This window comes from Lagenorhynchus albirostris, chromosome 16 (genome assembly GCF_949774975.1).
Source record: "Lagenorhynchus albirostris chromosome 16, mLagAlb1.1, whole genome shotgun sequence".
NCBI lineage: Eukaryota > Metazoa > Chordata > Mammalia > Artiodactyla > Delphinidae > Lagenorhynchus > Lagenorhynchus albirostris.
In genome coordinates this window covers 40,399,146-40,471,234 of record NC_083110.1, presented here as the reverse complement: position 1 = coordinate 40,471,234, position 72,089 = coordinate 40,399,146, and the positions used below count along the sequence as shown (strand labels likewise).

At 40.3% G+C, this 72,089-nt stretch overlaps 2 protein-coding genes and 2 pseudogenes across 4 annotated transcripts in view; 3 read left to right on the top strand and 1 right to left on the bottom strand.

Moving 5' to 3' along the window:
- Positions 1 to 15,683, top strand: part of TFAM (transcription factor A, mitochondrial) — a 15,996-nt gene extending 313 nt beyond the window's left edge. Inside the window, exons 2-7 of one of the 2 annotated variants that reach the window (XM_060126659.1) lie at positions 500 to 618; positions 1,897 to 1,967; positions 2,389 to 2,538; positions 5,984 to 6,079; positions 11,545 to 11,601; positions 12,727 to 15,683. In XM_060126659.1, the coding sequence (XP_059982642.1) occupies positions 500 to 618; positions 1,897 to 1,967; positions 2,389 to 2,538; positions 5,984 to 6,079; positions 11,545 to 11,601; positions 12,727 to 12,855 (622 nt within the window). In that variant the 3' untranslated portion in view covers positions 12,856 to 15,683. The remainder of the gene's footprint in view (positions 1 to 499; positions 619 to 1,896; positions 1,968 to 2,388; positions 2,539 to 5,983; positions 6,080 to 11,544; positions 11,602 to 12,726) is intronic. The other variant, XM_060126661.1, reaches the window with a different exon arrangement.
- Positions 15,684 to 19,862: 4,179 nt separating this feature from the next.
- Positions 19,863 to 41,794, top strand: LOC132507373 (putative zinc finger protein 487; annotated as a pseudogene).
- LOC132507370 (zinc finger protein 239-like) lies at positions 37,697 to 41,794 on the top strand (annotated as a pseudogene).
- A 3,742-nt stretch (positions 41,795 to 45,536) lies between these two features.
- Positions 45,537 to 61,745, bottom strand: ZNF239 (zinc finger protein 239). Of its 2 annotated transcripts, XM_060126650.1 has the most exons (3): positions 60,980 to 61,745; positions 55,196 to 55,314; positions 45,537 to 48,456 (listed from the first exon to the last, which is right to left on the bottom strand). In XM_060126650.1, the coding sequence occupies exon 3, from the start codon at positions 48,197 to 48,199 to the stop codon at positions 46,982 to 46,984; it is 1,218 nt and encodes a 405-aa protein (XP_059982633.1). In that variant the 5' UTR covers positions 48,200 to 48,456; positions 55,196 to 55,314; positions 60,980 to 61,745; the 3' UTR covers positions 45,537 to 46,981. The 2 variants fall into 2 exon arrangements, with proteins under 2 accessions (XP_059982633.1, XP_059982634.1); XM_060126651.1 differs by lacking the exon at positions 55,196 to 55,314.
- Positions 61,746 to 72,089: the final 10,344 nt, after the last annotated feature.

Genomic DNA, 72,089 nt, shown 5'->3' with positions numbered 1-72,089 from the left:
CTCCGTTTTCTGCCCCTCCTAAAAAGTCAGGGCCGAGTTGGCCCCGTGATTCAGACCTCGACCTTGCCACGGGGATGGTGGCTTTGAGACCAGGCCTTACTGCATCAGTACCCCGTGCCTTGCTTCTGGCTACCTTTCCCCTCCTCCCCGCCCCTTTTTATTGTCTAACCTTGGAGCACCCGGTTCGGCGTCCCCTATGAAGTCGCTCCAAGAGTCTCCTGCCTTCATCTAGGCGTTAAGGAGGCGGGGCCCAGGAGCTGGAGTGTACACGCTTTCCTCCACTGTTTTACCTTCCTAGGAGGTAAGGGCTTTGAGATTTAAGTTTTGCAAGCTTTTGCCTCTGGATAGGACAGGATTTTAAATGTCATTATATTTCTTGTCGAAGGTGTCAGATATATAGCATCTTGATGACATCTTGTTTGGCATCTGTGTTCAGATCCTTACGAATATGGGCACTTAAATGCTTAACAATGGTTATTTTCTTTTTATTTGTATGTAGTTTTGCGAATGTACGAAGATGGTTTTCATCTAACTTCATTGGTTATCCAAAGAAACCTATGACTTCATACGTTCGATTTTCTAAGGAACAGCTACCCATATTTAAAGCTCAGAACCCAGGTGAGGAGTTTGGGCTATATACTCTTCTTTGATGTAATAAAGAGGCCACTAAGCAGTTAAATTGGAAACTTGATTTTCTCTACCAAAGCCTCCAGTGAATGCAGAAACATAACCATTCTGTTTGATGTTCTGTAAAATAGGAGGTATAACATATTTTTTACCAAATAAAAATGCTTTAAATGTAATTGAGAACTAGTGAAAGTTATTTTTAAAATAGCATGCAGAGTGGAAAGCACCCAGGGAAGAGGATGAAAAAGCTGAATTTTGGGCCTTTTTGCCATTGGCCCAGAGGACCATTGATGAATCATTTTACCTTTTGCTTAGCTCCTGCTTCTGCCACTGGGAATTATTTATAAAGTTGCAATGAAATAACTTATGTGGACATGTTATGTAAACTTTAAAGCTCTACACAAATTACTGTTAATTTCAGGAGCTTTTTCACTGAAAGTCAGTTCTTGAGTTCCTGAAAGATTTCCAGTTAGGAGGTTTGTTGACTCCCTAGAAAGGGTGTGGGTCTTTATTTAGGTTACAGTGTAAAGATAATGACTAAATTAGTAATTGCTGACCTTTGCTTATGATTTCTAAAGCCTTTTCACATGCAGTACATCACAGGGCACTTGTGAAAATCAAATGAGCTGTTAATAGTCTTACCTTATAAAGAACTGGTTTAAGAGACATGCCTGAGTACTCACATCTTTTAAAATGTAGGAGTTGAAACTAACAAGTGGTTTGTTAAATCATTTTTACCCTGTCATTCCAGTTAAGATGAGGAAGGCAATGGGGAATAATGAATTGGTTTTAGTATAATTTAGTTTGTTTGCAAATGGTATTTCTGTAATTGATATACAAGGTGGTGTTACATGAATCAAGACTATATTTTGTTGTTTAGTCAGGTTTAATGAACTTGATAATTCCTGAAAGACTTGAAAAAAAAGAAAAATGTTTTGATTGAAATGTGAAGTAAAAAGCTTATAGACACTGATTATGCAATGACTTAAACTAGTAGTCAATTTCTGAAGACCATTTTGGTGGTAAGTGATAATCCCTAATTATTGGATAACAGACTTTAACAGTGTTAGAAAATATTAAATTATTTATCGTATTTAAATTAGTTGGTTAGAAAAAAGCTAAATCATTGTATTAAGTTGTGTGGTATAGAGGTATCTGTAAAAATACTTAATTTTAGAGCTAATGGATTATGCTTCCCTGGAAGTCTTTAGAAATTGATCCTGAGACATAAAATTGTGACATCAATTTTTACTTTATTTCATTTCATAGATGCGAAAAATTCAGAACTAATTAAAAAAATCGCTGAGCTATGGAGGGAACTTCCTGATGCAGAGAAAAAGGTAAGCATATAAGTTTTCAGCATTGCTGACCAGTTATTCTGTAGTTAAGAACAATTGTCATGTCCTTTAAGGAACCAGATGACCCAGAGTTTTTTTTTTTAACATCAGTTATCTACAAAGGAACTTCATATGTTCTGATCCACATAAATGATGAGAATATGGATGTATGGGAGTGGCGATGAAGGGTTGGCAGCAATTTGAAGTTGAAGGCTAATTACTGGACTTTCACCTCAGTAATCATGTATATGAAAAATACGTGACTTATAAATGTGATCCAAGAGCACATTTTTCACTTGGTGGTTCAGTCTGTCTTTACCTGACAGGTGTCTTTCTCTGACAGTTGTCTTTCTCTGACAGGTGTGCTATGTTTAATTAGTCAACAACAGTTTATTGACTTCTTATATGAGTTTTCTATTTATAGATGTACGAAGATGCTTACAGGACAGACTGGCAGGCATACAAAGAAGAGATAAACAGAATTAAAGAACAACTAACTCCAAGTCAGCTGGTATCTTTGGAAAAAGAAATCATGCAGAAACGTTTAAAAAAGAAAGCGTTAATAAAAAAGAGAGTGAGTATCATTGAAATATTCTTTTCCTTTAGCAAATAACAAATATATATATATATATCTATGAGTATAGATGTTTTTGTCTTATTTTGATGACATGGTAGAATGTCATCAAGTGTACCCTAGTTAGGAAAAAATAGGATAGTTCCCTTCTGCCACTAGGACCACTTGCCTTTGAGTCTATTTTGGAAACCCTTTTTGCTACTTCTGGATGCATCTGAATTTAAGATATATAGTTAGGACTGGCATGAAAGCTGTAGGAACAGAGTTGTGAAACAGCCAAATCAGGAATAGCAAGGATCTTGCTTCTGGGTCTTGTCTAGAATAACCTACTGATTTGAATTGTTCTATAGGTAATGGTGAATTTTATTCTGAATATTGCTGAATAGACTGAATTAACTCAACAATTTTTAAAAAGTGCCTGTTGTATCTAATCAAATAAGAAGTGCCTTTAGGATGAAATCCTGTTTTTCCTCATTAAAAAAAACCCCACATGTTTCAAAATTAGTGGTTTCCAGCTTAAGGTATTAATCCATTATAAATTCCACTGTTTCATAGTTAGACTACATCTTTCTGTAGTATTAGGTGTGAGGTGGAGAACTTGCTGGTCCAGTACATATACAATAGAAAAGGGTCATCAGAGTTAAAACTGTTTCTCTGGAAAAGTAGATTCTAGCCTTTAATGTGAGGTGCTAGGATCTTTCTCCCTAACCCTAATGTCTTAAGCCCTCCTAGCACTCGGGTTGAGGACTCACCCAATTTCATGTCAATGATAGTAATCTGAGACTGCTGATCCAATTAGTAAAAGGAAGCCAGAAAAGATACTAAGAGTGAGAAATAACAGTCTCCGCATAGGGATGGTATTTGGAGGATTGAGAACTAGGGTTTGCTCTCCCTTTCTCCTTAATGCACCCAAACTAGTATTTAGAGTGGGGAGGACCAGAAATGAGGATTGGGCAGATATAAGGGGTTTCCTAGTCAAATATTTCTTCTGTTCCTTTCTCTGTTCTCCTCATATTCTCATTACATGTGTGTTATACCTATTGTAGTTGTCCCATGGTTGTTGGATATTCTGTTATGTTTTCTTTTCTTTTCAGTCTTTGTTCTCTTTGCTTTTGGGTTTTCGAGGATCCTTTTTTTTTTGGCTGTGCCATGCAGCTTGCCCCCTGACCAGGGATCAAACCCGTGCCCCTGAAGTGGAGGCTCAGAGTCCTAACCACTGGACTGCCAGGGAATTCCCTCTGTTAGTGTTTTTTATCTCTGGCACTTCTTTTTTTAAAAAAATGATTGTGCACTTATTTTATTTATTTATTTATTTAGTTTTGGCTGGGTTGGGTCTTCGTTGCTGTGCGCAGGCTTTCTCTAGTTGCGGCGAGTGGGGGCTACTCTTCGTTGTGGTGCGCGGCCTTCTCGCTGCGGTGGCTTCTCTTGTTGCAGAGCACAGGCTCTAGGTACGTGGGCTTCAGTAGTTGTGGCACACGGGCTCTAGAGCGCAGGCTCAGTAGTTGTGGCTCACGGGCTTTGTTGCTCCGCAGCATTTGGGATCTTCCCGGACCAGGGATCGAACCCATGTCTCCTGCATTGGCAGGTGGATTCTTAACCACTGCGCCACCAGGGAAGTCCCTCTAGCACTTCTTTTTGGTTCTTATGATTTCCATCTCTGCTTACAATGCCCATCTGTTCTTGCAAGCTGTCTAGAATCCTTAGCATATTAATCACAGTTGTTTTAAAATTCTGGTCTGATAATTACAGCATCCCTGCCATGTCTAGTTCTGAGGATTGCTTTGTCTCTTCACATTAGGTTTTTTGCCTTTTAGTATGCCTTGAAATTTTTTCTTGATAGCTGGACATGATGTGCTGGGTAAAAAGAAATGCTGTATATAGGCCTTAGTAATGTGGTGAGGCATGGGGACAAGGGAAGCATTCTACAGTCCTGTGATTAGGTCTTGGTCTTTTAATGAGCCTATGCCTTGACTCTGTGAAGTTCACAAGTGTTTCTCAGTTTTTTCTCCCCTTTGTAGGTGGTGCAGGATGGCTAGAATAAGCTGTAGTCAGGTATTTCCTTTCATTGAAGTCAGTTAGGCTCTGATAGTATACCAGCAGGTTAGGTTCTGATTAACTAGTTACCCCTGAGGGCAGGCCTTGTTAAGAATAATAAAATCCTCAGGCATTTCAAAATGTTTCCTTTTCCTCTCATCCTGCTGAAAGCAAGAGGGGATTTTTCTTGATATTTACTGTTGGAATCTGGTCAAGTTCCTGGGGATAAACCTCACAATGTGAGGTCCTTCCTATGACTGGGTAACTCTCAGAATTGTCCGCATGGAGCCTCCAGCAGTTTGTTAACTGCAATTCAGTTTCTTCCCCGGCACTGGTTTCCATTCCTGAGTCTCTGCTTCGGTAAGCCTCGACTCCCTGTGTTCACCCCTCTGTCTGTCTCTTCAATCTTGGGGGCAGCAGTTTGCCATGTGTCCTCTCTTCTGTGCATCCAAGAGGAGTTGTTGATTTTGCAGTCTGTTCAGCTTTATACTTGCTAGGATGGAGTGGTGACTTCCAAACTCCTTACATGTGGAACCGGAAACCTGAAGTCTGAGTGTTTTCTTTCTCTCTGTTGGAATTTTTCTCTCCATTAGAGTCCCAGTTCCAACTAGTTAGAGAGTAGGTGAGAAGTGTGGGAATCAGGAAGTTGCAGGTGAAGCACCTAGGAGAGAAATCCCTAGCAGTAGCTCTAGAAACAAAAGGGGAAATGCATAGTTAAGTTGTAAAATGCCTAGTTTTCTGACTGAGAGGTTCAGGGCCAAGAAAGTGATCTCTACATGTAAATCAGAGAAGCCCTACTTATACTTATGAATGAAAGTTGGGTTTGTTATTGACTGTAACCAAATTGCCCTTAAAAGCTCCATCATTTTACAAATTACTATCAAATTCAGCAACTAAATAAGTTAAGATGATGCAATATCTTTCATTAGATAATGCATCCCTGACCCCTTTTGATACCTAGTAAAAAGAATTGAAATTAACATATCTGTTGAGGGTTAAAGGTTGAGAGACATGCAGGGAAGGAAATGAAATGAGAGATTATTAAACAGATACTCTAATGTTCTTGAGTTGTGGTGGAGACATGTAGTGCTTTGGCCAAGGAGATGGTGGTGTACAAAAAGATTTTGTACATATGTGCTCAGTTATTCAATTCATGGAGACCATGAAAATAATATGTAAAGGAAATGTTTTTGTATGAAACATAACTCACAAAATCTATTAGAATTTTCAAAACATCACTATAAAAATTCTGACCCCAAGAGGGAACAATCACATACTTTATATAAGAATCATAATGTTCACTTTAAAGAACATTCTGTAATGCATAGTAGTGAATAAAGTTTTTCTGTAGGTGAAATTAAGTCTCATAGAGGTTAAAACTTTATCTCACTCTTCCATTTTTATTACTTAGGAGTTAACGATGCTTGGAAAACCAAAAAGACCTCGCTCAGCTTATAACATTTTTATAGCTGAACGTTTTCAGGAAGCTAAGGATGGTACATCACAGGTAAAACAGAACTGTTTATTTTTAAAATTTTTGTTTATTCTAATTTTTAAAATACCTAGACAGGAAATTTTAGGGGTGCCACATGTCAAATGGTGAAGAAAAGTGGTAAATTACTATAAACAAATACTATATACAAATAAGGCCCTCTTTCTTGTTTCTCTTTTAAAGAAGAATCCTTTTTCTTACCACATACAAGTAATTTGAATATGTAGTTGCCTATATATATATATAGAAAGAGAGAGAGTCAACTTTTAAAATTCAAAAAACATAAAATTTTCAGCTTTATAGGGTTGTTAAAGTTCTAGAGACTTCTTATCCAGCAGTTCTTAACTGTTTTACAGTCACTGGGAAAGTAGGGTTGAGGTGTAATATTTTGTACTGGGATTTGAGTGTAACCTATGGCTTCATGTTACATCCTTTAATAAAATTTTAGTTTTGCCCACAGGAATGTATTACCCATGTTAATGTCATATGAATGTGCAGGAAAAGAAAAGCTTGTCGTTCCTGCTGTGGCTTGGTGTTGCGTTTATTTCCTTCTTAGAGGCTCCAAATTGACAATTGTATTTTTCCTTTTATAATAAGCCATGGTAAGAGAAGTCGGTTCAGATTCCTAATTCTTGTCAATCTGAGATGAAGGTTTTTTGCCACTCTGCCTCTTTGGGTTACTTAGATCATTTTACAAATCCTGTTGATCATATGATTAAATAATGTATATATGTGATGTACTTTTTCCTGGCTATATACTTTTACTGATTTACTCCCCTTGGGATTTCAAATTTAGTTTCCATGGCCCTGCATTACTAAAAAAGCAAGCCTATTTATTTTTTTAGTTGGAATTTGCTCAGTCACTAACTTACCTTGGATTTATTGATAGTCTTCTTATTAGTATAAGAAGGTTATATGCTTGAGAATCTGAATCAGTGGTTTTCAACTCTGACTGCATCTTGGAATCACTTCAGAAGCTTCATGGCTGGGCCTTATCCCTGGAAATTAAAATTAACTCAATTATATCATTTTTATTCATGTAAAAAATACATCCATATAGTTTAAAGAATCAAAATGAGACTTGTTATGAAAGATACTAGTTTTACCATGCTGTCGTATTCCTTACTCTACTCTATCTATTCCTTACTCCTTACGACTAATACATTCTGTTTTAGTCGATTCTTGTGGTATTTACCTCCATATCTCTAAATAATGTTCTGTATTGTTACTTCCTGATTTTTTAAAAAAATTCTAAGCATTACATATATTTTAGGCATTACCTCTCACTGTTTGATGAACATTTAACTCTTTCTTATTCCACTGTTCACATTTCCATCATCCTACCCCCCAATATAGTTATCATAATTTTGTTTAGATCAATATAGAGTACTTAATATTTTATGATAATGTAAACCATATTCATAGCTGAGGTGTTCCATTTGCTATGATTATTTTTCCTTTCTTGCAAAACTTTCCCTGAAATTGATTTTCTTTTTTTTTTTTTTTGCGGTACGTGGGCCTCTCACTGTTGTGGCCTCTCCCGTTGCGGAGCACGGGCTCCGGACGCGCAGGGCTCAGCAGCCATGGCTCACGGGCCCAGCCGCTCCGCGGCATGTGGGATCTTCCCAGACCGGGGCACGAATCCGTGTCCCCTGCATTGGCAGGCGGACTCTCAACCACTGTGCCACCAAGGAAGCCCCATGTCTTGTTTTTGTATTTGCTTAGTTTTTTATGTACTATCCATAATTCCACCCAAATTCTTCAATATTCACTAGCTTTGAGTACATTTAGATGCATTAAATATTCTGTCAGTTTCAATCCGGAACCTCTGATATGTTCCAGTTTGGTTGTTGCCTTCTATGCTTAGTGCATGGCTGACATCCTGGATCTTCATCATCACCCTTGTGGTGCTTTTGTTTCTTCTGTTGTCTTTCTTGGTTTACTGATTCTATTATAGCATCTCCCCCAGCCCAGTAAGAGTACATGGGAGATTAATTTTTTGAGTTCTTGCTTGTCTACATTTGTTTGATAGTTTGACTTGACATAGAATTCTAGGAAATCATGTTCTTTGAAAAATTTAAAAATATTGCTCCTTTCTCTGGTAGCTTTTTAAATTGCTTTCGAGAAGTATAAAGCCGTTTTGATTGTTGGTCTTTTGACTGTGATCTGTTTTCTTTTTTCTCCCCTTCTCTTTTTTCTTTGTTCAGACTCTCTAGAACTCTTATTATTTGTTTATGCATCTTCTGAACTGGTCCTTTAGTTTTCTTAGCTTTTCTGTATTGTTTTGGCCTTTTTTGCATTTCTTTCTGGGATATACGTTTTCACTTAATCTCCCTGTTTTCAGCATGTTACTGTTGCCCCAACTGTACTGGGCATCCACAGAGTAACTATTTTACCCTTTTAAGAGGATGAATATCATAGAATCTGCCCATGGTGGGGATTTAACCTCTTTTTTAAACAGACTTTCAGTCGATCTCATGTTTTAGCCTGACCTTCACCTCTATTTTATACCTGTCTGGTGCTGCCAAATTTCTGAGCTACTTGAGAATTCTGCATTGTAAATCAATTTGCCTTTTACTTTTTTGGGTTTAGGTATCATTTCTCCACCTGCTTTTCAGCTTCCAAAATGTTGTGTTGGTACTGCCCTCTCCTGTTGTCTTTGTCCATATGGTTTTTATGCCTTAAGAAATTTTAGTTTAATTTTAAAAAATAAATAAACCACAGAAATTTATTGCTTACAGATCTGGAGGTTAGGAAATCCAAGATCAAGGCACCATCATGGTGAGGGCCCTTTTCTGGTTCATAACTGGCACCTCTCACTGTGTCCTCACATGGTGGAAGGGCTCATTTAATGGGGTTTTAGGAAGCAACAGAAGTAAATGTCTTTCCATCCCTTTTTTTTTCATGATTTATTTTTTTAGGTGAAAGATTATTCATGCAACTTCATAAATTATTGTTTAATGCATTGAGTGTGAAACTTTATGGATTAAATATATTTTTTGAATTTATTTATTTTATTATTTATTTTTGGCTATGTTGGGTCTTCGTTGCTGCACTCGGGCTTTCTCTAGATGTGGCGAGTGGGGGTTACTCTTTGTTGCAGTGTGCTGGCTTCTCATTGCAGTGACTTCTCTTGTGAGCACAGGCTCTAGGCGCACGGGCTTCAGTAGTGGAGCATGGGCTTAGTTGCTCTGCGGCATTTGGGATCTTCCCGGAGCAGGGATCAAACCCGTGTCTCCTGCACTGGCAGGCGGATTCTTAACCACTGTGTCACCAGGGTAGTCCCTATGGATTAAATACAAGGAAAAAGATATGTTATGAAAAAGATATGTTATGAAAGAAAAGATATGTTATGAAAGAGAGCATTAAAGCAATTCTTTCCAAAGCTAAGAGGACAGTTATTTAGTAACCGTCCCTGAATATACTAAATGTGTTTATAAAGGTAAGTTTAAAATATTCAAAACATAGGCTCGGATACTATCTGGTACCTCATTTTTTCTTAATAGGAAAATAAAATTCAGTCAAAGTTCTGGTCAGAATAGTAAAGTTCATTGTTTTAACTCTACTTCTCCTTAAAATCACTAATGATATTCTTCTAGCTTTAAACAGGTACTTTTCAAACCATATCCCTCTTTCCCTCACATTCTCCTTCTCCTATCCCTCTGTCTCTTCTCTGCCCCTTATTCTCCACCCACCCATTTTTCCCTTCAATCTTTGCTCTCTGGTAGCAACAGCACAAGCTGTGTGACGCATACTCACTCTCCTCTCTGCCTCTCCTCCCGCTATGGGATCCCTGCATCCCTTTAATTTTATAGATGAAGAACCAAGCCTAAGGGAGGTAGTATGACTTTTTCCAAGTCACATAGTTAAGTTCAGCTAAGTAGAATAAGAACTGGTGTTGTATTTTTCCTGTGACTACACCTAAACATGTTGGCACAAATTTTAGAAGAAAATTTTAAGCTACAGAGAGGAAATAAAACACTTAGTCTTTGAAGTTAGTCTATGACAGAATGTAGTTTATACTTGATTATTAATGTTTCTGAATCCAAAAAGATAAATATCTGCACAGGAAAAGCAACCATCAACAAAATGAAAAGTCATCCTACCAAATGGGAGAAGATATTTGCAAATGATTTAAAGAATTCATACAACTCAGCAAAAAAAAAAAAAAAAACTGATTAAAAAATGGGCAAAGGGGCTTCCTTGGTAGCGCAGTGGTTGAGAGTCCACCTGCCGATGCAGGGGACACGGGTTCGTGCCCCGGTCTAGGAGGATCCCACATGCTGCGGAGCGGCTGGGCCTGTGAGCCATGGCCGCTGAGCCTGCGTGTCCAGAGCCTGTGCTCCTCAATGGGAGAGGCCACAGCAGTGAGAGGCCTGCGTACCGCAAAAAAAAAAAAAAAAAAAGGGCAAAGGATCTGAATAGACATTTTTCCAAAGAAAGACATAGAGATGGCTAACAAGTACCTGAAAAGGTGCTCAACATCACTAACAGGGAAATGTAAATTACAACTACAATGAGATATCAGCTCATAGCTGTTAGAATGGCTATTATCAAAAAAACCCAGGAAATAACAAGTGTTGATAAGGATGCGGTAAAAAGGGAACCCTTGTGCTAAAACGCTAACTCAAAAAGATATATACACCCCCATGTTCACTGAAGTATTATTTACAGTAGCCAAGACATGGAAGCAATCTAAGTGTCCATTGATGGATGAATGGATAAAGAAAATGTGTATATGCAGTAGAATATTATTCAGCCATCATAAATAAGGGAGTCTTGCCATCTGTGACAACATGAATGGTCCTTGAGAGTATTATGCTAAGTGAAAAAAAATCAGAGAAAGACAACGTATAATCTCATTTATATGTGGAATCTTATAAAAAGAGCTCATAGACACAGATAACAGATTGGTGTTTGCTAGAGTTGTCAGGTGGGGATGGGGGTCAAAATGGGTGAAGGAGATCAAAAGGTACAGACTTCTAGTTATAAATAAATAAGTCCTGGCAATGTAAGGTACAGTATGGTGACTGTAGTAAATACTGTACTGCACATTTGAAAGTTGCTAAGAGAGTAGATCCTAAAAGTTCTCATCACACACAAAAATTTGTAACCATGTAAGGTGATGGATGTTAACTAGACTTACTCTGATCATTCTGCAATATACACAAAAACCTAATCGTTATGTTGTACACCTGAAACTAATGTTATATGTCAATTATATCTCAGATTTTAAAAAGATACCTTTTAAAATACCTTCATACCATTAATATTTGTACATTTTAACAGTTTAATAATTTTTACGTAGAAAAAATGTTAAGAATTGATGAATCTTTGTGATTCTTGATATTTGAGTGTTTGTTATTGGAATGAATAATAAAAAAACATTTTTCTTTAATCATTGAAATCCCTGTATCTGGTATTTAAAGGTATGTTGTTTTACAGGTAAAGATGGTACTTAACGGTATGTTGTTTTACAGGTAAAGCTGAAAACTATAAATGAAAGCTGGAAAAATCTCTCTAGTTCTCAAAAGCAAGTAAGTAGTATGGTTTTAGTCTCAAGTGTCTAGTTAGAATATCTATGAGAATATGTTAGAGCAAGGCTTGATTCATGTGAAAACAATGTTATATTACACAAAGTATTTTTAAATCATTTTCATATTCTTGGAACCAATTTGGCTTTTCTCTTTTGGTAGTTTTTTTTTTAATTGGCTTCATTTTATTTTATTTTTAAAAATATTTATTTGTTATTTTTGGCTGCGTTCTGGCACACAGGATCTTTCGTTGCAGCATGGGCTCTTCATTGCAGTGCACAGGCTTCTCTCTACTTGTGGTGCGCTGGCTTCTCTCTACTTGTGGCACGTAGGCTTAGTTGCCCCATGGCAGGCATGTGGGATCTTAGTTCCCTGACCATGGATTGAACCCATGTCCCCTGCATTGGAAGGCAGGTTCTTAACCACTGCGCCACCAGGGAAGTCCCTGGTAGGTTGTTTTTTTTTTAATTTATTTATTTTTGGCTGTGTTGGGTCTTCGTTGCTGTGCAGGCTTTCTCTAGTTGCGGCGAGTAGGGGCTACTTTCTGTTGCGGTGCGCAGGTGTCTCATTGCGGTGGCCTCTCGTTGCAGAGCAGGGGCTCTAGGGCATGGGCTTCAGTAGTTGTGGTGCATGGGCTCAGTAGTTGTGGCTTGTGGGCTCTAGAGTGCAGGCTCAGTAGTTGTGGCACACGGGCTTAGTTGCTCTGCAGCATGTGGGATCTTCCCGGACCAGGGATCGAACCCTTGTCCCCTGCATTGGCAGGTGGATTCTTAACCACTGCGCCACCAGGGAAGCCCCCTGGTAGTTTTTTACTGCAAATAAAATTGGTATCTAAAACAGTGTCACTCATAACTTAGTGTCACTGTATCCAGTGGTGGTCACATCTGGCCCCTGTTCCTTTTCCATACTCCAAGCCCTGAAATTGTAACAACTTCATTAATATTTAAAATCTTTATCTCTTACCTTTTTTCATCTAATTTTTATCTCACGAAAACATTCGTTTCCAATCCCCCCTTACACATGTAGAATAGTAAGGTAATTTCTAGAGTATATATAGGAAAGCATTGCAGAAATTAATTGCAAAGATTCCTCTAAAGAAATCATTTTAACGATTATACTTTTTCTCAGGTATATATTCAACTTGCTAAAGATGATAAAGTTCGTTATTACAACGAAATGAAATCTTGGGAAGAACAAATGGTTGAAGTTGGACGAGATGATCTTGTACGACGGTCAGTGAAATACACAGCAAAATAGTGACCCTGAGAAGTATTAAAATAGAAGATTGAATTATGTTCATAATGGATAGACACAAGAAACCAATTAGGTCTCAATACCCAAATCTGTTGTAAAATTAAAATGGATAAAAGTTGGTAAACATTTATATTTAATTTCTTTTCTTTAGCCCGTTGACTTCTGCCAGCCAATTCAATACATTTTGTATTGGTGTCTTGCTTTGGAAAACCCAAACAGATAAGAGTTCATGCAGAATGTATTTTGTGTTTAGGAACCACTGAGCATCAAAATAATCCATGAAATGTAACCGTGAATCATTTTACCTTTGATAAAGGTAAATCAGACTGTGAAGTTTTTTTATACTCTATGACTATGGAAAGAATATTCTTGTTTCCTTATATTATGGAGGCAGGAGTTTCCTTTTCAAAAGTGTCTCAACGTTTGTAGAACCCATAATGTTCTGTGATATAATTGTTCGTTTTTAATAGAGCATCCAGAACTCATGTTGGCAAATTCCAAATCCTAGGTATAATTCATATTGTAGTCAGAGTTGACGATTGTACATGCAAGAGATTTCTGGTGTCAGTTGCAACTTTTATAAACGGGATAGAGAAATTTATAAACCTTTTCCTCATTATCTTTTTTCCTAAATTAAAAACTAAAAAATTATGTACCATATCTATGCATATTGTTTTATATTGCATAGAGTAAAAATTTAAGTGTTTCCTAATTATATGTTTTAAGGTGAGACATTCATTTTACAGCTTTCTGGGTTTTTTTTTTTTTCTTTGTTTTTTTAAAGTAGGAATTTGTATTCTGAATTATTTTTTCTCTTACATGATTATATTTATCCAGAAAGTAGAGAACTTATTTGGTATAAGTTTTAAAATGAGAGATCTAAAAAACATAAGTCTCCTGTCTCTAGATTTGGAGCCTGTAATTTTTAAACATTTTGCATAACATACAAAAACCTATGTACGGGACCCAGCTCTGGCCTGTTGGTGAAATCCAGCCCACTGCCTGCTTTTCATGGCCTTGTGAGGTAAGAATTGTGTTTACAATTTTAAATGGTTAAAAAAAAAAGAATATTTCAAGGCACATGAAAATTAATATGAAATTCAGTGTCCATAAATAATGTTTTATTGGAACACAGCCATACTCATTGTTTATGGCTGCTTTTGTGCAACAGTGACAGAGTTGACTAGTTGTTACAGAGATGGATAGCCTGCAAAGACTGACCCGTACAGTGTGGAATGAGATGCTCTTAAATTATTTGCTATGGCTCAGTAAAATAATCCTTAAGAATTTGCCAGTTAGCATATAAACCTTACCATCCTTTAGCATTTGTTTATCCTCTTAGGAGAGTCAAGCAAAGGTTTTCAAAATCCTCACCAGCTTTTTGAGCAAAATATTCTACTGTCATCATCAGTTCACAAGAATAAGATAACTCAAAATTTATATTATACAAAATATTATGCCAAAAAATTATGTATTCTAGATCTCCAGAAACAAATGAAAATTTTTGTAGTTTGTGGATAGAAAATAAGTTAAAAGTCATGAAAAAATGACTTTTTACATACCGAATTTGGCAAAGGTAGGGACTGTAGGGAAAAATATAGCTTAAGAGAAGCCTAAGAGTTAAATATATGAAGCTGAGTGTATTCAGACAACTTTCCCCTGTGGATAGGAATACAGGACAAAGTCTGCCATTAGGTAGATAGGCACCTTGGGTCTGAGGCTAGAGTGTTTTGGGGAGTAAGGGTTAGGGAAGAAAAGGACGTGTGCTAGTGTCTATCACAAGCTTTTCTCAATTAGGTTTCCAGGAGAGAAGTAAGCCCTAATTCCCTATAGCATCTAGAATTGTACTGATTTTGTATCATCCTCAAGAGAATGGAGAAAATAATCACTCAAATAATTTACTGTGTTCTGTGTGTCAGATGAGCCTAGGGAGCAGATAGGAGTCAGTGTTTGTAATGAATATTATAGAATGGGTGAGGTAGAGAAATTAGTTATGTAAACACCTGCAGGACAAGTGTAGTATAAAACACATCTTTGCAATTACTTTCTGAGCTCTTTTAGCATTTACCTGTATCATTTTATAGCAAACACATTCAAATCTTATCTTCCCGAATATACTGGGAAGTTCAGTGTCTGGTAAGTTCTTAAATATTTACATCTTAATATAGGGAAGAAAAGTATGAAACAGTGAAAGGAGCTAGAGCAAAACCATTTTATGATATCATTTTATTTGTTTTTGTTTCTAAAAGAATGTCATCATTAATACTTTAAATATTAGGATAATCTGATTTCACACCTTTCTTAATAAACTTCAGTACCTGTTGAAGACTGGCATGCCATATATCAAATGCCATCCAGTTTAACAATATACACAAATATTCTATTGTTATAAAGAATAAGAGCTTATATCAATAACCAGTGGCCAGTCATATAACACCTTACTTTTTAGACTTTTCTTGAATTGACCCAACAAAGTAATTGCTGTAAGAGCTAAAGAATAGTGCCAGGGAAAAGATGCTGAGGAAATGAAAGCAGTGTTTATGCTTTTCTGAGCAGTTGGTCATAAAGAGATGTTTATACTTTTGTTCATTAGAGTACCAGTATTAAATTTTTTGAAATAAATTGATGATGGGTACGTGTGTAATTATTTTACTTTCTGATGTTTAAGGGATATTATGTGCAGATTCAGCCTACTGTAATCATGTAATTTTGCTGTTGCTTTTGGCTAACTCCTTTTTTGGAAATCCCACTTTCTTTTTTTAAATAGTTGGCTATGAATGTATATATTTAAATTTCTGAATTAAAATGATATTACTACAAGTAGAGTTAAAGTAACTAGAAAACTTTATTGATTTTTCTGACATTTACTGTACCTAAAATTAATCACCACCAGGTTGTGCTAAAGCAGCAAGAAGTTCTTATGTAGTTAAGTAATAAGTGTCTATTATTTCTCTTAATTTTATCAATCTTTTTACTATAAGAATTCTCTCAAGAATACTCTCTTACTTTCCTCTCCTCACAGCCCCTCTCCCTTCTTCTTTTCAAAGCTCCAAGCTCTTACAGACAAATTTGAAAATGTTATAAGCACAGACTGTATGTTTTGAAATTTTAAAGCAGTAATATTTTTTTTAAATACTTTTTAAAAAATTGAACCTTTGGGAAGAATAAGAAATGAACATATTTATTACTTTGAATTTGTAAAACTTTCCAAACAGAAAGTAAAACTATACAAAGCTAGTATCAGTCTCTCACATTGTTCACAAATAAAGTACTTTTGGTAATTGATTAAATCATTGATTATATTTAATGGAAAATACATGAAACATGACTATTTTGTAGCACATTAAAAAATACTTAAAAAAAATTTTTTTTTCCTGGCTAAGAAGCTACATACTTAAAATTGACCCTAAACAAGAATTTTAAATAAGCTAAACATTTAAAAATCACCCTAGGGCTTCCCTGGTGGCACAGTGGTTGAGAGTCCGCCTGCTGATGCAGGGGACGCGGGTTCGTGCCCCGGTCCGGGAAGATCCCACATGCTGTGGAGTGGCTGGGCCCGTGAGCCATGGCTGCTGAGCCTGCGTGTTCAGAGCCTGTGCTCCGCAACGGGAGGGGCCACAACAGTGAGAGGCCTGCGTACCGCCAAAAAAACCCCCAAACACCCTATGTCATTTAAATCATTGTTACATAATGGTGTCTGATTTACATGTGATGTGCAAGAAAATAATTGAATTTACTTTTTTGCCTGTATTAATTTAAGATTTATCCAATTTCATTTCTCCACGCCCACAAGTCATGTATAAGAGGAGAATAAGGAAGGCAGTATAGTTGACCTTTGAACAGTGCAGGAGTTAGGGATGTGGTCAGAAATCCATGTATAACTTATAGTTAGCCCTCTGTATACATGGTTCCTCTATATACGCAGTTCTGCATCTTTGGATTCAACCAACCGTTGATTATGTAGTACTGTAGTATTTACTGTTGAAAAAAATCTGCATATAAGTTAGACTCACAGAGTTCAAACCCATTATGTTCAGTGTCAATTATACAGTTCTGACACAGTGACTTTTTACTATAGAGACTACCAACCATCAGCCTTCACATTAAAAAGTTGATTGGTTATACCCAACTCTAAGATTCTATTTAAATTATCTGTTTGATCTGGAGACAGGGTGGGATCAAGATGGAGTAGGAAGACCTTGAACTCACCTAGCCCAATGAACACATCAAAAATACAACTATGTATAGAGCAATTCTTCGTGAAGGAGACCTGAAGACTAGCAGAACAGCTCTTGTACAACCAAGGCTGTTGTACACAGAGTCTGGTAGGGAGGAGAAGCATCCTAGCCAGGATCCGCATCCGTAGCTGGTGATCCAGAAGATTGGGATGTCACAGGCTTGGGATTGTTCCTAAGGAGCAAGGAATTCACACCCCATATGAAGCATCCCAGTCCTGGGGTCTGTCACTAGGAAGACAGCCCTCTTAGTTGGTTTGAAAACCACTGGGGCTTACTGGAGGGCTGTAAGAAACTGAGACTCCACTCTTGAAGAGCACACACAGATTTGCTCCCAGTCCCAGCACAGACCAGCAGATTGAAAACTGTCTGGTGCTCTGGCCAGCCTGCCAGGACACCCCAGGGTACACTCCAGTCTGCACCAGGATCCCACTCCAGTCCTGCCTGAACTGGCACCATTCCCCATTAAGGTGGAGACTGCCATTGCCAACACACATGTATGCACTGGGAAAAAAGGATAGCCAGCTCAGAAGTGAAACTCCAACACCTTGGCTGCAACCTCACCTCTGACCAAAGCAAAGACTGCCACCACAATTGCACGTGTGCGAATGTACTAGGGAAAGAGCAAGCCAGCCTAGAGGTGGGGTTCCAACCCCTTGGGCCCTGACCCCACCTCTGACCAAGGTGGAGCCTGCCATTGCCATCACACATGTGTGCGTGCACTGGAGAAAAAGCAAAGCCAGCTCAGAAGTGCTGTTCCAACCCCTCAGCCCCAACACCACCCCTAACCAAGGCAGAGACTGCCATCATGCCAGGAAGAAACTTAACTTCCTTAGGGCTCCTGCTCAAGCCCCTTGGACTTGGTCCCACTTCCCAATAGGGTGACAACCACCACTGAGCCTGGGACAAGTCCCTGCTCACATCTGACTCCAGCTCTATTCCCTTGGACACTAGCCATACCTCCCATCAAAGCAGCTGCCATCAGCACACCCCAGGAGAAGACTGCTCCCACCAAAGCCACTGGGCTAACACAGACTGCATAAGGAGGCTCCCACAGAAGGACATGCCTACAAGACCATAATAGGTAACAGTTTCACCTAATTTCATAGAGACAAATAGAGAAAGTCAAAATGAGAAGACAGAGTTATATATTTCAAATGAACGGGGGGGAAAAAACCCGGGGGGGGGAAATGAAACATAAGTTACCTGATAAAGAGTTCAAAGCAATAGTAAAACAAAAAACAATAAAACACACGAAACAGAAAACACACACACAAAAAAAAACTTGGGAAAAGAATAGAGGAACACAGTGAGAAATTCAAAGAACTATGAAACATGAAAAAGAACCAGTCAGAACTGAAGAATAACTGAAACAAAAGTACATTAGAAGGAATTAACAGGAGATTAAGTGATAAAGAGTAATGCATAAGCAATCTGGAAGATAGAATACAGGAAATCAAATCAGAACAGCAAAAAGAAAAACTTTTTTAAATGAGGATATTTCAAGAGACCTCTGGGACAACATCAAGAATACAAACATTCACGTTATAGCGGTTGCAGAAGGAGAAGAGAAAGAGGTTGAAAATATATTTGATGAAATTATGGCTGAAAACTTCCCAAACCTGAAGAAGGAAAAAATGTCCAGGTACAGGAATTACAGAGTCCCAAACAAGATGAATCCAAAGAGACCCACACCAAGACATCATAATTGAAATGATGAAAGTTAAAGAGAGAATCCTAAAGACAGCGAGAGTAAAACAAAGATGCTTTTTCTTTTTGGCTGCATTGGGTCTTTATTGCTGCGTGCAGGCTTTCTCTAGTTGCGGCAAGCGGGGTCTACTCTTCATTGTGGTGCACGGGCTTCTCATTGTGGTGGCTTCTCTTGTTGCAGAACACAGGCTCTAGGTGCGTGGCCTTCAGTAGTTGTTGCATGTTTGCTCAGTAGTTGCAGCACATGGGCTCAGTAGTTGTGGTGCACAGGCTCTAGGGTGCGCAGGCTTCAGTAGTTGTGGCTCACGGGCTTAGTTGCTCCGCGGCATGTGGATCTTCCCAAACCAGGGCTCGTGTCCCTTGCATTGGCAGGCAGATTCTTAACCACTGTGCCACGAGGGAAGTCCATGGACTTGAATATTAGATGCTTTTTATGGTTAAATTTTATAGGTGTGATAATGGTATTGTGATTACGTAGGAGAATGTCCTTACTCTTAGAAGATACATGATGACACACTCAGGGCTGAAGTTTCATCACAAGTAAAGACATCTAGATAAAGCAAATATGGCAAAATCAGCTATTGACTCTAGATATGTCTGCTCACTGAATCTTTCAAATTTTCTATTTGTTTGAAATTTTTGATAAGGAAGAACTGGGAAATATATTGACCAAGAAAATGTTTACATTGTTTACTGAAATATTGCTTGAATATCCCATTTGTGTAAAACGTCAAATAGTTGTACATGTTATCTAAGGTAGATGAGGCTGTGTGTGATAACCTGTTTTTTTCAGTTTGTGTGTATTTTTACTCATCTAACAATTTTGTGTATTGCAAGTGTCAACTGAAAAAGAATGCACAACCTAAAAGTTGAGAGTTATGTTTTATGAGGCTGACATTCTTAGGACTTCAAGCCGGGGAGGCAGCATCTCAAGTAACCCTGAGAAAACTGCTCTGAGGAGGCGAGGGGCAAGCCAGGATATATAGGAGTTTTGCAACAAAGGGCAGGTAGTCGGAACAAAAGATTATCGTTAATAATAATAATAATAAACTAGGTATATCAAGTTAAGGAATTTAGCGCTTTTCTACGTATGGGAAGATGCAAGAGTCTGGGCTCACTGAAACCATTCCTTTGATACGCACCTCAGCGATCTGGGGCCAGTATCCTGTGTTTTCGAGTTTCCTCAGGTCTCGCTGTGGGGAGTGGCTGCAATCCTATGGCTGCTAGATGGCAGGTATTCTTTGTTTCCTTTCTAAGTTCCCTCAGGGCTCACCGGCTCACCCTCGGAGGTGGCTGCAATCCTTGATGACTATGACCGTTGATGACTATGACATCCTTTGTTTACTGACATGGCAGGCAATATTCCATTTCTCACAAGTAATTTTGAGAAGCTGGCATCATCACACTTTATCATGATTACTACTACCGCCAATGCCACCAGCACTGGGCTGCTGTGCCTTCCTGGGAGAAGCCCTGCTACCACCAGGTTTGTTTTCAAAGCTTGCACTGCGGGTCTCTTCTCTGGTCTTCTCTTCCACCCGCGTCAGCGTCTGGGCTAGCGCAGCAACCGCCTCACACCGGCTCCCTGGCTGCGATCAAAGTGGCTCAGGTCCCACCCCCAGCTCCGGGGCGGGGCTCCAGCCGTGAGACCGGTCGGGGGTAACACCTTCGGGGTCGACAGGCCCTCTGGCGCATGCGCCGCCCTGCGCGCAGCCTCAGTCGGGGTGCGGTGGGCACTGGAGCGCGGTTGGCGCTTGGCCGGTGCGAAAGGCGGCAGAGCTTGAGGGAGGGGCGGGGTTCAGGCCCCTATCCCGGCCAGCGGCAGCTGCTGCAGTGGCTTGTTCGAGTCTGGTCCTTGTACGCTTACCCGCGCCTGCGGGTCCCCAGAGAGGCCGCCGTAGTGTTGGCGGCCACTGTGCTGAGGCCGCCGCGCACTCGGTGAGGACGGCAGGGACTCCTCGCCCTCCCACTGTATTAGTACCGGAAACTGACTCAGAGTGGCTAGCGAGTGCCTCAAGACGGCAGAGCCGGCGGAGGAGGCACATCCACATCTGCTTCCTCCCTAAAAAACAATTCTGCCTAAACGTTGTGCCCGTCCCTGCACTGAGCCAAAGGACATCGCTGTCAAGTATAACGTGGACTCTTTTCTCATGGGGCACTTGTATTTCCGGGATTCTTGGTGTCTCTTCGGGGGTCTGGGATCATAGTTAATAATGGTTAGTTCTGGGGCTGGTATGAACTGTCCAGCCTGTGTGTTTTCAATGGTACTGATTTGAGTTTACTGAAGGACCCACCCAAGATTTGGGGGCACAGGTGTTCCAAGATTTGGGGCGCTCATATAGGTTCCAACTAAAATGATTTTGTCCCTTGGGTTCAGGTCCTGATTCCTAGGAACAAAGCGGATCTTGTGAGGTAAAAGGAATCCCGCCTGGAAGATGGCTCATATGAGTGGAGACCTTCCACCAGGGCTGCAGAACAGAGGAGGATCAAGGCCAAGAAAGAGCAGACCCTAGATTTGCACAGCCGATTGCACCATGCACCATGTGATCCTCGTGCTCTGCAAGCCACCCGTCAGACTGTGAGAACCTGAGGTGTGAGCCAGGTTTCAGGAGAGGGAGCTGGGCTAAGGCAAGGGGCAAGTCTGCCCAGGAAATTATATAGTCTGGGGGAGAGAAATACCACCTACCACTAAGAAAACTTATCTCAGACCTTCCTAACAGCCTTTGACTTCTTTCACATTCTCTATTCTTTCCAGTGCCTGAGGGGGCCTCACCCTATGCCCTTTATCACCCGTGACATTGAGAGACGTGGATGCTTCCTCCATCCTGACTTCACAGACACAAGAAGTAGTGAAGGAAAGAGCTTCCTGGACTACTTGTTTCTGCCTAGGATGAAAGATGAAAACCACTGAGCCCAAGAGGATGAATGACCAGGTCATCCCATTCGTAGCAACCTAGCCAATAGTCAGATTTTCCGACATAGTTAAGTCAAACCCAGTTTCTATTAAAAGACTGAGAAACTACTGCCAAGGTAGTTCAGGACCAAAAGATGTTCTACAGGAGGACATTTTATCCTGCTAGTGTGTGGAGCTTATAGGTAGGAGAATCCAGGAGATGCAAGGCAGATCAGATCTCTTGTGATCTATTCTTTCTTCCTCCAGCCCAACTTTGTAGTTCACTATGTGTTTCCTCAATCCACAGAAAATGAACAGATCTCAGGTGGTTTGTTTATTTTTTCCCTCCTTTGTTTACAGTGTCTTACATGAGACTTTTTAGGGTTAGTAGGTTAGAATGGAAATATAGAAATAGATGAAAGTCAACTTCAGGGATAATAGGAACACATCAGTATCAGGATGAAGTACTATGCAGTTATATGCAGGTTATATGCTATTACTAGACTATTCTGTGCTATCATTGACCGAATTTGTCTGATTTTTCTGATAGTCAGAAAAAATGCAGATGTTCTTTGTTACATGATTTGCATTGGCCCTTAAAGAAATCATCATGTGAATTCCTCATGAGGTATTAAGAATTCTAAAGAAAATGTTCCTTTCCTAATCTTACTGTAGGTATCATAGTGAATAATCTTTCAGTGACTATGGGAAATGGGTGTAGCCAGCTGCTTGTAATTGCTCCTCAGGGGAAGCAGGACACTTTGTGTCAAAGGAGAACTCAGTCAATTGAGGTTTCCAGGGGCTTCTCACCGTGGTCTTGTAGACCTCTTCCTCATGGTCCCACTTGATCCGGGCATAGAACCAGGGATATCTGCAAGAAAGAATGGATTATGTCACCTTCAGATAATCTTCTCTAATATTATGTATAGATTGTGCTGCAGATAGATTAAAGTTGTATTTTCTGGCACACGCTTCCCCAGTGCCCTTTTACGTTTCAAACTGCATCACTTGTTGGATCTGTATGGTGAGGAACACCGGTGACCTTATTATGACAAATGTCATTGATCTTATAGTATTTGCCTTAATTGAGCATTCTATCCAGTTGACACTCATGTTCAGTCCCTCCTAGAAAGTGTTGATTGGTTTCTGGTCTCTTCCTCTGTGATGATTTCTTTTCTGTTTTCTCAATGGAGTCTTCTTCCTCTTCTTGCCTCTTATTACTGCTTCTCCCAAGGTGTCCATTATTGGTCCCCTATTGTCCTCACTCTCCTGGTCTTGCTGAGTGATCTGTTTTCCTGTCTGGGGATGCATCATTTGCTGGGATGCTTTTCTGGCTCTCCAGCCCAGACCTCTCCCCTACCTTAGACCCAAATGGCCAACTCTCTGCTGGACATCTCTGTATAGCTCTTCTAAAGGCCCGTCATACTCTACAATCCGAAAGGAAAGTTGTTAATAACAGCTCCCCCCACTTTCTCCTTTATTTCCCATCAAATGTTATCACCAGCCAGTCCATCATTCCAGTGAAAAACCCAGTATCTATTTCTAAGTGCTGTCCTTTACCTGCTACCCGCATATCCAGTCAGTGATCAAATCTTGTTACATTCAAGTTGTTAATATTTCTTTCTTTTTTTGAAATTGAAATAAAGCGCACACAGATCCTCGGGGTACAACTTGATGAATTTTTCATATGTGCTACAGCTGGATAGCTATCACCCAGCTCAAGATAAAGGCCATTTTCTGTACCACAGAAGTCTTCTTTTCTTTCCAAGACTGTACTTGCCCACTCATTCAAAGGTAATTATTATTTTGACTTCTGTTATCATATATTACTTTTGTCTCATTTTAAACTTCATACAAATAGAGTCATGTAATATATAATCTGTTACGTCTGACTTTTACTCATCATTATGTTTGAGGTCATCCATGTGTAGCAGTAGTTTGGTTTTTTTCCCATGGTATGAATATACCAGTTTATCTGTTGTGTTCTGAAAGGATATTTGGGTTGTTTACAATTCTGGCTTTTGTACACATGTGCACTTGAATCTGAGGGATAGAAACCTAGGAGTGGAATTGATGGGTCATAGCATGCATACATATGTTTAACCTTGATAGATTCAGCCAAACGGATTTTACAAAGTAGTTGTACTGCTTGATACTCCCGCCAGCGGTATGTGAGAGGTTCTCTTGTGCCATCGCCCTGTTAGCATTTGGTATTGTTTGTGAGGTTTTCTTTTTTCTTTTTTAGTATTTGGTGGGTGAGTGTAATGGTATCTCATTGTGGTTTTAATTTGCATTTCTCAGATTGCTGATCATGCTGAGGATCTTTTCATGTTTTCTAACCATTTTGATATCTTTTTCTTTAAAGCGTGTATTTGTTTTGTTTGTTAAAAAAATTGATAGTTTTTCTGTGCTGTATTAACTTGGATGTTTATTTCTAGATATGAGTCCTTTGTCAGATATGTGTACTACAGATATCTTCTTTAAGTTTGAGACTTGTTCTGAATTTTAATTAAGTCCAGTTTATCAATATTTTCTTTAATGGTTAGTGCTCTTTGTGTCCTGTTTAAAGAAATTTTTGCCCATCCCGAAGTCGTAAAGGAATTCTCTTATATTCTCATCTAAAAATTAGAATTGTTTTAGCTTTCACATTTAAGTCTATGATCTATTTTGAATTATTAGATACATATACATAAACATATACATATCTTTTTTTGAGCTATGGCTAGTCAGTTCCCACAGTACCATTTATTGAAAAGACCTTCCTTTCCCCACAGAATTGCAGTGGTGTCTGTTAGAAATCAGGTGACCATATGTGTGTATCTCTTTTTGGATTCTTATTTCTGTTGCAGTTGCCTCTTTGTCTACCCTATGCCAGTACTGCCCTGCCTTATTATTTTAGCGTTATAAAAAGTATTCATATCTGTGGATATAAGTTGTCCACTTTTGTTCTTCAAGATTTACCGTCACTACTTTAAGTCCTCTGTATTTCTTTTTTTTCTTTAATTAATTAATTAATTTGGTTGCACTGGGTCTTAGTTGTGGCAGGTGGGCTCCTTAGTTGCGGCTCGCCATCTCCTTAGTTGCGGCACGCAGGCTCCTTAGTTGCAGCAGGCAGTCTCCTTAGTTGCGGCTCCAGGGCTCCTTAGTTGTGGCTCGCCACCTCCTTAATTGTGTGGCACATGGGCTCCTTAGTTGTGGCATGCGAACTCTTAGTTGCAGCATGCATGTGGGATCTAGTTCCCTGACCAGGGAATGAACCCAAGCCCCTGGCATTGGGAGCACAGAGTCTTATCCACTGTGCCCCCAGGGAAGTCCCAGTTCTTTGTATTTCTGTATAAACTTTAAAATCATCTTGTCAACGCCCTGCCCCCCTTCCCACCCTTCCCTGGGAATCTGCTGGAATTTGGTATTGCATTGGATCTATAGATTGATTTGGGAGTTAGGTTATATTAATATTGACTTGAATTTTCAACTCATGAACATGGCATTTCTCTTCATTTACTTAGGTCTCCTTTAATTTTTCTCAGGAATGTTTGATAATTTCCATGTGTACATGTTTTACTTCTTTTGTTAGATTTATTCTTAGGTAGTTGAAAAATTTTCTCCCTATTTTGGCGTTGCTAGTATATATAGTCAATTTTTGTATATTGAACTTGTTTTCAGTGACCTTACCATTTATTAACTCTAATATTTTATCTGTAGATTATTTTGGAGTTTCCTTCCACACAATTATGTTATATGGATATTTCTTACTTTTTGTCCCATTTAAAAACTTTAATTTCTTTTTCTTTATTGCTGTGGCTAGGAGCTACCATGGAATAGAATAGTACATACTTGTTTTCATCCCAGTCTCAAGGGAAGCGTTTCGATATTTTATCATTTAGGATGATACTTGCTGTAACATTTTTGGTAGATGTTCTTGGGGAAGTTTCATTCTACTCGTGGTTTGCTGAAAGTTTTTATCATCCGATGGTGTTGAATTTAATTATTGAGTTGATTGTATGGTTTTCTCCTTTATTCTTTTAATGGATTGATATTAACATACTGATTGATGTAATTCTATTAATGTTTTGATTTTCAAGTGTTAAACCAGCCTATTTTTCCAGGAAAAATTCCCACTTGGTCTTGATATTCTGTCATCTTTGAATGTATTTCATGATAAGTTGTTTAGGATTTTTGTCTTTCTTCATGAGAGAGACTTTTATTTACCTTTTTTATAATGTTTTTGTCATGTTTTATATCAATTGTATATGGCCTCAAAGAAACATGTTAAGTATTTCCTCATTGTCTATTCCCTGGAAGTGTTTGTTGAAGATTGGTATTATTTATTACTTAGTTGTTTGTAAAAATTCACCAGTGAATTTATATAGGGCCTGGATTTTCTTTATGGAAAGTTTTTAAATTATAGATTTAATTTCTTTATATTAGGGAAATTATTTTTTAGAACATGATGTAAGTTGTAGTTGCTTCTTCCCAGCTTGTCATTTGTTATCCCCAGCTGGGAGCAGGTGCTTTTTGTCCCAGGGCAAAGCACAATCATACCAAGGGTTTCTCACATTTTGCTTTACTCTACACAAACTTCCACCTTAAAATTGCTACACTAACCCCCAGCGTTCCCATCCCCCTTACCTTAATACACTATGTATTGTGTATTAAGGCACTGCTCCAACACACTCTTCCAAAACACTTCTCATCCAACACTACAGTTTCATTATTACTATGCTGTTTATTGTCTGTTTTTCCCTTCCTGAATGAATATAACTCTCCTGAAGACTGGAGGGGGACGTCATTGTTTTTCACTGTTGTAGTCTAAGTGCATAATAAGTATTGAAAAGTCGCTAAGTGAATGAATGAATGAACTTTTATGTGCCATTTTGTTTTAGGTGTTTCCTTTGTAAGCACCATGTAGCTCAATCGTTTTAATCCAATCTAAGATTTTCTACCTTTTTGTAACAGACTTAATATGTTATTACTTGGGTGCTTCCTTGTCTTTTGTTTTGTGTTTTATACTTATTCATTCAAATATATATTTTTATATAGTGTGAGGTATAATTTTTTTTTTACAAGTAGGCACTGTACATATATTTGACTCAATTCTGGGACTTTTTCTTGTCACTGATGTATTTTTCTTTTGATTAGAGGAGCTTTGTAATAAAAAGTAATATCCCTTTGTAGTTTTTATTTTGAACATACCTTTTTCCCCTTTTGAATTAAAAACATTATATCCGGGGCTTCCCTGGTGGCGCAGTGGTTGAGAATCTGCCTGCTAATGCAGGGGACACGGGTTCGAGCCCTGGTCTGGGAAGATCCCACATGCTGCAGAGCAACTGGGCCCGTGAGCCACAATTACTGAGCCTGCGCGTCTGGAGCCTGTGCTCCGCAACAAGAGAGGCCGCGATAGTGAGAGGCCCGCGCACCGCGATGAAGAGTGGTCCTCGCTTGCCACAACTAGAGAAAGCCCTTGCACAGAAACGAAGACCCAACACAGCAAAAATAAATTAATTAATAAACTCCTACCCCCAACATCTTCTAAAAAACAAACAAAAAAAACCCCAAAAAACATTATATCCGGTATATTTCCTCCCCCTCTTGTAAAAATTTTTAGGCACAACAACCAAAAAATTGTTTGCTAAATTAAATTGTCTTAAAGTTTTATGTTAGTTTTCTTCCCCCCCAACCCCAGTTTTGCCCATTTTATGTATGAGACATACTGAAAAAAAATGCTTTTGGTTTAATTTAGTCTTCCTCATTTATTTTGGCTTTATTTTAATTTTATTCACTTAAGATTTTATCCTTATTTTTTTATACTTTTTTGATTTGTTTTTTATTTTTCATATTTCTTTCAGCTAAACATGAAGTTCATAATTATTTTCAGTCTTTATTTAAAAAATAAGTTAAAGACAATTTTTCTCTGTGACAGCTTTAGTTTTAGGTCTTAAGTTTTCATGTAATGAATTTTCCCCTTTGTTTCTTTCTAGGACAGTAGTAATTTGGATGTTGGTTACTATTCTTTGATCTAAAGTTTTTAATTTGGAGAATGTCTTATTTTATGAGTTAATGACTTTTTAGTGAATTTTTAAAATTTTGGTTTTATAGGTCATAATCAGACAAAGTAGCTTGTAAAACCTCTGATTTGTAGGGTTTAGCAATATTGTCTCTGAAAGCACAGCATAACATAACGATTATAAGTGGTGCTTTATTTTCAGATGACCTAGTTCAAATTTAGGGTGACTCTGGGAAGTTGGGTAACCTCTTTCTGCCTCAATTTTCTTATCTGTTAAATGGGAAAAATAGTATCTATGTTATAGGTTTGTCCTGAGTATGAGATAGTATGTATTTAAAATATTGTATGAAAGACATTTTTCTAAGTAACTGAATTTTAACTATCATTAGTAATTACCTGAACACGTGAGTTCAACAAACTCCATTTGATAGTCCTTTCTTTTTTTTTTTTTTTGATAGTCCTTTCTTGTTGATAGAGATATATTGCCTCTTACCGTGATTGTGGTTTGTTTTCTTTAACCAAATTATCTTGTAACTGTAGCAGTTTTTCTTTTATCTATTTGGACATATACAGATTTGACTTAAACCTTGATTAATTTTTACCATTTATCGTTACATGGTATCTGCCTTTGCCCCATTGAAGTTTAAGGCTGCAAATTCTGCTTAATCTGATATAAATAAGACCATGCTCGCTTCCTTTTATTTGCGTTTTCTTGTAGTATTTTGTCCATTCCTTCTTTTTTAACCATTCTTTATCACTTTGTTTTAGATTTATTTTTTGTAAACAACAAATGGCAACATTTGGGTTTTTTTTAAAGACTAATATGGCATGTTAGTCTTGCATAAGAAATATATCCATTCCCATTTTCTGTGATAATTCGTATATTTGGTTTTATATATCTGTCTTAGTTTACTACATATTATTTTTGAGTATAACATAATGCAATATATATCAATTTATACTATTAATTATACTTCTTTAGAATCTTTACTTTTTCTGGTATATTCAAATTTGTCATTGCTTCATTTTTCTTCTCTGTTAATTTGGTAGTTTTCTGATTTTTAGTTCTCATAGCTACCAACCCACACCTAAATATTATAACTGAGCCATATCTACTAACATATCAGATTACTTTGTTGCTCTTCTGCTGCTCCATGGTGTAGTGATTGCTACTGCTCTTCCTCCAGCCCCTCTTAGATGACCTTCGAAAGTTTCAATCCACCCATTACTCCTCCCCACACCCAGTCTCCATTTTAATAATTTTTTTTTTTTTTTTATGGTACGTGGGCCTCTCACTGTTGTGGCCTCTCCCGTTGCGGAGCACATGCTCCGGACGCGCAGGCTCAGGGGCCATGGCTCATGGGCCTAGCTGCTCCGCGGCATGTGGGATCCTCCCGGACCGGGGCATGAACCCGTGTCCCCTGCATCGGCAGGCGGACTCTCAACCACTGCGCCACCAGGGAAGCCCCATTTTAATAATTTATCAGTATATTACTGGCTCTGTTCTTACGGAGAGTCTCTTCTGTTTCAGGAGGTCTTCTTTAATATTATGTTATACATTTCAAATCATGTTAATATTATCCATCTAGTTGTAACCATGTTTCAATAACAAGCTCTATTGTTTCTCACTCCTTCCCCTTGCTTGAGACTTGCTTGGCAGCTTGTTAGTACCTCCTTAGTGTTTTCTCTGCAGAGATTACAGGGGTGATTTATTCCTCGAGGCCCTGCTCATTTGAACACATCTGGTTTTGGGCCTGTCATATGAAAGACAATTTATTTATGTATAATATTCCTGGATTGAAATTCTTTTCTCATAATCTCATTGTCTTTTTGCTTTCACCCCTGCAGAGGAGAAGTCTGAAGCTAGGATGCTTTTCTTTACTTTGTGAGTCAGCTGTTCTTTCATCTAGAAGCTCTTAAGAGTTTATCCTTGTCATTCAGAATTATATAAATGTATGCCTCAGTGTGTCTTTTCATTAATTCTGGGTTGGTGGTTTTCTTCCTTCAACACTTTAGATATTTCACTCCATTCTCTCCTTGCTTGCATTGGATTCTGGCTTGGATTCTGAGAAGTCGGTTGTAATTCTTATCGTTGTTCCTTTGTAAGTAAGGTTCACATTCCACCAACCCCTGGGGCCCAATACCACCCCCACCCCTTCTTTGCTTTTTTCAAGATCTTTTGGATTTGGTTTTCTGCAGTTTGAGTAAGACAGGTTGAGATGTGGTTTTGGGGGCATTTATCTTGCTTGATATTCTCTGAGTTTCCTGGATTTGTCATTAATTTTGGAATGTTTGGTTATTACTACTTCAGGTATTTCTTCTGCTCTGTTCCTTCTTCTTCTGGTATTATAATTATGCATATATTATGCGTTTTAATGTTGTGCCACAGTTCTTGGATGTTCTGCTTTTTTCATTCGTTTTCTTTTCACATTTCAGTCTGTGAAGTTTTTGTTGACCTATTTTCAAGTTCACTGGTTCTTTCCTTGGCCTGTTGTGTGATGAGTCCATCAGAGGCATTCCTTGTTTCTATTACTGTGGTTTTGACTTGGAGCATTTACTTTAGATTTTTTTCTAGAATTTCTATTTCTCTGCTTATATGACTCATTTATACTTGAATGTTGTCTAATTTTTTTCATTCAACTCTTTAACATGTTAATTATCGTTATTTTACATTCCCTGTCTGATAATTCCAACATTTGTGTTGTATCTGAGTCTGGTTCTGATTATTACTTTGTCTCTTCTTCGTGTGTTTTTTATTACTTTTTGGTATGTATTGCAATTGTTTTTTGAGAGCTGGACATGTATCTGGTGATAGAACTGAGGTAAATAAATTTTTAGTGTGAGGATTTGTGTTAGTCTGGCTAGGAGTTGGGCTGTGTTTAATGTTTGTTGTAGCTGTAGGCGCCAGAGCCTTCAAATTCCTTTAGTGTCCTTGTTTTTGACTTCCCTAGATCACTGGTTTTTCAGCTTCAGTGTCTCATACCTAGAGGGCTTATTAAAACACTGTTCACTAAGTCCCATGCCCAGAGTATCTGTTTCTGTAGATGCCTTAATCTAATGCTGCATAAGAAAGCACTGCAATATTTCGCAGCTTAAAGGCAACAAGAAACACTTATTGTCTCACGTAGGGGTCTCATGAGGCTGCAGCCATCTGAAGGCTTGACTGGGGCTGGAGGATTGGCTTCTGTGATGGCTCACTCACATGGCTAGCAAATTAGTATTGATGTTTGACAGGAGGCCTCATTTTTTTCCCCATGTAGACTTCTCCATAGGGCTGCTTGAGTGTCCTCATGATATGGCCGCTGGCTTTACCCAGAGAAAGTGATCCATGAAGGAACAAAGTGGAAGCAGCAGTGTTCTTCTGTGACTTGGCCTCATTGGTCATACTCTGTTATTTCTGCAACATTCTGTTGGTTACAGAGGTCAGCCCTATTTAATGTGGGAGAGGATTGTACAAGGGCATTGGGGGAGGAGGTGATGACCATCTTGGACACTGGCTATCATAGTAGGTCTGGAATGGGGCTTGAGAATTTTGCATTTCTAACAAGTTCCCAGCTAATGCTGATGTTGTTGACTTATGGACCACACTTTGAGAACACTGCCCCAGGGAGTACCCAAGAAAAGCTATTGGAATGTGGGAAGGAATTATTAGCATATTGATGTTCAGATATTTGTGTTTTAAAAATAAGAATGAGATTTCATGTACATATAAAGATATAAATAGCCATGCTGGATGAGTGCTCAAACTTTAATTAAGGGGTAAATGATCAAATGTTTTGAAACCCTTAGGCTGGAGGACATATCCACAATAACTTGTAATCTTGCTTATAATCTTGCTCTTAATTATGTCTGTGAGGCTTTATCTTAAGACATCTCAAACCCTTTTCTCCTACTGTATAGTTCCATTAACTTATCAAGTATTCTTTTTTTTTTTGAGCCATGTGTTTTCAAATTTATCAAGTATTTTTTAATGCTTCCATGCCTTTTTTTGTGTTGTTGGCCCATATTTATAAAGAATATGTGATTCATGTGTCAAGACTTAATACTTTACTCCTCCATAAAACTCAACCTGATAATACAAAATAAAACTTAACATTTCTTCCCCCTTTGCAACTACCCATTTACCTTTCAGAGACTTTTTATCATTGCTTCTATAAAATTTATTGCAGATATTTATGTTTAAATATGTTTTCTGACCTGAATATAAACTCCTTGAGAGCAGGATTAACCTTTTATTTTTCTTTGTATTCCCAGAAATTGGGACAGTTCCTGGAACACTGGCAGGAACTCCTATGCTCTTTGTATGAATTAAGAAATTAATACACTGGCCAGACCTTATACCATGATTCCTCATTTTCCCACAACATATAGTACTGAGAGAAGGGATCCTACATTGCATTTTCTCTTCAACTATTAATTGTGAACATGACCAGGTGTTAGATCCCCAACATATTGCATGCTATTCAGTTCTGGTCACTGTAGATTGAACACAGATGTGCTGTTTCAGGGGCCAGTGTCATTTGAGGATGTGAGTATGGGCTTCACTCAGGAGGAGTGGCAGCACCTGGAGCCTGCTCAGAGGACCCTGGACAGGGACATGATGCTGGAGAACTATAGCCACCTCATCTCAGTGGGTAGGGATTGTATAATTTGTAACTCCAAACAATATTTGTTTCCTTTTTAGCTGCTGATATAGGTGGTTTCTTTGTAGAGATTAATAATTTATAGATTTGAAATTCAGGAGTCAAAGGTGATCCCTTTCGGGCACTACAAAGAACACTTGTGTTCTCTTCCCCAGTGAAATGTTCCAGTGGATTTATTTTCGTGCAGGCTAACTTTGTCCTCCTTTAAAGGTCCTGAACCTCAGGCTACCTGGTCCAAGTCCTGTGTCATTTTCCATTCACAAGGTATTGTGTTACCAAACCAGAGGTGATTTTCAAATTGGAGCAAGGAGAAGAGCCATGGATGTTAGAGGAAGAGTCCCAAAGTCAGAGCCACCCAGGTGAGTTAGCATAGACTTTACTGTAACCTGGGAGAAACTGGATCCCAGGGAGTTAGTTCAGATGTTGGCATGTTTGAGATTTTTTAGGAAATTTTTTTTAGAGTTAATAGAACTTTGGAAGTGACCAAGAATAATTGGCCTTCGTGCCTCAGATGCATATATCACCCTGGCGGATAAGAGCTAAATGGTTTCTTTTTGGGTTTTCTTCCAAAAATCCAATCCTTGCCTCTCTCATTTTAAATATTTGTTATTCTTTCTACATCAATTTCATTTGTCATCTTTTAATCATATATTATGTATTAATTCACTAAGTATTAATTTGACATCTACCATATGCCAGGTTTGTCTGTGTGCTGGGGTTGCAACTGCTAACAATATAATGACTGCATTTTAGTGGCAAAAGAGAATGAAATGTGGTACTCTTTATGAAAGTGATCAGGAAAGAGCCTCTTTAAGATCAATATTATAATTAACACAGATCTGAATGGAGGGGGCCAGTGGATTTTGAATATTCCAGCCAGATGGTATACCCTGTGCCATGAACTTGAGGCCGGAGTGTTTAGTGTCTGCAGAACAGGATAGCATTTGCCAGGATGAATAGAGATCAGAGAGTTAGAGATGATATCAGAGAGGTAGTTGGTGCCAGTATTTGGCTTTACTGGCTATCGAAAGCTCCTTAATTCTTTTTTTTTTTAAGATTTATTTATTATTTATTTATTTAATTTTTTTTTTGCTGCATCAGGTCTTATTTGTGGCACGCAGGGTCTTTATTGAGGCGCGTGGGATCTTTCATTGTGGTGTGTGGGCTCTTTGTTGTTGTGCACAGGCCTCTCTCTAGTTGTGGCGGTGGGTTTTCTCTTCTCTAGGTGTGGCTTGCAGGCTCCAGGACGCATGGCCTCTGTAGTTGTGGCGCGCAGGTTCCAGAGTGCATGGGCTCTGTAGTTTGCAGCATGCAGGCTCTAGTTGAGGTGCGTGAGCTCAGTAGTTGTGGCACGCGGGCACATTGTGGCATGTTGCCCCACGGCATGTGGGATCTTAGTTCCCTGACCAGGGATTGAACCCGCATCCCCTGCATTGGAAGGTGGATTCTTTACCACTGGACCACCAGGGAAGTCCCGAAAGCTCCTTAATTCTAATTGAGATGGAGTCATTGGAAGGTTTTGAGCAAAGGAGCACATGTTCTGATTTGCTTCATGTATACCCCTGGCTGCTCTACAGTAGAAATGTTGACAGAGGGGGTGGGGAGGAGGGATGAGTAAAGTCAAGGAGAGCAGTTAGCAGTTCTCCATGTGAGGGATTGTGGTGCCTTAATACCGGCTTGGAAATAGAAAGTAAAGTGACATGATTGGATTCTTGATGTGTTTTGAAGTTGTAGCCAAAACAGGATTTGTTGTTAGATTGGATTATGGGTATGAGAAAAAGAATAATCAAGAGAAAAACTGAAAGGTTTTTTTTCCTGAGGCACTAGATGTCTGGTAGTACCTTTAACTCAGACAGGGGAACTTGAAGAGAAGCAGTTCTGGGAGGAAACAAGTAAAGATATGGGTACGTTTATACAAATATTATCTGTATAAATTACAGATGATCCCCAAATTACAGTGATTCAACTCCTGATTTTTTGACTTCATGGGTTCAAAAGCAATACCCATTCACTGGAAATTGTACTTTGAATTTTGATCTTTTCCCTGGGCCAGCGATATGTGGTGGTAAGATACTCTCTTGTGATGCTGGGTAGCAGCAGTGAGCCATATCTTCCAGTCAGCCACATGACCACGAGGGTAAACAACCTTACAACCATCCTGTACCCATACAACTGTTAGTACAGTATTCAGTGAACTGCATGAGATATTCAACGCTATTATAAAATAGGCTTTGCATTAGATGATTTTGCCCAACTCTAGGCTAATGTAAATGTTCTGGGCACGTTTAAGGTAGGCTAGTCTAAGCTATGATGTTCAGTAGTTTAGGGGTATTATATGCATTTTTGACTTTTGATATTGCCAAGTTATAATAGGTTTATGGGGACATAACCTCATTGTAAGGCAAGGAAGATCTGTAGTAGCAATGTTCTGTTGAGTATAAAAACAACAAAAATAAAATATTGAAAAACAATAGCATGTAAATAATTTATCAGTTGACCAGACTGGTGTTCTAAAATCCTTTTATTTTTTAGAAGTGTTGTTGAGTTAAATATGAATGGTAAAATTTAATGAGTAAATGCTAGCAGAAAGTAATGTATAACTTCTAAACTTTTGAAGGTAAGAAAATAGAAAAGAAAAAATATACATATATTAGATCAGACCAAAAAAGAACAATGAAAGAGAGGGGAAAAGCAGTAAAAATTAGAATAAGTGGAAACTGTAAGTGAAATGAAGGAAACCAACCTAGATATTTTAGTAATTACAATACATTCAAAAGGACTAAACCCTCTTGTTAAAAGACAGATATTGTCAATTTGGATTTTTTACAAATATAGGTATATGGTGTTTGAAAAGTACATATGAAATATAAAAAGAAATAATGGACTGTATTCCATTATTGGAATGTAGAAAGGAATAGTGATATACTTCAAATATTAAACAAAATAGAATATTAACCCTTGGTATACCATCAGGGATCCAGTGTACCCAATTTTTGTTTTTGAATGTCTTTTTGAAACAGTTCTAATTATTTGCAAGGGTTGTTGTTTTATGACTTTCATAATTTCTTATAAATTAAAATAAAATTTTAACTTGAATGAACAAAGAGAAAATTTACTTATATTTTTAAATGGAATAAAACTCAGTTTATCTTGCAATTTCCACATGGGTGACTTGGTCCCATTTATAAATCTAAGAAATATGGGATTGTTGTGATCTTATTTTAAAGTATTTTGAAATGTTTTGCTACTTCATCCCCCTAGCAATTATTCCAACATTACTCATCAGTTATGTTCAATAGTGCTAAAATACACTAAAATATAAGAAAATGAATGATGGAATTTCTTGGAAGGATAATGCAATAGTGAGGTAAATCCTCACCATTATATCATCCTTCAGTTTTCTTATTCAGTTCTCTGAAGTATTGCTTCAGCTGTAATGAAGGGATGAAAGAAATCTGGAGACCTTATTTGTTGTTTCTTTTTAAAATTTTATTTATTTATTTTTTGGCTGCGTTGGGTCTTTGTTGCTACATGCGGGCTTTCTCTAGTCGCAGCTAGCAGCTGCACGGGCTTCTCTTGTTGCAGAGCATGGGCTCTAGGCATGCAGGCTTCAGTAGTTGTGGCTTGTGGGTTCAGTAGTTGTGGTGCATGGGCTTAGTTGCTCCATGGCACGTGGGATCTTCCTGGACCAGGGACTGAACCCATGTCCCCTGCATTGACAGGTGGATTCTTAACCGCTGCACTGCCAGGGAAGTCCCCCTTATTTGTTCTTTCTTTCTTTCTTTAGATTTCATTGAATATAGTTGAGAATTTAGAATTTTTATTTTCTGCCTTTAATTGCAAAGGGCAGAAAATTGACATAAGGATACTTTCCACAATTATTAGACAAATCAGAAGATGAGTGTAAAGAGATAGGGAAAAGTACTCTAGACCCTAATAACGGTGGATAATTGATTGTATAAGTGAAATTCAGACTGTAAGTTTTTTTTTAATAAATTTTATTTATTTATTTATTTATTTAATTTATTTTTGGCTGCATTGGGTCTTTGTTGCTGCACACAGGCTTTCTCTAGATGTGGCGAGTGGGGGTTACTCTTGGTTGTGGCACACGGCCTTCTCATTGTGGTGGCTTCTCTTGTTGCGGAGCACAGGCTCTAGGCACGTGGGCTTCAGTAGTTGTGGCACGCAGGCTTCAGTAGTTGTGGCTTGCAGGCTCTAGAGCGTAGGCTCAGTAGTTGTGGTGCACAGGCTTAGTTGCTCCGCAGCATGTGGTATCTTCCTGGACCAGGGCTCAAACCTGTGTCCCCTGCATTGGCAGGCAGATTCTTAGCCACTGCACCACCAGGGAAGTCCCCAGACTGTAAGTTTTAGATGATATGCTAGATGAATAAAGATGTGCCTCTGATCCTGTTGTAAGAATAGCCTGAATGTATACTTCATTTAGGCACTACTATTCATTATGAATCCCCATGAGAATGCAAATATAGCCTAGGCAATAGTTTTCCTTTTAACTCTAATGAAAATGAGTACTTTCTGAAATTTAATTTGGTGGTGTTATGTGGAATAGAAAAGAGGAGGATGAGGTTGTAAGCATGTACATTAGTGAGGCTCTTGCTTTGATAACGACTAGGCCCTGATTTAATTGTTCCGACTCTAATTGTTCCTTGATATCTCCCCTTACCATCATTGTCTATTAATTTTCCTTGTGATTCTACTTAATATTTGTTGAGTTGTTAGGCTGATTCTATTACCTGTAAGTTCCCCACCCCAAGATTAAGCAGTCATTCAAACATTTTAAATTTATTGTTTGTGTTTATTTCAAATTCTCTATTTTTGAATGTCACAGTTAAATTCAGGTATAATTGGCATACAACATTTTAGTGTCAGGTGTACAATGTAATGATTTGATATTTGTATATATTGCAAAATGATCACCACACTAAACCTTTTTGAAGTGTCAAATTATTGCATTTTGTCACCAGATTCCCCATTTTTCACTACTGCAAGTTATTTATTTATTTTTCAAACCTAGAGGAGCAAGGCAGTATGCCCTTGAGATTACTTTCATAGCAAATGACTGGGCTAGAATAAGACATATGAATATGTCTTCTCTTCATAAGAAATATATTAACATGTATAAACTATGGCAAATTATTTTCATTTCTATACTTCTGCATAGTTGACCTGATGGAGAAGAGCCAGGAAAAGGAAGACCAGCATTGGTGGAAAGTTGATTTTGTCAACAACAAAACAAAAAAGAGAGAAATAGTGTATTAGGAAAAGCATTTTCTCTGGGTACAAACTCTATTTTATCAAGAAAAATACCTGGTAAATATGACTCATATGGAATGAATTTGGATTCTCTTTCAGAATTAATCATTAGTAATAGACACTCCTTTGTAAGGCAGCCTTATGAGTTTAATACACATGGGAAATTACTCCTCTGTACAAAGCACAGGTCATTCTAGAGAGAAATCTTTAGAATATGATAGAACTGGAAAAGCTATTAGTCAAAATAAGGACATATTTCAGCATCAAGATACTCAAACTCTGAAGCTTTCTTCTGAATATAGTGAATGTGGGAAAGCCTTCAATGAGGGGGCAACTTTCATTACCCATAAGAGAGCAAGCTCATGGGAGAAGCCCTATGGAGGTAATGAACATGTCAAAGCCTTTTCTGATAGACCAACATTCATCAGGGAACTCATACAAGGGAGAATCACTATGAATTGAATGATTGTGGGAGGTGGTCTGTTGGTGAGAAGTCAACTTTAAATAAGCACTATGGAGTTATCATGGGGAAGAGATACTGTGAGTGTATTGAAAGTAAATAGTTTCAGAAAGAAGTCACTCCTTCAGCGAATTTATAAAGGAGAGAAAACCTTTAACTGTTATGAAGATTGGGAAGTATTCTGCAAGAACCCAAATTTCTTGCAGCATCAAGAAACACATATAGGGAAAGAAGTCTATAAAATTAATCAGTGTGCTACTGCATTTTACAAGAAGCCAAAGCTTCCTACATATCAGAAAACAGATGTAAGAGAAAAACTCTATGAATGTGGGAAAACCTTCAGCCATAAGTCATCTCTCATCCTACATCAGAGGATACACAGAGGGGAGAAATGCTATGAATGCACCAAATGTGGGAAAACCTTTGGGTATAGGTCAGGCCTCGCAGTACATCAGAGAACACACACAGGGGAGAAACCCTGTGAATGTAATGAATGTGGAAAAAATTTCTGTGAGAAGTCAAATCTCCATGTACATCAGCGAACACACAGAGGGGAGAAACCCTATGAGTGTAATGAATGTCAGAAAGCCTTCAGTGATAGGTCAGCTCTCACAGTACCTAAGGGAATACATACCGGGGAGAAACCCTATGAATGTAAGGAATTTCTCCCAGAAGTCAAACTTCATTAATCATCAGAGGACTCACACAGGAGAGAAACCCTATGGATGTCACAAAAGTGGAAAATCCTTCTCTGTGAAGTTGAAACTGAGGGAACATCAGAGAACACACACAGGAGAGAAGCCTTATAAATGTAATGAGTGTGGGAAAACTTTCTACCATAAATCATCCCTCACAGTACATCAGAGAACCCACACAGGGGAGAAACCCTATGAATGTAACCAATGTGGGAAAACCTTCTACCAGAGTCATTCCTCACAACACATCAGAGAACACACTAGGGAGAAACAGTACAGGTGTAATGGAACCTTTCACCAGCATCTCGATTTCAGTAAACAGCAGAGAAACAGCACTAAGAAGAAACCCCTGTCAACATCCTGAAACCTTCACCCTCTTGTTGGACTCATTGCATAGCAGAAACAACCTGGGACTGAGGTGGGGGACCCAGTATATATGAGAAATCTTTTGCCTAGAAGTGACATTTCATTGAGTAACAAATAATATTTGATAACTTTATTAATATTTTGAAGATGTTACAGTGTCAAAAAAAGTTTAAAAAGGAGGCCTTTTGCAGAATATGTATAAGTATGCTATGTAGAGAAACTTTTCATGATAGGTTTGCTTATTGGAATGCAGCATTGTAGGAAGTATATGTATATTTGCTTAATAACTCATAAAGTTTTTATTTCATAATTTTAATATGAATATGAAGTGTATAAGTTGTCCCATACTTAATACCTATGTAATTTTTTGTTTTAATTGAAATTTTTATTGAGATAATTGTAAATTGTAAGATGCAGTTGTAAGAAGTAATACAGAGAGACCTCATGTACCCTGTACCCTGTTTCCCCCAATGGTAACATCTTGTAAAAATACAGTACAAATATCAGCCAGGATAATGACATTATTGATATAATCCACCAATTAGTTCAGAATTTCTCAATTTTATTTGTACTCATTTATGTATAGGTATATTTAGTTCTGTGCAATTTTATCACATGTGTAGGTTTATGTATCCACCATTGGCTGTGGCATCTGTTGACTGTGTTATCTATGACCACAGATATTTCATGATATTCAGGGGTTATTAGTTTCTCCGGTATTATAATTATGTTTTTCAAAAGAGTCTCTATATTTTAGAGATAGAAAAATAACATATGCTGCAGCATTCAGATAATTGAAATACAGGCAACAATACCATGAGCTTGGAGATATATATGTATTTAATTGGATCATCTGTTCTTTCATTTCCAGGATTTGTTTTTATAACTTGTATATTTATTTGTTGACTACATTAGGTTACAAATACTTTCTCCTAGACTGTGGCTTATCTTTTAATTTTATTTATGCTATATTATACTGTATAGAAGTTTTAAGTTTTGATGCAAATATAACAATCTTTCTTAGGTCTAGAAATTCTTTTCTAGACTGAGGTTGCAAAGATATTCTTCCAAAAGACTGAAGTTTTGCTTTTCATGTTTATATTTTTAAATCTGTCTGGATTTTTTTTTTTTTTGGCGGTACGCGGGCCTCTCACTGTTTTGGCCTCTCCCGTTGCAGAGCACAGGCTCCGGACACGCAGGCTCATCGGCCATGGCTTACGGGCCCAGCCGCTCCGTGGCATGTGGGATCTTCCCGAATCGGGGTACGAACCCATGTCCCCTGCATCGGCAGGTGGACTCTCAACCACTGCGTCACCAGGGAAACCCTGGAATTTTTTTTTTAATGGTATAAATTAGTGATCTACTTTCTTTTTTTTTGCAAATGGAAAAGTCAGTTGTCTCAGGGCCACTTTTGAAGGTCTGTATATTCGTTTTCCAGGGCTGCAGTAACAAAGTACCACGAACTGGGTGGGTTAAAATAATAGGAATTATTCTTCCAGTTCTGGTGATTAGAAGTCTGAAATCAAGATGTCAGCAGGGCCATGCAGTCTCTGAAGGCTCACGGGGAGAATCTCTTCCATGCCTTTCTCTCAGCTTCTGGTGGTGGCTCTCCATCCTTTGTGTTCCTTGGCTTACAGCTGCATAACTCCAATCTCTGTCTCCACTGCCTCATGCATTCTCCCTTCCTGTGTCTACGTCTCTGTGCCCCTTTTGGAGCCAGCAAGGCCATGGCCCTGTCTGCTTGCCCAGAACCTCAGGCGCAGCCTAGTTGCCTCAAACCTAGCTCCTGCCGGTGCGCAGCACACACTGGTGGAACTGAGCAGAACCCTGCACCCACCCCTATCCCCCTGCCAAGGACAAAGGCCCCTCCATATCCCCTGCCTCTTATTTACAAAAAAGTACTAGATCTATGGCTAGCACAATTTCAAGAACTTGGCCTTAAGAGAACGGGATTAACACTGTTGCTCATAATAATCTGTATCTTTGTGGGCATCAAAATAATCGTAGCTTGTTCTGCCCGTATATGTAAATGGTCAACTACAATTGTCAGTAAAGACATACTACAGACCCGTGTCGACATCTTCCACTCTAAGTATATGGTGCCCTATGTCAGCATGAAGTTACAGAAGACAGACCTTCGACCATAATCCAATAAAAATGGAATGATGTTCTGACAAGTGGGGATTTGTAAGCAGCTTTTGGCAGGAAAAAGCTCTTTGCCGGAAAGAGCTCTCTGCCAGAGGCCGCTTTTGTCTTGTCACTAACCTTAAACCAGGTGCCCCCATGCTCTACTTATCTCTGGCCCTATTGATCACATAATACCTTGCCTAATCTGTTGGTTCTTTCCATAGATCAAAGAAGTAGAAATGAATAAGTAATTAAACACATGACCCGATCTCTTCCCTAGCTTCACCTTCAGTAATCTTGCGAGAACGAACTGTGTGAACAAGACAGTATTGAAAGAAAGATCATAAGAAGTCAACAAGCCTGCATTCAGTGGGGGATGGCGATGCCTCTGACCTCCTATTTCAAGGATTAACTGAGATTACTTACCTTTTCCCTTTAAGAACTTCTCATGGCTGAGCAGAATCTTGGGAGGTGGTTTTTGGGGAGTCCACCATCTCCCCAGCATTCTGATTAAAAGCAACTTTCCTTTCTACCAACATTTGTCTCTCTTGAGTATTGATTTCTGAGCAGCAAGCATCCAGACCTGATTTGGTAACACTGGGACGGCAGCACAAGGTGTGCGGAGGGTGGGGGTCTTTTCTTTTTATTGCCTTGTTGCACAGGCTAAACATCTGGGACAACGTTGACTACAAGTGGTGAGTAGACATCTTTGCCTTGTTCCCAGTCTTAGGAGGAAACCGCTCTTTATTTCACCATAAAATATGATGTCAGATATATGTTATTCCATAAATGCCCTTTATTAGATTGAGAATGATTCCTTTAATTCCTAATTAATTGACAGTTTTAAATCATGAATGTGTTGAATTTTTTCAAATGCTTTTTCTACATTATAAAGATATGGTTTTTCTTTTTTAGTATGTTAATATAATGAAATACATTGATTTTGAATGCTAAGGCAACCTTGCATTTCTAGGATAAATCCTATTTGGGCACGATGCATTACCATCTTTTATAGATTAGAAGTTTCAATTTGCTATTTTTTTAAAAGAATTTTTGCATCTATGTTCGTGAGAGTTATTGATCTATGATTTTCTTTTCTTGTGATGTCTTTGTCTGGCTTTGGTATGTGGGTAATGTTGACTCGTAAAATAAGTTGGAAAATGTTTATTCCTAGAAGAGTTGGTGTACAGTTGTTACTAGGTCTTCCGTAAATGTTTGGTAGAATTCACTTGTGCCATCTGGCCTGTACTTGTTTTTGTGGGAAAGTTCTCAGCTACAAATCGTTTAAATAGGGCTATTCAGGTTTTCTCTTTCTTCTTGAGTGAACTTGGGTAGTTGTACCTTTCAAGGACTTTTTCTATTTCAACTCTTCAGGTATCTTTCTGTTAGCAATTTCTAATTTAATTCTATTCTGGTGCTAGAATATACCTTGTATGATTTCCATTCTTTTAAATCATTTGAAACTTGTATTATAGCCCGTATTATGTGCACTTGAAAAGAATGTGTATTATGCTGTTGTTGGAGTATTCTATAAATGTTGAGTTAGTTGATAGTCATTTTCTGTCCATTTGTGCTATCAATTACCTGAGAGTGTTGAAATATCTAACTATAATTGATAAACTGCCTACAGCTATTTCATGTTTTTATTTCATGAATTTTGAAGCCCTGTTATAAATGTATTGGAGCTAGAAGATAACTGCTTTGCTGTTGGATGGTCTCTAGGGGCCATTCAACAGGGCCATTTCTACAGAGAAGAAATTTCCCATCTCTTGCTGGAGGGTAAGTCCCTGGTTGACAATGCACAGGGGTTGCGGAGGAGGGCAAGTGTGTATGGAATGAGGGGAATGTCCCGTATACGTACGACTGGCCACTAATTTCACTGCTTTCCCTTCATGTCTCACTTCTGTCCTCCACAGTATTAAGCATTTCTGAGTCTGGAGCCAAGCTGGTTCCTTCTTGTCCTTAATGCAAGTAGTATAAATGGTCTCTGCTTCTGCTCTGATACAGTAGCTGTCCTCCTTCCATATTTCCAATTTTTATTGAGACCTCCTATTTACTGGTGGTTTTTCATTTGTTCTCTTCATTGCTGTGGTATTATAAATGTAAAAACTTTCTAGGATTTTAATGCTGTCCAGAGAGATGTTTAACAAAAGCACACACTCTAGTCCTTTCCCCTTAAGCATTTTACTTAGCTGACTAAACCCTGAATGATTTTCGTAGCCCCTGCCGATCAGTTGCCACACACTCCCTATGTCTTAGCTTTTCCCAGCTCTACCTCTTGAACCTACTTGTTGGTATCACCTGCTCTCAGGTACCAAGTCAATGTCAGTTTTACTCTTGCAACTACTTCGGGCACGTTGCTTTGGACTTTTCCTGGTCCTCATTACCTACGGTTCAGCCTTGCCCTCCATGCTGTTATGTGCCTTTCTTTTCAATGAAAGTACAGTGAGAAAGGTCATGGAGCTGCAAAAGTGAACGTCCATATTTTATCCCCTAACTGGCTATCAGGGTGGGGGATGAGACAGGAAGAATTTAAAAGGTTATAATTTAGGAGTGTGACTACAAGGAGTGATCACATATTCACCAGTATTTTGACCTTAAGATCTTAAATGATCCACACAGAAAGTAAATAGCACCTACCGAATAGGTAAGAATTGTTTTTTTTCATGTTTTTTTGCGGTACGCGGGCCTCTCACTGTTGTGGCCTCTCCCGTTGCGAAGCACAGGCTCCGGACGCGCAGGCTCAGTGGCCATGGCTCACGGGCCCAGCCGCTCCGCGGCATGTGGGATCCCCCTGGACTGGGGCACGAACCCATGTCCCCTGCATTGGCAGGCGGACTCTCAACCACTGTGCCACCAGCCCGGTAAGAATTTTAAGAATTGTAAAATCTTGTCTCAAGTACTCAACAAGTAATCTGTAACCTAGATTCTTTGCTGAGTTAGTGTTAGAATTATCAATTGAATACAATTATTGAATTTCCAAAGCTCTTTGTTCAAGTCAAGTACTGGTAAAGGATCAATCCTAGGGCAACCCTTGAATTCTGAAAAGGAACCATTTTGCAACATATCCTTTTTTTTTCATGTTCACATCTCTGAAACTGGGGGGTGTGTGTCTTAAAAATTAACAAAGTGTTTTCTCTTGTCAATCCATTGGCATCTTTAAGATCTGATGAAATGTGACACATCCCCTGTTGTTCTTCCTGCATTTTCATGCAAAAGTCTCTTTTTCTAACTAATTTTTTCCCCCAGACTGCCTTACCACAATCAGTGAAATGCTTCCCAAGGACTCTGATCACACTTCAGTTGTATTAAGGAAGGTAATGCTTAAAAGAGAACAGTAAAAGCTAACCATAATTAAAAACATTGATAACTTAAGGTACGTATAAAAGGAGACTTGGAAAAACAGGCTAATTTATACGCGTTTGAAACTTGGACTTCAAATCTACCCTCTGGTCTCAGTGCACATGGATTCTTGTGATCTTATTTGACTCCAAGTCCCAGATAGGTTATATACATCAGCCAATTAGAAGACATATATGATAAACGAGTCAAATCCAGAACAGATGCTCAGATATAATCTTATGAGGGCAGGAGAAACTGGGAGGCATTCATCATTCTAGAGGTCACTGAAGCAGAATCACATCACTTGTGATGCCATCTTACGGTATCCAAACAAGTGAGTGTATTACACAATGCCGAAGGGCAGATGCTGGGTCACCACCCTAACCATTCCATGTGGGCTGCTCTGAGTTGGAGTCAAATATTCTGGGACTATCTCTTGAAGGAAGGCAAGTCTCAATCTGTGGCCCTCCTCCATTCCTTCTTTGAGATTAACTACATTTCCCCTAAGTTAACATGTCACTTCCCTGTTATCTGTGTCCAGTTAACTGCTTCAGGTTACCTTTGATCAGGGTAAACCAGTTACAACCCCACCTTCTCAAGGTAATAAATATTGCATCCATATCCCCCCCACCATTTTTCATGTATGGATATTAGTCATTGGTGGATAACTGAAATATAGGTGACTGGGCAGCCTCCTGAGCACTGCTTGGGGAATCATCAGTCATTGTTTAGAAAATCAGGGCTGCAATTAGGAGTTCATCGTATAGTAACTTCCACTCTAGTTATGTATTTCCAATCACGTTTCTCTCAACTGTTGCACAAGCTTCTTGTTTTAGCTTAACCCTTTGCGGTGTCCTAGCTCCACACCCCAAATGAATTATTTGTGCATATTTTAAGCCTGGTCATCCCAAACATACTCTCCAAGCCTTCTCAGAGTTCCAAAGAGTAAATTTAATCAGAGAAGTGAGAAAATGCAGAAAGAAAGGAAAACAGTCAAGCAAGACAAAATAACAATAGTTTAGCCATTAAATAAAGTCAAGGACCTATAGTTCCTCCTGAAGGGCTATAGATAATATTCTGAGCAACGTCCTTTGAGCTGTTTTGCAGATACTGAATCTGCCACCAGGTGGAAGAAGTTAACTGTATGCTGCCCACAAGCAATTAGACCCCAGAAAGGATGGAAACAGAAGATTGACAATGTTGACTCTCGATTAACTCACCACCAACCAATCAGAAGAATGTCCACGAGCTGATCATGCACCCCAGTCCCCCCTTCCTCACCCTTTTAAACTCTTTCCCTGAAAGCCATCAGGGAGTTTAGGCCTTTTGAGCACTAGCTGCTTGGACCCCTTGTTTGGTGCCCTACAATAAATGGTGCACTTCCTTCACAACCCAGTGTAAGTAGATTGGCTTTATTGTGCATGGGCAAGCAGACCCAAGTCTGGTTCAATAATGATGCTGCAAATACAAATGACTTTTTGGGGGTATATGAAATATTAAAACAAGTTGAGTCTGAAGAGAAAAATATCAGAACTCCCTCTCCTGACTCCTTTGTTTGGTTCAGAACATGGATGGTGAAGAAATTTAAGGAAATAAGAGAGGTTCAGTGTTGAGAGACAAATTAAATACATTTAAATATATTTCAACTTCATTTAACATGTTTCAACATGGTGTAGGTACCCTACTTGGCTTTAATTTGGTGGGGGTGTCATCTGAGATGGCAAGACCTGGAAGCACCCCAACAGACTAGCTGCACCCAGGAAAAAGAACTACTTATGTTCTTGAGCAGTTGCCTTGTGGGGAGGAGGGGGAGGGGTCCCACATCCTGTAGTGTGTGGGGTGTACTGCACGAGTAGCTCTTCTCCACGTTCTTGTGAGGCCACAGGCTGTAGTACGTGTGTGCAATAACAGATTTCCATGCCCACTATACCTCCAACCACCCCCTCAACCTAAAACTAACATATTGTATAACCAGAATTTGGAGAGGGCTACTCAGGGCTGGAAGGAAATAGGAAAACACAAGGCACGTGATTTGAAGAGAAGCCAAAGTTCCAATTTCTCAGAGAATGTGAACAAAGGAAACATGTTCTGCTTGGAGAAATATAAGGTTCTTGCACTTAAAAATGCTGGGTAGGGTATGTAGTTCTAGTAACACTGACTGAACAGCACAGTATAGACATTTTCACTCTACCCATCTGAGGAACAAGGGCAATCAATTCACTGTGTAGCATAACAAAGTGCTTGGTAGTTAAATACTTTAAATGATTTTCCAGTGAGGGAAGTTATCTGAATAACTCTTACTATATCCTGAGAATATAAAACTAGGAGTGATGTTAAAAATATTTAAGTCTTCAGAGTACAAGCATGCGATTGAAGACCTCATTTAATGGGGATCTTTCCTGTGGACCCGCTGGTGGATATGGAGGTTGGAGCTCTGGCTGAAGCCCTTCCCACACTTGCTGCACTCGTAGGGCTTCTCTCCAGTGTGGACTCTCTGGTGGATGAGGAGTTTGGAGCTCTGGCTGAATCCCTTCCCGCACTTGCCACAGTGATAGGGCTTCTCCCCAGTGTGGACTCTGAGGTGGATGCGGAGGTCTGAGCTCTGGCTGAAGCCCTTCCCACACTCATAGCACTGGTAAGGCTTCTCCCCCGTGTGTGAGCATCGGTGGATGTGAAGGTTTGAACTCTGACTGAAGCCCTTCCCACACTCTCCACACTTGTAGGGCCTCTCCCCCGTATGGATGCGCTGGTGGATGTGCAGGTTGGAGCGCTGACTGAAGCTCATACCACACTCCCCGCACTCATAGGGCTTCTCTCCAGTGTGCACTCGCTGGTGGATGTGCAGTTTGGAGCTCTGAGTAAAGCCCTTCCCGCACTTGTCACATTTGTAAGGCTTCTCGCCTGTGTGGACTGAGTGATGAATGAGCAGACTTGAACTCCTCGTGAAGCCCTTCCCACACTTGTCGCATTTATAAGGCTTCTCATCTGCATGGACTTCGCGGTGGATAAGGAGACTTGAGCTTCTCGTGAAGCCCTTCCCGCACTGATCACATCTGTAGGGCTTTTCTTCTGTGTGGTCCCTCTGATGAAGGACTAGCTCTGAGCGCTCACTGAAGTCCCTACCACACTGACTACATCTGTATAGTTTCTCAGCAGTGTGGATTTTCTCACCCGGGTGACCACCTGGGCTGGTGGTACGTATTTTCCCACAGTCATAATGGGTGCAGGGCTTCTCCTCTGCATGAGCTCTCTGATGACTACAACTGATCACCCATGACTTCCAACCACAAATGTCCTTGTGTTTACAGTCAAAGGGATCCAAGGATTCTTTCGACTGGCCAATCTGGCATATTGTCTCACCTCTGAATGAGGGCGAGACCACTTCTTTTACATCAGACACAAGTTTATTTTGAAGGTTCTCTGAACAATGGTCGATGGGAGGACTTTTGCTCTCTGAGATTTTCCTCTCAGTGCTTTCTTCAGTTACAAACAGAATTTTGCTTTCCTGAGGATCTTGGGGCTCATTCTTACAGAACGTCACTGAGTCCTGTGTGGCCATTTGGCTTGGGACTTTCAAAGACAAATATTCTTCACTTTCCATGTTTTTTAAATCATCACTCTGAAGAGTCACCAAACTGCTTTTGTTTTTGGAAATATGAGAAGATGCTTCTCCCCACTTTTGACAAGGGGGAACATCTAGTTCAGGGTTCCTGTACACTGAAGATTCACAATTTAATCCTGACTCCCAGTTATTGTACTGGACATCTCTTCCAATATTTGCCAGGAGGAAAGCTATTCAGGTAAGAGATAACCTAAGTCCTTTCTGTTGATTCTCCACAGAATTTTCATTCAAGTCTCCTAGGGAACAAAGAGAATTCAATGATAACAGACAAAGGGTAGATTTCAAGATTTCAGAACTGCAGTGCCTAAGGTAGCTAGCAAAAAGTTCAGTCTTGTCCGTATAGTCATGTCCTTTGGGTTAATGTCAGGATGGGACAGGGCATGGGTACACAAGGCAGAAATCTTGTCTCTGCTTTTAAGTAAAGCCAATAAAAGTATTCATATCCCAGCCCTGCAGATGGCTATGGATCCCACATCCTTGCCACATTTCATTTCACTTTACTTCATTTTAATTAAATTTGCATTTAATTGGTAATCTAATAGGTGCTGGGGATACAAAGAAGAAAATAGAAATCCTTTTGCTTGACACACTAGAGTCTACTGGGAAGAAGGACAAATAGGTCAACAATAATACCATGTAAGTGCTACCATAGATGCGTGCGCAGCCAGTCACGGGAGCACAGAGTAGGGGCATTCAGCTCAAACCTTGGGGAAGATTTCTGGGAGCAAATGTAAGGAAAAAAATAAAGTGACATGTGGAGAGAAAATATGACATGTTCAGAGGGCTTGGTGTGTACTCAGAGACTCCTCCGAGATGTAAAGCTATTAAAGGATTACAACTGGGAATGAAACTGACTTTGATTATAAACACCATCAAAAATGAGCAAGACTTTAAGGCAGAGAGAGAGAGCGCTGCTGTAGTGAATCAGAAGAAAAGTGGTAAGGAGGATAGTTACAGAGAGAAAGGGAGAGATTCATTCTAAATTACATGATGACTGATTAAACTCAAAAGGGAAAGGAGGCACCAAGCATGATCCTCAAGCTCCTTGAGTGACTTAGGTATGGGGGTACTATACCATAACATAGGAAATCAATCTCCAAGGCTGGAGTGGGGAAGGGTGACAGATAACAAACTCAGAATCTGACTTGTTTAATTTGTGGTGTTGGTGGAACATTCTTGCACTGTTCAGTAAGCAGTGAGATACATGGGTCTGGAACTCCTGGGAGAGAACTGTGCTAGGAATACAGATTTTAGACTTACTGTAGATGGTCCCTGACTTACGATGGCTTGACTTACAATTTTTCGACTTTATGGTGGTGTGAAAGCGATGTGCATTTAGTAGAAACAGTACTTTGAATTTTGATCTTTTCCTGGGCTAGCAATATGCTGGACAATACTCTCTCATGATGCTGGGCAATGGCAGCAGCCACAGCTCCAAGCAATATGCCTATAACCATTCTGTTTTTCATTTTCAGTATAGTATGCAATAAACTTCAGGAGATATTCAACACTATTATAAAATAGGCTTTGTGTTAGATGATTCTGCCCAACTGTAGGCTAATTTAAGTGTTCTGAGCATGATTAAGGTTACGCTAAGCTATGGTGTTTGGTAGATTAGGTGTATTAAATGCATTTTTGACTTAACACTATTTGCAATTTACAATGGGATTATGGGAATGTAACCCCATTGTAAGTCAAGGAAGATCTGTGGTATGTATGTTAGTCAAAACAATTAGCGTGAAGATCCTCATATTACACTGAAATGACAAAAAAACAAAACCAAAACCACAGTAGTCTTGGAAAAAAAAGAAAGGTTGTTATCACTAGAATGCTGGGGAACTCCTAGTGATAAAGAGCAGATGGATGAGGTCTAATGGAGAAAGTAGGAAAAAAACAAATGCACAGCTCAAATTATGTACAGAAAAAGCCTCCTAAAGAAGTAGGAGAAATTCTCAAGAAGTCCTAGAAATTCCAAGCTCAGAATCAACAATTATGAAGTAAGAGAGGTTTATTCTGGAAAGAGGTTTATCAAATCATGTTAAGCATTTCTAATGGCTCAACTAGTTGCTGCAGCACCACTCTCCCAATGACCCTCTTCCCCACAAAAAATGAAATACTGGGAGGCTAAAGGTAGCGGCCTCGTATAAAGCTTCAAAAACAAAATAAATTGTCCACCAAACAAGGACTCCTAATAGTATTATTTGGGCTGAAGAGGGAAGCAGAAGCTGAGGTAATGCCAAACCTGTAAAATGACAGGATTGAGGTACAAAAAGAAACAACTGACTCCACATGTACCCAGGATAAAGCCTCAAGAAAAGCTGTGAAGTGGAATTTCCGACAAGGAGGACACCCCAGAGCTGGAGACTGAAGCAGGGCATGTCCCAGATAACTTACTGGCCTGAACAGGTAACCTCAAAAAAAAAAAGGGTCTACATCACTCACCATCTGGATTCTTATTAGATCCATCCCAAGCCCAGTCAGCAGAGGTGTCCCCTGTAAGTAGAACACGCATGCACCAAAAAGGGTTGAGCATCAGCTGAGGATGTATACTCCAGTATCATACTGCGAACATAAGACTTTTTTTTGGGGGGGGGGGGAAGACAATTGAGAAAACATAAGGAGACAAAAAAAAAATGTAGAAAACTAACATCAATAGAGACACAAACTCAACAAACAGAGGAAATAGAATTTAAAAGGTTCATAATTAAAATCCCAGAGAAATCTGAGGGGATATCACATCTAAAAAAAAATGGGACAATCGGGCTTCCCTGGTGGCGCAGTGGTTGAGAGTCCGCCTGCCGATGCAGGGGACGCGGGTTCGTGCCCCAGTCTGGGAATGCTGCAGAGCTGCTGGGCCCGTGGGCCACGGCCGCTGAGCCTGCGTGTCTGGAGCCTGTGCTCCACAACGGGAGAGGCCACAACAGTGAGAGGCCCACATACCGCAAAAAAACAAACAAAAAAAAACGGGACAATCTAATAATAAAATATAAACACATTGCTATGAAGAATAATCAGAATTCTTCTAAATTAATGAAAGGATTGAAAAAGATGATAATCACAATATTTAAGATCTACTATGCTCATTTGAAGCACTCAGATACTGGTCGCATGATCTTATGTGAGAGGAACTATTAGGACACCCATTCTACACCAGAAGAAACCAAGGTGGAAATGATCAAGTAACTTGTGTCATAGCTACCAGGTGTCAGGCAGTCTGATTCTAAGGCCTGCAATCTAGATGGGCTGAAGAGCAAAACGAACATCCGGCTAAGGTGGAAGACTGAGGGGTACTCCTGGAATGAAGAGTAAAGGGTAGACAGATGCAAAGATAAAAGTTAAAGGCCCATCTTGTAGGAGTTCGATGAATATAGTGAAGGTAGAATGAAGGGAAAGAAATGATCAAAGAACTAACAGGAAAAAAATGTTTTCTAGAATTCAAGATTCAGAGGTCACTAAATGTGAAACCTCAGGACGTCAAGGAAAAAAAACCCAAACAAACCGAGAAAATGCTAAAAGCATCCAGACAGAAAAGCCAGGTTATGTGCAAATATAAATGAGAATTATATTGACAATGAACTACTAAACAGCAATACTGTATACCTCAAGTCAACTAAGCAATATCTTCTAATTTTGGAGGTAAAGTGATTGTGAAATTAGCATTCCATTCTATACCCAGCCAATCAAACATTTCAGTGGGAGGAACAGACACTTTGTCAGATAAGAAAGGATTTAAACAATTACTGAAACAATTATTCAGCAATGTACTGTAGCAAAAAATTTTTAAATTACTTTAAGAATAAGATGATATACAATAAATAGCAGTGAGCAAAGAAGTCAAGAAAACAGACAAGCTGAATCAATCGTTGATATATAAAAGAAAACAATACTTAACCAAATCAACCAAAACTCTGTAAAACAGAATGGAAAGGAAAAAAACCCAAATAAAATATATTTTAAAAAGCAAGTATTAGTTTTAGGAAAGGGAAAAAACAAACAAAAAAAAGAAACTGTAATCATATTATACTATTTGACTCTGCAGGAACAAGAATTATGAAGTCAAAGCAACTAAGCATTGATCACTGATGCGACTGACAAATTGTTGGAAAGATGGGCATGTTGGGAGAAATAATGTAAAAGAGCTAAATCTTCATCTATGACATAAAGAAGTCAATACAAAATATCAAATATTGATAAACTGAAAAAAATTGCAGTATACCATAATATAATAAATTCAAATTAAAACTATAATGAGGTGCCATTTTCTACCCGTTAACACTGGAAAAAACCCAAAGCATGGTGACACAGCTTGTAAGTGTAAATTGGTATCACCCTCCCCCCCAGAAGGACATTTTAACAATTATGTATCAAAGTCACAAATGCATGCACTCAGCAGTCCAGCTTGGGGGTTTTATTCTTCAGATTTCCTGGCACAGCTGTGAAGTGATACTTGCTCAAGATTTAGTCACTGCAGACAGTTTGTGACAGCAAATGACCAGAACCTGGGTAGAGTGGAGTCAGGGACATGAAAGAAAGTTTTCACTGTGCACCTTTTAATTTGTTTTTATTTTTATAGTATAACTTTAATCATTTAAAAACATTTAGTACATTTGCAAATCTTTTCTTTGCTACTCATGTATAATTTGTTTTCTGCCCTTCTCCAGCTTGTCCAAAATCCTCAGTGTACATTTTTTCCCGGCTTTTTTAGGCATAACTGCAAGTAACATTGTGCAATTTTAATGCTTCTTTTCTTAACCATGTGAGTGCATTTATTCTTTAAAAAAAGGAAAATAAGTAGCTGCATGAGCATATTTGTAAATATGAAGAAAAACACCATAAAGAACAAGTGAAAGGATTCAAACTGAGTGCTTTGAGAAGCCACTCTCTGGCATGAAGAGCAGCAGAGCAGGGAGACTGGTTTGTATTATAAGCCTTTCAATAGGATTTGTTTTACCTAGGTGAATGTATTACTTTTTGTGCACAGTTTGCAAAGTTTAAAAGTAGTGGCAAAAAGAAAAAGGAAAAAAATAACACTGAGAAAAGCTGTGCAGTTTGGAGCAGTTAAATCAGGGAGTGGGCTGAAGTTATTAAAGGCCAAAGGACACTGCTTCAATATCCCTGCTGTACAATACTTGGGAACGGCTGCAGAAATGACAGGTCTATGAAAATCAGTGGAGGAGGAACTGTATTAATGGTAGGTTTTATAAGCAGTAGTGAAATCTTGTGATAACTGTTTTTAAAAATATTTAAATATTATCAAGAATGAGTATGTAATAGTAGAAGACAATGCTGATGTAATGAGAAAAGGGGTCCTTTTACAGGGAGTTAATATGATGTAACAAAGATCTCTAAGACATGATGTAAAACACCCAGTTGAAAAATACATACAGTATAACCTCATAAAATTTTAACACGTATTTGTAAAATGCATACATGGAGAACACAGAAAAAGTGGATACACAAGCTATTATTAGTGATTTTACTTCATAATCTTCATCTGTGTTCTTTGAATTTTGTGATTTTTATATCTTACTTGCATGAAAAAATGTTGGAAAACTATGTTCAATTTTATATCAAAGAAAAAGGAAACCTAGAGCAGAGCTTGAAACTGTAAGCATAGATCCTACTTCACTTTTGCCTCTCTGCAAACCAGTCTATAAAGCAGTCCCAGTGATCCTGGGTAAATCAGTTCATACCATTTCATTGTTCTAATGGCTTCTCACTGAACTCAACACAAATTCACATTTTTTACCCATGCCTTTAATGCCATGAATGAGCCAGGCCACACTCTATTCTTCCCAGATGCTTCCTGTATTCTAGCCACACTCCTTCTTTTAGGTCTTCGGGTTTTCCCTCACACTATTCTCTTGCCTGGAATATTCTTCCCCTACCCAGTCACCTGTTTAATGCCCATTAATCCTTTGGAACTCAGTTTAAGTATCACTTCAGAAGCTTTCCTTGAAACTCTCAACAATACATACTTCACCCTTGTCCCATCCCATGCCTTCATTCTCTCAGAGCATAATTCTCTGTGCTTCATAGGACTTACTGAATTTATTTATAGTAACATACTGTGTTTACCATAATGTCTCTTTTACAAGACTGTAAGACATATTTCTTTGCTGCTAAACTCTACAGCAGTCAATTTTTAAATCTTGACTATGTACATATAGCAGAAGTATTAGGTACGTTGCTTTCCCTCCAGAAACCTGGCTGGAAACAAGAAAATAAATCAGACTTGCAGATCCAATGGTTAAAATAAAAGCATATAAAATAATATGTAATCAGGTCTGAGCCTGTGTGAGATATAAATTGAAAGTTCTAAGAAAAGAAGGAGGTCGAAAGGGAGGGGTAGTCAAAGATTTCACACAGGTAATGGAGTTCAAATAAAATCTTAATGGACAAAAGTAACCAGAAACCAGAGCACGGTAATCAAAGGTCCCAGAACAAGGAAGCATAGAGGACCTCAGGGAAACAGGCTTAGCTGGAAAGGAGGGTGACATTGGGGCAGCAAAGAATAATGCTCTATAGGTAAAAGTAGGGCATGAAGGGCTTTGAAAGCCAGGTGGGGAGTTTAGAGGCTTTACACCAGGAACTAAAGGTAATGGGCATGGAGAATTCTCCATTATATAATGATCTTCAACTTGCTCCAACTGAGAGAGCACATCTGAGAAACACACAGGGATTGGGTGACTGTGTGGGAAAAAAAAAAAAAAAAATTCAGTCCCAAACTCTGGCTTATAAGTGATGGACCAGGTATGGTTTCTTGGACAACTCAGTAAGGTTACCATTCTCCAATTCTTACCAAGTAAAGTTCTTTAGCTGCTTAGAATAATCAGAAACATCCTTTTCTGCCAAAAAGAAATTAGGAAACCGATTCCTGAATTACAGCTCCCGGGGCCCAAGCCCAAATGATATTTAAAATTGAAGAAACAGAGACTGCAGTGCACTGGTGTCCAGGTTCATGTTCTTACCCACTGAGACCAAGTGACTGTAGTTTTCCAGCATCACAGCTGTGTGCAGCTTCCTCTGAGCAGGGTCCAGCAACCCTACTCGTCCTCGGTGAAATCCAGAGAATCCTTGAAGGTTACTGGTTCCTAAAAGATTAAGCACATTCCTCCTCAACTGACAACCATCTGCACAAATGCCCCAGAAGGAAGGTGAGGTTGGGAGCACTGGAAGAGGGGAGAAGGGTACAGAGGAAGTGTGCAGTTCAAGGATCGGGGTGATCCAAGTTTGGATGGAAAACCTTTCCTTTCTCATCTCCTTTGCTACTTCCTTCCCAATACTTCCCCTCCTGCCCACAACTCACCCAAGCTCAAGCTATCCAACTACTGAATCTCTCCTTATCAGTGTCATATCATGGTCACTGCTGAGTTGTCCTTTCCGCCCCATTCCTACTGTTATCCTGACAACCTCAACACTCATGAGAACAAATTACCCAACACGCTAACCTCACATTTCTTAATCTCTCTCTCTCTCTTTTTTTTTTTGGCTGCGTTGGGTCTTCGTTGCTGCAGGCAGGCTTTCTCTAGTTGCAACGAGCGGGGGCTTCTCTTCATTGCAGTGTGCAGGCTTCTCATTGTGGTGGCTTCTCTTGTTGCAGAGCATGGGCTCTAGGCATGCAGGCTTCAGTAGTTGTGGCTCACAGGCTCTAGAGCGCAGGCTCAGTGGCCATGGCTCACGGGCCCAGCTGCTCCGTGGCATGTGGGATCTTCCCAGACCAGGGCTCGAACCCATGTGCCCTGCATCGGTAGGCGGATTCTTAACCACGGCGCCACCAGGGAAGTCCCTCTTAATCTCTTTAATGCCAATGATCTCTGCCTCAACAACCATAATTAGGGCCATTTCACTATTTGGACCACTGTTCTTTTGAAATATTAATATCTCAAAATTCACACCTTAAAAACATCTTCCTATTTTTTCTCCTCTTCCTCCTCCATGACATCTGCTTTATCAAGATCACCATCCTTTGATCCTTCCTCTTTTTTCCTCTCAGCCAAAGTACACTTCTGATCTCAATTTTTTCCCTAGTCATATAAATCATATGTCCTTTCTTCTTCTAAACTAAGTAGTTGACCATTCCTGGAAGAAATAAAAATAGCACATTTACACACAACCAAAAAATATTCTCCTTAGGTATTCCCATATACCTCTAGCCCTAACCTTTCTCCTCAACTCCAGGCTCCAATTTCCCACCTACATCTACACTTGGATGGCTAAAAGACACTTAAGACTCACCAAGCCCCAAACAGAATTCTTGCTCCCAACAATCTCCATCAGTATCTGGTCTTCCCTTGTTGTCCCCATTTTAGTAAAGACGCACCCAATTGCTCAAGCCAAAATCCTGGAAGTCATTTTGATTCTCTTCTCACTTCCTCATATTTTATCCATCACCAAGTCCTCTCAACTCTGCCTCTGAAACATATCTGAAGCTACCCATTTCTTTTCACCTTGCACTGTTATCATTACAAGTCCCAGCCTTCATTAACTTTCCACCTGCACTAACCTCCTAAATTTGTATCTCTTGCTCCCCCACGTGACGGATTTTCCACACAGCAGCCTGGGTGATCTTTCAAAACACATACCACTCAAGGCATGAAACTCCCCAAAGGCGTTTCTGTGGACACCGAGTAAAATCCAGGCTCTTCATCTTGGCCTGCAAGGCCTTGCAGGCTGGGGTCCTGTCAATTCTCCAATCTCAGCCTGAGTCCCTCCTCCCTCACAAGTCACCTGGCCCCTGTGACCACATCAAACTCATCCCACTTATGACCTTTGCACTGGCTATCCCCTCTGCCCAAAATGTTCTTTCTCTACATCATTCAGATCTCAGTCAAACCGCTGCCGCCTCAGAGAAGCATTTCCTTGACTGACTAATCCATGGGAGCATCCAGTAACCATCACTTCTCCCTGTTTTATTATCTTTGTACTTATGCCTTATCTCATTTTCTAATCTATACATTTTCTTTCTTGTTTACAGTCTGTCTCTCCCTACTAAGTTCCCCAAGAACAGAGGCTGCCTGATTTGTTCATGGCTGCATCCCCAAGGCCTCAAGCAGGGCCTGGCATGTAAAAAGAGTCCAAGTACTTATTTAGTTAACCTCACAGTGAGTCTGGTTCCCTCCAAGGTTCTATTGATGGAGCAACACTTCTTGAACTACCTCTGGTGAAGGACCAGTTTCTTTTAAGATTTTTCTAACATGTCACATATTTTTTTAAAATACATTTTCTAAAAAGTTACTAGAAAATAAGAATGCAGACATATAAAATACCAATGCCAATTTTTAAAATTAGATTCAACAGATATAAAATTTAAAAAAACTCTCAATTTCTGTCCTTATATCTTTTTTTTTTTTTTTTTTGCGGTATGTGGGCCTCTCACTGTTGTGGCCTCTCCCGTTGCGGAGCACAGGCTCCGGACGCGCAAGCTCAGCGGCCATGGCTCACGGGCCCAGCCGCTCCGTGGCATGTGGGATCTTCCCGGACTGGGGCATGAACCCATGTCCCCTGCATTGGCAGGCGGACTCTCAACCACTGCGCCACCAGGGAAGCCCTGTCCTTGTATCTTTATAGACTGGTAACAAGCAGTTTGTTGGCTGGCACCAGTCTGCAGGCCACACTCTGAAAAGCAGAGGATGGAATATACACAGAACTGAGAGCCAGTGAAGCCGAAAGCAGCGGTTCAACTTGGGGCCAGGGGAGTACCCAGTAACCTTCAGAAGTGCTGACACCATAAGCATCAGCCTGAAGGGGCACCACCCACACCCTCCTCAGGAAACTGAGGACAACCTGGTCCCCCGGCAGGAGCGACTCTACCCCACTAGTCAACAAAGGAGAAGCAGCTGTTTCCTCCCAGGCTCTCCTCTAAAGGTCACAGTCTCCACTGTGTCTGAGGAAGAGGGATGAGGTTGGACTAGAGAAGGCTGCAAGGCCCTGTGCAAAGGTGGGACAAAGAAGAAGCAGAAGCAGAGGCTGTGGCCTTAGAGGCGTAAACACACCTGTTAGGAAAACACGGCTGGGGAGTATCAGTAGATTAGCTACTCCTCTTTTGGACTTTTTCTTTTCAGAGACAACAGGTTTCTTTCTGTCCATGGCTAACCTCTCCTTGCACATTCTAGATGGAATCCTTCCTTCCCTTCTGAGATTCAAGTCCATCAATGATCTTCCTCCTATATTTTAATCCATCTTCCACCTTGTCATCTGAGATGTCTAAGACTCCTTTCCTACCTTGACCATAATCAAACCACTTCTTGTCAATTCTATCTCCTAAATCTCCCTCCAGCATGTTACTTCTTCTTATCTCTGCTCCTACTATTCTAGGAAAGGCCCTCATTTCTTAGCTAGGCCACAATAACTCTTTACCAAATCTTCAAAATACAAGTTTTGTCATGTTTCAATACAAGGATCAGACAGTCAAGAGTTATTAATTTTTTAAGATCCCACAGATAAAGTGGTAGGGAGAATTCCATGTTGAAAACAAAAAGGATATATTGATGGACTACCAACTTTGTAGTAGGCTGAAAATTCCAAGATGAGAAATGGTATGACAGTGGACCAAATTAGAGGACTCAGTGTGTCAGGGGAAAGGAAAAAGAGGAAACAGTGGTCTCGCTAAAGCAAGACAAAGTTGGAAATGAAAGAATCTGAATAATGAATAATCTCCCCAGGTACCAGTGGAGCTATTCAGTCACCCCAAGGTGGAACTTGTGCTTCCTGTGGGAGAATGGACTCAGTATCCTAAGGGCCAACCAAAGTATAAGGCTACAGGATAGTAGTTTCTGTACTAATGTAAATGTCAAACTCCTCGAAACTACATGTATCACATAGCTTAGCACTTCCTTTCCAGAGCCCACCCCTGCTAGATCCAACAATTTACTTAGGGGCAGGAAACAGTGATCCAGAAGGCAGTGATGGGCAGGAGCTGTCATCACCCTGGATTACCTGTAGTCATCCGAATGTCATGCTCTAGTCTAGAAGAGCCCTTTACATGTTGCTCCTGCCCTGACTTATATTTCTCCCATCGTCCCATCCATTTCAGTTTCAGGACAATCAACAACCTCCTTTCTGAAGCATAAGGATATGTTAAATTTCTCCTTCTCAAAGATTTCACAGTATCTTGCATATACCTCTACTATAGCTATTAAATTTGTCTCCCAAATTGGCTATAAGATTCTCAGGGATAGAGGCAACACTCAACTAATCTTTAAATCCTCAGCAACTAGCACAACTGGCTCAAAATCTAAATGGTAAATATTTATAAATTCACATTCAATTTAAATAATGAAATAAAACTTGAGATCATCAAACTCAGCACTCTCATTTTAAAGATGAGAAAACTAAGGTTCATAACTGTAAAGTGACTTATCCAAGGTCACAGAGGGAGAGTGGGGTTAAATGGGAGCCCTGCCTTTCAGCAGACTCAAAGACAACTCCTGGTACACAGAAAACAGTAAGTACTGGTGGAAATGAAGTCCTTTCTTTAAATTCAAAAAATTATTAACATATGCCAGAATCTCAAAATTTCACTATACTAGCAATCCCCAACTTCATCACCGTGAATAATCTTCATTAGGGAAGAGAAGGAAAATAAAAAGAGCACAGGGTTTTACTTATGTCAATCTTTGCTGACGTTCTCAATTATTTTCAAGGCACAGAGATGTCATGCTTTCAGTACCTTGAAGCAGCTTACTGTCCTCTAAACAAACCAATTTTTATAAGAGCTCATGCTGTTTTCCTATGGACGTGAGGATTGTTTTTGCCAAGCATGTAGAGAAGTATTTCACAATAAATGCAATAAATCTTTGGATGTACAAAAGGTCAAAGGGATAAAAAAGTGAAATTCTCCTTTTAGTATGTCTAGGGGAATGGTGCCTAGGAACCTTTAATTCTTAAAAGAACACCACAGATAATTCTGATGCACAGCCTGGTTGAGGAGCATTTCTGGGAGTGATATGGTAATTACGGTGTTGTTATGTAACAAATTTTCTCATGTCTTTAACTCATTCAGGTTTAATAAATGATTATTGGTAATGTGCATACCTTTTCTCATATACATCACCTGCTCATGAAGAAAAGCACCGTAGTTTTTTTTTTTTTTTTTTTTTTTTTATCGGTACGAGGGCCTCTCACTGTTGTGGCCTCTCCCGTTGCGGAGCACAGGCTCGGGACGCACAGGCTCCGCGGCATGTGGGATCTTCCTGGACCGGGGCACGAACCCGTGTCCCCTGCATTGGCAGGCGGACTCTCAACCACTGCGCCACCAGGGAAGCCCAGCACTGTAGTTTATAATTCTATTTGTTTTCCTGAGACCACTTGGCACTGGACTGAGCATGTAACAGCTTTGAATGACTTTCAATGTGCGTGAAATGCCTGGCAGGAAAAGACATGCTTTGAGAGACAGGACCAGACAAAGATGCTGTGTGGAGTCTTTCAATAAAAGAGCATAGCCCAGTGCTCTGGGGAGTGGGCCAAATTCATGGAAGCAGAGTGGTACACTGAAAACTGAGGTGGAATTTAAAGTCAGCAGATTATCTGTGCAGACTCTAGTGACATCATTTGATAGATATATGCTCTTAGTATCTTAATGTTCCTACACCCATATTTATAAAATAATGTATGTCTCATGCTGAAGTCGGACAATAAATAAAAAAACCACACAACCAAGACAGGACCTGACACCAGATACGCACTCAATTAATGCTGATGTCCTTCCCAAGAAAGAAAGGTTATTTACATTCTCAGAAAAGAGAAACCCCAACTCACCTGGAACTTGGTCATTTCCTCCTCTCAAGAAGGATAGATTCCTGTTAAAGTAGAGTTAGAGAAAGCGAAAAAACCATGAAAATCAAGTCCACCTTGCAGGACATAGACTAAACAGTCCAGCAAGACTGTAGGAAAAAAGTTAATCAGCTCCTGCTACCTTCACACACCCTCTCCTGGGGTGCCTTTCCTGTCTTTCCAAGCTGCACCTCCCTCGCATCTCTCCACTAGGCTTGGGACCAAACAGGCCAAGCCTCCCCCGCAAACCCATGAGGGTAAGAAACTCCCACTGGCCCCAGCAGCTCTAAGATGTGCCCGTTTCCCCAGGCTTTGCGATTTTTGCCCTAACGCTCTAGTTAGAGCAGTAGGAGCTCTCCGGTAGGATGTGTCTGTCGCCTCTCGGCAGAGATTTCGGCTGCCCGAGACGCCTGAAGGCCTGACTCGTTTCTGGGGTGCGGGGGCTCTGACGCAATCTCTTTTCAGCGAGGACAGGCCTGTGGGGACGGAAACTTCGGTCTCTCACAGGAGCCCCTCTCGGTCCCCTAACGTCCACCGAAATCCTCCTTCGAATAAGGCCAGTCACCGGCGCGGAAAAGGCCGGTGCGGCCAACTGCGAGGCTCCCAGGCCGGCCAAGGCCGGAGCTCAGGCAGGCGAGAGGAGGGCCTCTCGGAGCCGCGGGCGGCTTAGCGCTAGGGGCCGCCTGGTCTCAGGTGACCGTGGCCAGAACCGGCGAACGCAGCGGCTGCCGCGGCGAGCGGACACACGTGCGGCCCGTGCTCGCACCTCCGCCAAGATGCGCGCCCTCCCCCGGCCGCCCGCCAGGCTTCCGGGCCCCTTTGGCCCAGCGCCTCCCCCGCGGCACTCCCACAACTCGACAGCCAGACGCTTCTCTGCAGGCCGCGCGGATTGCGCGAGCGGCCATACCGCCCTCACCTCCCACGTGGAATCCGACACCTGGAAGCACAGGATTCGCTATACGGCCCCGCTCCGTCGCCTACAGCCCCGAACTACAAGTCCCAGAAAGCAGCGGGTGGGCCGCGCCCACTTCCGGCGTTGACCCTGAGGCTTCGCGAGGCGCTGAGCCCAAGGGTAGGGTTCCGTCCAACGCCGAGTGCTTTTCTCAGTTTGTGAGGCCTGCGACTAGGTCCTTCAGGTTGTTCTCCTGGTTTTTATTGCAAACGCGTAAGAATTATATTAGAAATGCCCATTAAAATGTTTTTCGTTTTGGTAAAGTGCTCCTGGGGGAAAAGAACGTAAATATAACGCGTAATTTCGCATTACCTTAAAAAATATTCTGGAGTGAGTGTCCCCTTCTCACCTCTGAAGTTCATTTGGCAAACATTATTTGAGGTCCTGCTATGTTCCAAGAACTGTTCAAGACACTTAAACAAAAAAAAAATCACTGTGGATGTTAAATTCTAGTGGCATTTCCCACTAGAGCAATACGTAATTATGATAAAAGGTATAGTGTGTTATAAGGTTATGTGTTATGGAAAAAGTGGAGTTGGGTCAGGGCATTGAGGGTGATGGTGCTGGGGTGTGTAGGTTGGGATATGCTTTGCAATTTTATTTGTATTTCTTTTTGGCTGTGTTGGGTCTTCGTTGCTGACCGCGGGCTTTCTGTAGTTGCAGTGAGCAGGGGCTACTCTTTATTGTGGTGCGTGCGCTTCTCATTGCGGTGGCTTCTCTTGTTGCAGAAGACGGGCTCTAGGCACGCGAGCTTCAGTAGTTGTGGCACGCAGGCTCAGTAGTTGTGGCTCGCTGGCTCTAGAGCGCGGGCTCAGTAGTTGTGGCGCATGGGCTAGTTGCTCCACAGCATGTGGGATCTTCCTGGACCAGGGCTCGAACCCGTGTGTTCCCTGCATTGGCAGGTGGATTCTTAACCATTGCGCCACGAGGGAAGTCGTTGCCTTGCAGTTTTAAACAGGGGATATTGAAACAAAGACTGAGGAGATGAGGGAATCAGTCCTGTGACACTCAGCAGTCAGAACTGTTTCTTAAACATACACAGACATAACTGTTTATACAAACAGATACACTTTTTAAACAAAAACGGGGTCATGCTGTGTATATACAGGCCTGCAGTTTGCTTTTTAAATTTTGATAGTACTGTGTATCACTGATTTACATAGAAACCTTGCTCACCGAGACCCTTTTAGTTGCTAATGCCTTTAAGGGAGTGGCACCAAAATTCTCCCCAGTGGCTTTTCCATTCACCCTTCACTGAGTAACACAGGGCCACTAGGTCTTTCCAGAATACTTTCCCTGCAGATTTATCCTGGGGGTGAAAGAGCTGTTACCTAGACCTCTCCTCTGTATCTTTCCCCTTCTTGGTGTATTAGTTTCCAACTGCTACTGTAATAAATTATCACAAACTTAGTGACATACAACAAACACAAATTTATTCCCTTACAGTTCTGGAGATCAGAAGTCTGAAATCAGTTTCATTGGGCTAAAGTCAAGATGTGGGCACCGCTGGTTCCTTTTTGAGGCTCTAGAGGAGGATCTGTTTCCTTGCCTTTTCCAAGGTACGTTCACAACCTGTATTCCTTGGCTTGTGGCCTCTTCCTCCATCTTCAAAGCCCATGACTCCAATCTCTGCTTCCCTCATCACATTACCTTTTCTGGCACTGACTTTTCCTGTGTTCCTCTATTAAGGACTAATGCAATTACATCAGGCCCACCTGGTTAATCCAAGATAATCTCTCAACATCATGACCTTTATTTTAATCACATTTGCAAAGTTCCTTTTGCCCTATAAGGTAATATTCACAGTTTCTGGGGATTGGGACATGGACATTTTTGGGGGGCCTAAGAGATATCTCTGAGGCTCCTCTGCCTTTTGTCTGGGGAACGCAAACTGTCTCGCCAGGACCTACTGCTTCTCTATCCATTGATTCTATCACTCTTGCTCTGACTCTCACCCCTTCATGTTCTCGCTTCCCACCTCACCCAGTTTAGAGGTAGTGGCCTATCATTATGATCAGTCTCTTGACCCTAACTTACTTGGTTTTATTCTCCTGATCACACACCAAATCTAGTTGAATCCAACTCCCTGCCTTTTCCACACCTGTACCTGTGTAGTAGGTGTGGCCTGAGAAAAACACATGGCTCTGATGATTGGTCTCACTTTCAATTTATGACTGCTAAGGTCAAGTGGGCCCTTAATGCTGCCCAACTATCCTATTACATTTTCTTAGTCCATCCATTCTCCTAAATGACTATCTCACAGTTTCTCCTGTTTCTTCAAGCCTCCAGCAACTCCTTCCATCTCGCTCACAGCTGATGACTTTTGCTTTCTATGAGAAAAGAGAGCTTTCATACCTTTACACAAGCGCATCTGCCCACCTCTCTCCATTGGAGTCTGTATGCTCTACTTTCTATTCTGAATGAACAGCCCCAGTTTCTATTTAAGAAAACTCTCCATTTGTGCCCTGAATCTTATCCCCTTTCTCACACATCAGGGCATTCCTATCTCTCTTCTCTATTATCAATTTTCATTCTATAAAAACCTGGGAGGTCTTCGTTTGGGGCCTACATCTTCTGCATGTTAAGGTCTTGGGATCTGGTGGCACACTAGTTAGGGAGCACCTGAGTCTTTAGGTCTTATCTGGGGAGCCCTTGGGAGACACACAGAAAGAAAGGTGGAGGCACTTCCATTTCCTCCTGGATGACCTGCTCTGGGCTCATGGCCCAAAGTTCATCCTTGCCTATGAACAGTACTGTGGAGTAGGGTTCTTCCTCACTATTCTTAAAATGAAGTCACAGAGGATGAGAGAGAGAGGCAGTGACTTGCCTGAGATCCTGCTTCTCGTAAATGGCAGAGCCAGGATCCAAACTCAGCACCTTGGGTATTGAACTGGGGTCACTTTCACTATCTGTCTCTTCATCTTTTCAAGGTAATCACAATTGGAACAGGTCAGGTTAGAGATGAGGAAAGGAGTTTCTGTTGGCCCCCTTGGGCCCTGCCTCCCAGTCCAGCCTACTAGGGATCACTCTGACACAGAAATGCACCTGACCAAGCTGGTTGGTGGCAGATTCAATTCTGGCCATAGTGGACTTCTAGGAAAGCTGGAGAAACCATAGTTGGAACTGGAAAAAGGAGTCCAGGGCTCCTATGTAGATTTGAGCCCTTTCCGCAACCAGGCTGGCTTCTGACTGGAGCAGGGGCACACAGCTCCCTCCTTCCAGATCTCTGTGAGTTCTAAGAATGTCTCCAGCTCTATTACACATACTGTTGCCAAAATGTCCTCAAAAGCCACGGAAATGGAGAGGGTGATAAGCAGGGTCTCATCCAGCTGTCTTCACTTTTCAGACTGAGGATTGAGGCCCAGAGAAAAGAAGAGAATTGTTCAGGTGCACCCAGGCAAGCAGGAGGGGAGGGAGGAGGGAAGTTAATCTTGCCCAGTAATGAAGGGCTCTTGGTGCTGCCCTGCTAGGGGTTCAGGAAAGATGGCCTCAGGGCTGTAGAAACTCATCATTATAGTTCACATGCTGCTAGGAGCAACTCAGCATCATTCCTGCACTTACTCATTCAAAACCACTCAGTGAGTATATTCTTTCTACCTTGTCACATGAAATGATCTTTCTCTGCAGGGCTCCACTAGCACTGGGGATGAGGAGGGTTTCAGTGGTTTTCAGTGTTATGAATCCTCTCTTCTCCCCCATCCTCTTTCTCCCTTATTGTGTGCTGTTGCTGCGCTTCTCACCTTTATTCACACTCCACATGTTGACTTTCTGAAAGATGTTGGGTATAGCCAACTAAGGACTCTAATGAGTAGATAACAACTTAAAGGTTGTCCCCTCAATCCAAGGTTAAATGTATTGTAGGATATCCCTAAAGATCTAGAAATCTTTAAACCAAAAAACTGTGGCTTTTTAGATGTTGTATTAGGATAATAGTGATGTTTTAAAACAAAGATCTGTATGGCGTGAAGAGGGTTGGGTTGCCAGATTGAGCAAATGAAAATACAGTATGCCCAGCTAAATTTGAATTTCAGATAAACAATGAATAGTTTTTAAGAAAATATGTGTCCCCTGCAATGTTTTTCTGAAATTCAGATGTTACTGGGCATGCTACACTTTACCTGGCAACCCTAAGAGGAGGGGTATGCTTCCAAGAACTCCTTGAAAGACTCTAAGTGGGTAATTGATCTCTTGTAGGCTAACCCAAAAGATGTGCTAAGCCCTGCCTTCAACTCAGTCACCTGCCTCAGAGAAAGAGGCTCTGCAGCTAGCTGCCCAAAACCTTTCAACAGGGAGAGTCCTAACCAGCCCCTTCTGGCTCATCCTGTCCTCTGTCCTCTGTCTTTCCATCATCTTCAGTGAAAACTTCCACCTTCTCCATTTCAGAAGCCAAAGCAGAGCAGCTAAAGGCAGGGGCTGTGGATGAGACAGTCTGGGTTTAAATACAGGTTCTGCCAACAGAAAACTGCACCCTTGTGAACAAATGTATCAGTCACTAAGCCCTGAATTCCTCCTCCATAAAATGAGGCTTACGATACTTTCCCCTTTGAGGCTTACGATACTCTCCCCTTTCAGGCTGTGGTGAGGACTGCATAAAATAATGTGTGAATGGTGCTTATCACCGTGCTGGGCAGTATAAGTTAGCCGTACCATTCTCATTATTGACGTTCGGGTGGCAGCGGTCATTAGGGGCATGCCCTTGGAGACCGAGGCACCACGGAGGATGTTTTGCACCTGCTCCAGGTGTGTCTGCCCTTGCGCTTGCTGTCTGCAGTGTCCCTCTCCTTGAATCTCTGGCTTTTCATTTCCGTTATCCCGGTTAATTCTCACAACAGCCCTGGGAAGTAAGCAAGCAGAGATTATTAACTGTTTTGCATGTGAGCAAACTGAGACTACATTTTTTAGCCTCTCTAAACCTTCCTCATCTGCTAAAACAAACAAACAAAAACAACAACAACAAAAAATGGGGAGTAGGGAAAGATCCTTATGGCAGCAGAGTTTTTTAAAATCTTATTTTATTGACGTATAGTTAATTTACAAAGTTTTGTTAATTTCTGCTGTACAGCAAAGTGATTCAGTTATACATATGTAAACATATATATATACATTCTTTTTCATATTCTTTTCTATTATGGTTTTATCACAGGATACTGAATATAGTTCCCTGTGCTATACAGTAGGACCTTGTTGTTTTTCCATTCTATATATAATAGTTTGCATCTGCTAATCCCAAACTCCCAATCCATCCCTCCCCCACCCTGCATCCCCCTTGGCAAACACGAATCTGTTCTTTATGTCTGTGAGTCTGTTTTTGCTTTGTAGATATGTTCATGTGTGTTATATTTTAGATTCCACATGTAAGTGATACCATATGGTATTTGTCTTTCTGACTTACTTCATCTAGTATGATAATCTCTGGGTTCATCCATGTTGCTGGCAGCAGAGTTTTTGAATCTCCTCAAGTCATTCATAAAAATGGGCTGAGTCACCAGTATAGCAGAGAAACATCCCACTGGACAATATCTTTAACAAAACCAGAGTCAGGGTCTCCCCTCAAATTCCAGAATGGGTCAGGTCAAACCACCACTAGATTTCAGCAGCTGTGCTGAGATAGTGAGGGTCGTGGAACCCAGAACCTCAAAACTGCCAACAAATAGCCTAGCTTCCCATTCTGAGTGGAATCATCAGCAAGAAGCTGAGAACACTGTTGAAACATGGCTAAGGTTCCACAAGCTCCTCCACAAGCTCCTGTTTGTGGACGAATCCACAAAACTGCAGGAAACTGAAGAAACCAGGGCTCTCTGGAGAAATGGCTGTTTCATGGCAAAGCATAGCTTTATCCTGAGACAACTTGTCTTCCAGAGAGTGAGGAAGTATGAAAGATGACTACTATCATGTCATAAGGACCCAGGGCCAACCTGAAGTGCTCCCCTATCTGATTCAAACAAACCAGGTAGAAAAATGTGTCAGGCACTTAGGGAGATTTGAATATGGGCTGGATATTAGATATTAAAGAATTTGTGGGGAAAATGACCAACCAAATGAGAATAAACAAAGGCTGTTTATTCAGAGCTTGCTAATGGCAAGGGAGCTAATGGCAAGGGAGTCAGCCACCATGATTTGCATTTTGGCAGAGACTCAAAGGCAGGCAGCTGAGTCGGAAGGCTTTAGAGTGGAAAAGAGGGAAATGGCTTCAGGTACACCCTGTTTGCAGGTTGTTGGCGAAAGGAAACTAGAGGGGGCTGACTTCAAGAGGGCATCTTATGTGATTGGTTGGGGAGTATATTTGGTTTTCTCTGGTTGGTCCTAAGTTGGAAGTGGGCACAAAAATTAGGGATACTCACAGTTATTAATTCAAGACCAGACATTTTGGGGGGTGATTGATAGTTTGGCTTCCTGGACTGATTGTGCTAGAGATGGTGACCTGACTTCTTACAAGTCTGACTTACAGCAGGCTGATTTCGTGGGCTAGTTATTGTAGGTAATGGGTTGGTTTTCTGGGCTGGTTGCTGCAGATTGTTTTTCGTTTTTTTTTTTTTCTTCTAGTACGCGGGCCTCTCACTGTTGTGGCCTCTCCCGTTGCGGAGCACAGGCTCCGGATGCACAGGCTCAGCGGCCATGGCGCACAGGCCCAGCCGCTCCGCGGCATGTGGTATCCTCCCGGACCGGGCCACGAACCCGTGTCCCCTGCATCGGCAGGCGGACTCTCAACCACTGCGCCACCAGGGAAGCCCTGCAGATTGTTTTTTATGTGGTCTTGTTGTTGTCCATTTGCATATTCAGTCTCTCAGAGTATTTATTTTTTTACAGTGTGACAATGGTACAATGTAAAAAATAAAATAAAATGCCCTGAGTCAGGTATATATCTCATTATTAAATAAGCCAGAAAACCGGGACTTCACCAGTGGTCCAGTGGTTAAGACTGCACTTCCGCTGCAGGGGGTGCGGCTTCGATCCCTAGTTGGGGAACTAAGATCCCATGTGCTGCGTGGCATGTCCAAAAAAAAAAAATCCAGAATACCAAAAGGGAGGGGAGATTGATAGATAAAAGAAAATGGGCACGGGACTTCCCTGGTGGCTCAGTGGTTAAGAATCCGCCTGCCAATGCAGGGGAACGGGTTCGATCCCTGGTCTGGGAAGATCCCACATGCTGCGGAGCAGCTAAGCCCGTGTGCCACAACTACTGAACCTGCACTCTAGAGCCTGTGAGCCACAACTACTGAGCCCGCATGCCACAACTACTGAAGCCCATGCGCCTAGAGCCGTGTTCTGCAACAAGAGAAGCCGCCGCAATGAGAAGCCCACACACCACAACAAAGAGTAGCCCCCGCTAGCTGCAACTAGAGAAAGCCCGTGTGCAGCAACAAAGACCCAAAGCAGCCAAAAATAAAATAAATAAAATTTTAAAAAAAGAAAAAAAAAAAAGAAAATGGGCATAATCTTGATATTTGTTGAATCTGGGTTATGGATACCTAGAAGCTTGTTGTATTATTCTATGTTGTGTATATTTTGAAATTTATTTAATTTTATTTAATTTTTAAATTAAAAAAAGATTTTAAACTTTTTAAAATTAATTTCTATTGGAGTATGGTTGCTTTACAATGTTGTGTTAGCCTCCACTGCACAACGAAATGAATCAGCTATACACATACAGAAATCCCCTCCCTTTTGGACTTGCCTCCCATTTAGGTCACCACAGTGCATTAGGTAGAGTTCCCTGTGCTATATAGTATGTTCCCATCAGTTGTCTATTTTATGCATAGTATCAATAATGTATATGTGTCAATCCCAGTCTCCCAATTCCTCCTGCCCCACCCCTTTCCCCTTGGTATCCATACATTTGTTCTCTATGTCTGTGTCTCTATTTCTGCTTTGCAGATAAGATCATCTATACCATTTTTCTAGAGTCCAGTATATGCGTTATTATACGATATTTGCTTTTCTCTTTCTGACTTCACTCTGTATGATACTCTCTAGGTCCATCCATGTCTTTACAAATGACCCAATTTCATTCCTTTTTATGGCTGAGTAATATTCCATTGTATATATGTACCACATCTTTATCCATTCCTCTGTTGACGGACATTTAGGTTGCTTACATGTCCTGGCTACTATAAATAGTGTTGCTATGCATATTGGGGTGCATGTGGTTTTTTGAATTATGGTTTTCTCTGGGTATATGCCCAGTAGTGGGATTGTTGGGTTATATGGTAGTTGTATTTTTAGTTTTTTAAGGAACATCCATACTGTATCAATACCATACTGTATCAATACTGTAAACTGTATCAATTTACATTCTCACCAGCAGTGCAGGAGGGTTCCATTTTCTCCACACCCTCTCCAGCATTTATTGTTTGTAGATTTTAAAAATATATATAAATTTATATTTATTTTTGGCTGCATTGGGTCTTCGTTGCTGTGCGCAGGCTTTCTCTAGTTGCGGCGAGCAGGGGCTACGCTTCACTGCGGTGTGTGGGCTTCTCATTGCGGTGGCTTCTCTTGTTGCGGAGCACAGGCTCTAGCCGCACGGGCTTCAGCAGCTGTGGCTCAAAGACTCTAGAGCACAGGCTCAGTAGTTGTGGCTCATGGGCTTAGTTGCTCTGCGGCATGTGGGATCTTACCGGACCAGGGCTCGAACCCGGGTCTCCTGCATTGGCAGGCGGATTCTTAACCACTGCGCCATCAGGGAAGCCCCTGTTTGTAGATTTTTTGATGATGGCCAGCCATTCTGACCGGTGTGAGGTGATACCTCATTATAGTTTTGATTTGCATTTCTCTAATGATTAGTGATGTTGCACATCTTTTCATGTGTTTGTTGGCCATCTGTATGTCTTCTTCGGAGAAATGTCTGTTTAGGTCTTCTGCCCAGTTTTTGATTGGGTTGTTTGTTTTTTTGATATTGAGCTGTATGAGCTGCTTGTATATTTTGGAGATTGATCCTTTGTCAGTTGTTTCGCTTGCAAATATTTTCTCCCATTCTGAGGGTTGTCTTTTTGTCTTGTTTATGGTTTCCTTTGCTGTGCAAAAGCTTTTAAGTTTCATTAGGTCCCATTTGTTTATTTCTGTTTTTATTTTCATTAAGAGGTGGGTCAAAAAGATGTTGCTGTGATTTATGTCAAAGAGTGTTCTGCCTATGGTTTCCTCTAAGAGTTTTATAGTGTCTGGCCTTACATTTAGGTCTTTAATCCATTTTGAGTTTATTTTTGTGTAAGGTGTTAGGGAGTGTTCTAATTTTGTCCTTTTACATGTAGCTGTCCAGTTTTCCCAGAACACCAAAAGGGAGGGGAGATTGATAGGTAAAAGAAAATGGGCAGGATCTTGATATTTATTGAATCTAGGTTATGGATACATAGTGGCTCGTATTATTCTATGTTGTGTATAATTTGAAATTTCTCTAACAAAAAGTTTTTGCTATTGAGGATAGTAATAGTACCTACCTCATAGGGTTGCTTTGAGGATTAAAAGAGATAATTCAAATAGAAGGTTTATCACAGGACTTTGCATAGGTTGAGTCATATCTTGCAGGAGATCTTTGCTGAGTACTTTTCTGGCATTTCTCATTATTATGTGAGGTAGTATGTGGGATTAAACTATACAGGCTGTCTTGAAAACTGATTTTTTCACTCAACAATATTTTGTCAGCACATTTATGTAACATATGTCTATATCTATGTTGATATTTTTTTTAGAGTTTTTTTTTGCGGTACGCAGGCCTCTCACTGTTGTGGCCTCTCCCACCGCGGAACACAGGCTCCAGACGCGCAGGCCCAGCGGCCATGGCTCACGGGCCCAGCCGCTCCGCGGCACGTGGGATCCTCCCGGACCGGGGCACGAACCCACGTCCCCTGCATCGGCAGGTGGACTCTCAACCACTGCGCCACCAAGGAAGCCCTATGTTGGTATTTTTAATGGTTGCCTAGTATTTTGTCATATGGATTTACTATAATATATTTAACCACTCCTTATTAATAGTAAGAGTGTTGAACTTTATCTGAGCCGTTTGCTTCTAGAAACAGCACAGGTTAAGAAATCCCCACAACTTTTGTTTAGGAGACTGTATAGTGTGACATAAGATAATGATGGCATTTCAATTTAGTGGAGGAACAAAAAGACTTTTCAGTGAATGGTGCTGAAAAGTTATCTATC

Coding starts and splice junctions, on each gene's coding strand:
- ZNF239 (XM_060126650.1), bottom strand. CDS start 48,199: ATGGAAAGTGAAGAATATTTGTCTTTGAAAGTCCCAAGCCAAATGGCC.